This window comes from Phyllopteryx taeniolatus, chromosome 12 (genome assembly GCF_024500385.1).
Source record: "Phyllopteryx taeniolatus isolate TA_2022b chromosome 12, UOR_Ptae_1.2, whole genome shotgun sequence".
Taxonomy (NCBI): Eukaryota; Metazoa; Chordata; class Actinopteri; order Syngnathiformes; family Syngnathidae; genus Phyllopteryx; species Phyllopteryx taeniolatus.
In genome coordinates, this window is record NC_084513.1 from 26,226,748 (window position 1) to 26,298,836 (window position 72,089).

The 72,089-nt window shown below is 42.1% G+C and overlaps 1 long non-coding RNA gene across 1 annotated transcript; it reads left to right on the forward strand.

The window, feature by feature from the left end:
- Positions 1 to 27,000: 27,000 nt before the first annotated feature.
- Positions 27,001 to 45,736, forward strand: LOC133487119 (uncharacterized). Its single transcript, XR_009791211.1, has 3 exons — positions 27,001 to 27,109; positions 44,596 to 45,198; positions 45,286 to 45,736. It is a non-coding gene; the product is annotated as an uncharacterized LOC133487119 (long non-coding RNA).
- Positions 45,737 to 72,089: the final 26,353 nt, after the last annotated feature.

Consider the following 72,089-nt stretch of genomic DNA (forward strand, 5'->3'; position numbering starts at 1 on the left):
TGTAGGCCTGTTTTACTGTTGCTTGTCCTATCTCCTCCCACGTCGTCTCCCTCTTGGAGAGAGGGCTAGGTGATGTTGACCGAATCTGAAGCTGTTGCTGTTTGGGTTCTGCACTGACCAACTGGGACAAGATCTGAGGTGGACCACCTCCCCTGGAGTCGTCAGGGAGGATTCTGCTCTGACGGACCGGGCCAGGTCTAAGGCAGAACCACTGAAGGTGTCTACCTTGCAGCGCCTTTTCTCTTAAAATTGACTCTCATGCCATCTTAATGAACATTGTACAGCATCTTGCCATCGTAATGAACATTGTACAAAAGAAGAAAAATCACCTTTATTGTTATGAACATGCATGCATGCACATGAAATTTGTTCTCTGCATTTTACCCATCACAGTGAACAGACACACTTGTCAGTGCAACACACTGGAGCAGGGGGCAGCTGAAGCGCCTGGGGAGCAGTTTGGGGTATCAGTGTCTTGCTCAAGGACCCCCACAGCTGTGAGTCTGGGGTATATTGGCGGATGGTCCGGTCAGGGTCTTGAAACTATCTCCCCCACAGTGGCAGGCGATGATCTTAACCATTGGGCCACGGCTGCCCAGACTATGTTATAAATGTTACTTGTAAATGTTACTCGGCATCCATTGCAGCCTGGTCACCATCTCCAGTCTCTTCTCAAGGTTTCTTTTGTCCCCAAATGGGGTTTTGAGTTTTTCCTTGGCCAATTGGGGGGTTTAGATTTGGGGATGTCGTCAATCATTGCCACTGTGGGCCTGTGAAGCCCTTTGAGACTCTTAATGTGATTAAGGGCTATAGAAATAAACTTGACTTGACCCCACACACTTGAAGAGTTTTGGTCGTTACTATTGAACATGTTTGTTTTTTAAGATTGTCAGCCCAACCTTTTTCAGACCCTAAAATTGGGACAAATCCACTCTTAACACACCTCAGACCTAAGAATAATCTTATAAAACAAGATTGTCTGGTGTTTGACGTGCTGGGTTGGGAAGGCGCAAAATCGGGGCAAAAGCAGCCTAATTATCTTTATGTGTATACCGGGCCTTAGTGAGTTTAGTTTAGTGCTGGCTTTTTGGGATCTTAGTAAAATATTACAATCCTAGTAGATCACATGCAACATTCCAACCAATTGTGCATAATCTCTTCGGGTAAACATACAATTTAGTACCCAGTATTGGGATTTTAGTGTTTACAGGAAATGAAAAAGTTAATTTTACATATATATTTCCTTTAAATGACATTTTATTTCAAATTAACAGGCAAGTGTGACATCTAATAATATTTTTTTTTACAGGAATTGGAACTAGTTTTATGTCCAATGGTATATTATGTCCCCTTCAACAGTCACTGGGATTACGTGCCTTTCCAATGTAATCTTGATTTGTGAATTGCATGTAGTGTTATCCCTGATCGTTACTATCATTGGCAGACAATATTGTATTAAACCAGACCCTTAAAGGGATTAGGAATTTCCACATTACAGTCTGTATGACTCCTTTATTTACTTTTTGTTGTTCAAGACGTATTGTCGGAGAATATCAACACTATCGGATTATTTTACTGTTGTTTATGATACTTCACTTACAACTGCAAGGAGCCTTGCTTCAAACATGGCGCCAGCGCCCTCATACTGGTCAGTGAGGCTTCAATCATGCTCCTCTCTCTCATCTACTAACAACTTCACACAACATGTAGATTGTGCAAGGAGAGAGAATGAAACTCTGAACCTCATGTATGCCAATATGAAGGCAGTAGACAGCTCTTCTTCTTCCCCCCGCCCCTCCCCCATCTGAGTTATCTTCCACAACTTCTTACACCTTGATTACAAACACAGGCGGTACAGCAGGCGGCAAACAAGGACTGTGACAGTTTGGTCTGAAGACACAGTGGGGGTGCTACAGGAGAGTTTTGATGACACTGACTGGTTGTTTGTTTTATGTGCGCTATTTATTTACGTAAGCACTTTGTTACAGGTGTGGTTGATTTTGAAAGTACTATAAATAAATTGGAGTTGCGATGATATACAAGCTCCTAGATCTGATCTGTGCAAAAATGTTTGCAAAAAAGTGGAAATGAGGAAGTGTTTTCACACAGTCAATGAGAGAGGGCTGACACACAACTGGCTTTCGGTTATTTGGCATGTCAAAAGTCAAAGGCACTGTGATGTAGGTGGTATTTATTTCATTACGTGATACACGCCTCTCAGGTAACCTGGGGCAAAACAGTCGTCTAAATTGCAAATCTCAGTGTTTGGTCAAAGGAAGGGGCCACAAAGTTAACTATATCTTTCCTCCCATCAAGCTTTAAAGACATGCAAGAATTGCCTCCAGGCAAAGGCAAAGCAATAGTTCATAGGTGATATTGTCATTGTCACACAAAAATTCTTTGAATCTCCTTTTTTGCACTCATTATATCATGAAAGCCTTTCAGGGCGTGGTCACAGCTGGTCCCAGTAAAAATAATTATGACTTTCAATTAAAATTAATCCCAATGAGAATGTGCATGTGTTTTAACAGGTTTCATGGATTGAATTTACAATGCAGGTTTTAGTGAAGTGCCTGTATCTTTTTTTTTTTTTTTTTTTTTGTCATTTTATCTAAATGTATTTTCATTTTTATTTTGATATTGACCCATATCTAATCGTGTGAATGCTTACATTAACTGGACGCCCGAAACAACCCACAATAACCCATATGGAAAACAGTTCAAATTCCATATCTAAATACATACATACATAGAAATGAGAAATATTTTCGGGAAAAAAGGGAGAAGTGTTATATTGACTGATAAATTGTCACTGCAAGGTTCAGTGTCCATGTAGGGAGCATAAAAAAATAGCTCTCTAGTCCTACTTTAAGCAAAGTCTTAGTACATGAATCATCAGTCATTCTTAGCAACTTGGAAACATACATTTTCTTTTTGAAACTGTATTACCACTTCACTGGTGATAGGGGAGACAATATGCAGACAGGAATTTGGCACCACAAATGCCCCAAATTTCTCTACCAGGTGAGTGAGGAATATTGGAATGCGTCGCTACCACAGCGGATCTCTTCAGTACCACAAGTGGTTCATATTAGATTGTGGCTGATGGCAGCAGTGGTTGGGACATATGGTCACTTCTCATGTAATGTCCCACTGGCCATTACACATCTCTCCCCCTGAATTCTCCAACTATGTGTTTCAATTCCAACCTCCTCATTTTTATTTTTTTATATTTATTAAGACCTCCTTGGTCCTCTGGACCCTGTGTGTCTGTTCAACCCCTCCAGCAATCCTGTAGGCTGGGCAGAGTAAAAATACCACAGTGGGGCTTTTGACCAGTGAGCTGGCAGAATGTACAGTGTATGAGCTGAGAGCAGACCTCAAAAGACACAGGCAGGTTTCACACCATGACACTATGAGAGAAGGCAGTGAAAGTGAAGAGAACAGTGGAGTGTAAAGAAAGGGTGAGGGGGAAAATGAACATGGAAAAAAAAAAAAAAAGATATGTAAAAAGTTTAAGGCAAAGTTAAAAAGAACATGCAGAGCTACATAGTGACAACTCAATTAGGAATAATAATGGGAAAAAAAACTTCTCAGCCTTTCCAACTCTATTGGCAATGTCAAACTTGTTTTTTTAAGTATCCTGCTGCTTTAGTGGGTTGTTTCAACATACAGCTGTTTAGAAGTATCCTGTCACATCCTTCACGAAAATAAAATCGGGGCCTTCCAGTGAGGGTTGAACTTAGGACTGTGGGATATATCGAATATACCCAATATATTGCAGGTTGTTGCACATGAGATGTATAAAATGGCTATATCGTGACTATCGAGTACAAATCCTCAAATAATGTTTTCTGATTTCACTCTGCTGGTTTGCCTCTCACAGTAAGCAGAAAACTCCTGCATGTATGCGTGTTTTTGTATCGGCTTAAAACTGAGAATATTTTATTTTCATGTTGAAATCCAACTGTAGTGTCTGCTTGAGTCATCATATTGGTGTCACAGAGATGCCAACTGTTATGATTTAGCCCTATTTTGTCCCGGCCAGTTGCCGTGTGTTCCGACGTTATGTCGAAGTCTAAAATAGTCCGCAAACCAGAGGATGAACAAGACTACACGAGGTCGTGTAAATTAAAGTTTGCCAGTGAGTAAGAGAGCGAGCGAACAAGTGACTGTCACGAGCTCGGCGAATAAGTACCGCGACAAATTATTGGCTATCAATAGATTTGGAATTTACCAACCATTCACCATAAAGTCTGTTGATCGTGTCATCGTGTTTACCTCCGTGTGAAAAAACAAAAACAAAAAACAATAGCATCAAGCTCGTCTGATGGGCAGCTGCGAGGCTGCGGCGTTCTAGCTACTAGCTGCTACTGTGGCTAAAACAGCGTTGGCGCTCCTCTAAAAGTCACGAATCATCCAAGGGAACACCGGAATAAGTGATTGTTGCTCCAGTCCAACTTTTACACAGTCTCGCTGGAACCATGTCATCCTTTTCCATGTAAGGCTATCTCCTGCATCCTCCTCTCTTTGGATGACAAATTTGTCATCTGATTCAACAATTATTATAGGTGCCGACTCCAATATAGCACTTAATCCAACCATAGACCGCTTAAATAAAAAAAATTCCAAACAATCACAGTCTTCCCTAATATTAGATGAATATATGCACGATGCAACTCAGACGAGGCCGACTGGTTAGAGCGTCAGCCTCACAGTTCTGAGGACCCGGGTTCAATCCCCGGCCCCGCCTGTGTGGAGTTTGCATGTTCTCCCCGTGCCTGCGTGTGTTTTCTCCGGGCACTCCGGTTTCCTCCCACATATCAAAAACATGCATTAATTGGAGACTCTAAATTGCCCGTAGGTATGACTGTGAGTGCGAATGGTTGTTTGTTTCTATGTGCCCTGCAATTGGCTGGCAACCATTTCAGGGTGTACCCCGCCTCCTGCCCGATGAGAGCTGGGATAGGCTCCAGCACACCCGCGACCCTAGTGAGGAGAGGCGGCTCAGAAAATGGATGGATGGACAACTCAGACGAATATGCAATGAATCCGACGGACCGACTTAGGCACCAACTTTATAATGCTAAACAACAACTTGATTGCATGTTATCAAAAAGAACAGAGTTACAACTACAACAGCTAAGATACACTAATTTCAAGCACAATAATAAATCACTGCGATTGGCTGGCAACCAGTTCAGGGTGTACCCCGCCTCCTGCCCGATGACAGCTGGGATAGGCTCCAGCACGCCCGCAACCCTTGTGAGAAGAAGTGGCTCAGAAAATGGATGGATGGATGGATGGTTTGGGAGAAAATTTCCTGATTTATTATCCATCCATACAAACAAACAACCATGCGCACTCACATTCACACCTACGGGCAATTTAGAGTCTCCAATTAATGCATGTTTTTGGGATGTGGGAGGAAACCGGAGTGCCTGGAGAAAACACGGGGAGAACATGCAAACTCCACACAGGCGGGGCCGGGGATTGAACCCGGGTCCTCAGAACTGTGAGGCTGACGCTCTAACCAGTCGTCCGCCGTGCCGCCACCTTGAGTGCTATAAAGAAGAAAAAAAAAGGGAGTCATCCTAAAATGTGGGCACCCCTCTGGCCTTGGATTTTTTGGAAATGGAACTTATTTGTTAAAGAAAGGAGTACAAATAGAACAACAATTCCCCTGTTTACATAGTAGTACTACTCTTGAGGCCAAAAACCTCCCCATATATTGATTTGAGGAGGGAAAAAGACAAGTCCCGTAACATGCTAAGAGAAAAGACATTGTATATTCTTCATCAATAATTCATCCATCTGGACACGACGTCGTCTTGTGTGAGCAAAACTTCAGGAGTAGGAGCTCCTTCGGAGGTCATCAACATCTGTGATTCCGGCTAGATCATATTAATTCATCCATCTTGACACACAGTGTCCTCGTACATGGAATAATACAGCATCCGAAAGGCAATAACAAAGTAACAGCAGTAACAATCATGTCAAGGGCCATGCGGTATAATGTCTTTACATAACGCCTTCACTACTGTTAGTGCGTCGGAATGTTTTGTGGGGAACAGCTCTATCCATTTAGAGAATGCATCAACGATGACCAAACAATACTTTTTCCCTTCACTTTGGTTTAATTCAATAAAGTCCATGTGAATTATTTGAAAAGGGTATTGAGGTGCAGGAAATTTACCTCTCCTGGCCCTCAAATTGCCTTGTGGATTATGCCTAGCACAAATCATACATGCTCTACAAAATTTTTTTTAATAAGAATTAAAACCATAAGTTGTATAATATTGATTTATCTGTCTTACCATCCCTCCTGTTGAGACATGTGTTGAACCATGGCTCAATATTGATGCCCAGTTATATAATTTTTTTTTTTTTTTTTTTTTTTTTTTTTTTTTTTTGTAAGACAGGTTTACCTTTAGCGGCACGGTGGATGACTGGTTAGAGCGTCAGCCTCACAGTTCTGAGGACCCGGGTTCAATCCCCGGGCCCACCTGTGTGGAGTTTGCATGTTCTCCCTGTGCCTGCGTGGGTTTTCTCCGGGTACTCCGGTTTCCTCCCACATCCCAAAAAAAAACATGCATGAATTGGAGACTCTAAATTGCCCGTAGGCATGACTGTGAGTGCGAATGGTTGTTTGTTCCTATGTGCCCTGCGATTGGCTGGCAACCAGTTCAAGGTGTACCCCGCCTCCTGCCCGATGACAGCTGGGATAGGCTCCAGCACGCCCGCGACCCTAGTGAGGAGAAGCGGCTCAGAAAATGGATGGATGGATGGTTTACCTTTAGGACAATCTTTACATTATTTTTTAACCATTGTTCTTTTTCTTTTAGTGGGCTTTGTTCTTGCATTTCTTTCAGAACGTCATTGTCTAGTTCCTTATTATTTTCTAGATTTAGTATTTGCTCTTCCCCTTGTGCTGCAAAGAGATACTGTCTGTTCCGGCTGTATGTGCAGCGCATTTGCATATTGCTAGTTTTTGTTTTATTTTTATAAACGCTTTTTCTGCTTCCTCATTCCACTGTAATGGTGATGTCATCTTTAGGTCTTCACTGTACATGAGTTTGTTTAAAGGTGCAGTTATTTCTGCATAATTGGGCACCCATGTCCTACAGTAATTTGTTAGTCCCAAAAATGACATCATCTGTTTTTTTGTTAGTGGTTTGGGAGCTTGTAAGATAGCTGTCTTTCTATCTTCTATTATTGTTCTTCCTCCTTTACTCAAATTATGGCCTAAATATTTAACTTGTTCTTTGCAGAATTGGAGCTTATTTTTGCTCACTTTATGTCCCTCGTCTGCCAAGTGTTTTAGGAAAGCCAAAGTATCACTTTCACAGGTACGTTTGTCTGGGGAGGCCAGTAATATGTCATCTACGTAGAGTAGGATTTGATTTTCCCCAGGGGTTTGGAATTTTGTGTAAGTATATCTTTTTCCTTCAAATGTAAATGCAAACCATAATTGGCTATCTTTGTGTATTGGTACCGAAAAGAAAGCTTTACTAAGGTCTATGACTGAAAATACTTTTGCATCTGATCTTAATGAATTTAGCAGCGTATACAGATCAGGCACACATGGTGCCCTTTGTATTACAGCATTGTTTATTGCCTGCAGATCCTGTACCATACGCCATCCTGTTGACGGAGCCTGTTTTTTGATCGGGAATATTGTCGTATTACACGGCGAGTCTGCGCATTCAATTATTACTCCTGCTTTTATTCAATCTTCAATCACTGGTTTAATACTTCTTTAGCATCTGGTTTTACCAACTTCAACATAAAGAAAATCACTTAATTACAACCATACAAGATTCAAGTGGCAAATTTAATCAATCACCACAGGATATGAATGATATATTCTACAACTACTACAGTAGTTTATATTCATCCCACAGTAAGCCAAATAAAAACGACATTGAAATTTTTTTTGATAATCTAAACATCCCTCAATGAAGTTCAGAAAGTAGGGAGTTTTTAGACGCCCCATTAACCCTTGCAGAGTTACATAAGGCCTTAAACAATATACCAATAGGTAGAGCTTCAGGCAATGATGGGTTTTCCACAGAGTTCTATAAACAATACTGGTCTATACTAGAACCACTATTTTTCAGAATGGTGATAGAGATAAAAAAATAAAGGATTTATTAGAAGCCATATGAATACAGCCGCAATAAAAATACTACTGAAACCAGGGAAAGACCCCCTCATCCAGCTAATTACCAACCGCTGTCACTAATTAATACGGACATCATCATTTCTAAGCCTTTTTTAGCCAACAGACCAGAAAAAAATTCTCCCTTCGTTAATACATGCTGACCAAACAGGTTTCATTATTGGTCGGAGCTCCACCAGCAATGTCAGGCGACTGATAAACCTAATAAGTATGTCTCAGTGTAGATTCCTACATACACTGGATCGCAACGTTGTACAACTCACCCAAAGCAACTTTCACCACAAATGGGGTCACATCACAAAGTTTCCCTTTACAAAGTGGAACGAGACAAGGATGCCCACTCTCGCCCTTGCTAGTCGCACTATTTATCGCACCACTGGCAACAGCAATACGGCAGAACACTAATATTAAAGGTATCTGTACTCCTGTATCAGAACATAAAATCAATCTTCAGGGAGATGATATCCTTCTTTATTTACAAGCACCCAAGGCATCACATCAAACAGTTTTTAACCTAATTAGGACATTTTCGCAATTACCAGAATATGGTATCAATTGTTCAAAATCAGTAATACTCCCTATAACGACTTCTTCTTTTCCTTTCGGCTTGTCCCTTTAGGGGTCGCCACAGCCAGTCATCCTTTTCCATGTAAGCCTATCTCCTGCATCCTCCTCTCGAACACCAACTGTTCCGCTGCCCTCGTACATGTCCTGTATTATTCTAACATACTTCTCTGCCACTCCAGACTTCCGCATGCAGTACCACACTTCCTCTCTGGGTACTCTGTCATACGCTTTCTAGATCTAAAAAGACACAATGTAGCTCCTTCTGACCTTCTCTCGTACATCAACTGACTGGCCAACCTGTATTGATCCTTTTCTCCTTCTTCAGTGTCCAACCTGGCATACATGTCATCATATGCTTCTTGTTTGACCTTTGCCACCTCTACCTTTGCCCTATGTCGCATCTCAATTTATTCCTTTCGCCTCTCCTCGGTCCTCTCAGTGTCCCACTTCTTCTTAGCCAACCTTTTTCCTTGTATGATTTCCTGTACTGTGAGGTTTCCTGCCAGAAGATACACCAAGTACTCTCCTGCCTGCCTCTCTGATCACCTTGGCTGCACTGGTCCAGTCTTCTGGAAGCTCCTCCTCTCCACCGAGAGCCTGTCTCACCTCTTCCCGAAAAGCTGCACAACACTCGTCCTGTCTCAGCTTCCACCAAATGATTCTCTGCTCTGCCTTTGTCTTCCTAATCTTTCTCCCCACCACCAGAGTCATCTTACACACCACAATTCTATGCTGTCTAGCCACACTCTCCCCAAACCACTACCTTACAGTCGGTAACCTCCTGTAATCCACCTGCGTGCTTCTACCTCCACTCTTGTAGGTCATCCTATGTTCCTGTCTCTTCTATAATAATTTAAATGACGTACCTCTACTGGAAAAAAATTGTGTTTTTTTAAAATGTTGGAACTGCCTACCTGTCTCACTTTTAGAGTGTATAGCTACAGTAAAAATGAAAACGTTACCACAAATGAACTATTTATTTTCAATGATCCCAATCAAACCCACATTAAAATGATTCCAAATGCTAGACTCTGCCATTTTAAAGTTTTACTCTAAAAATAAGAAAAATAGAATCAGCCTAGCTACCCTTCAGAAAGGTAAAACAGAAGGGGGACTTGACACACCCAACTTCAAACACTATTACTTGGGTCGCCAAATAAAGTACCTCATTAAATGGTAATGTGACCAAATCATATCTTCTCATTTTAGACCCCTGTGCACGCCACAGGGTCATAGTGCTCCGATCTTTTGGATCTGCGATGTGGGCCTCTGGGGATGCTGGGCCTTTCCCCCCCTCCTCCTCTTGGGTATGGTTGTGTCCATGTTGCCCTCCTCGGGTGTGCCGGTTGCGGGGCTGCTCTCTGTCCCCGGGTGCCGGGGAGGTGCCTGCTGGCCCCACTCCGGGGGCCTCGTCCAGGTAGGGTAGGGGGCCGTGCTGCTGCCTCCTGGGCCTGTGTCCTCTTCTTCCCTGTCCCCAGGGTCGTCGCCCCTCTCTCCCTCGTGCTGTGCGGTGTCCCCGGCTGACTTGGGGCTTATGGTAGGGTGCCAGCGCCTCCTGCCTTGGACAGGCCCACCTTCTGGGCCCTGCTCTGGTCACTGGTTCGGTTTGGGGGGGAATGAGCTGCAGGGTGGGGCTGCCCCCCTTTTCTCTGTGGTCTGCCAGCCGATCGGGCCGTGTCGGACCCGCAGGAGTCTAGCCTCTTACTTCACACACACTGCTCATTTTTAGTACTCACACTGCACATACTTCGCACATTGGCCACATTTCCATCTAATTCAGGGTTCCTTGAAGGACTGACAGTGGGCATGTTGGGGCGTCTCCCCTCTCTTGGCACCCTCGCCTGTCCTTGCTCACAACGGGCGTTTAACATGGGCTCACTTTTGGCGGGCTATGACCGTTTTTGGGTGGCGGCTAGCTCCTGCGTTGGGCCCTTTTGGTGGCTGAGGCCCCCATGCTCTCCGAGGGTGGTGGAGGCAGTGGAAGCAGTGGGACGCGCTGGGTGGGGGATGGGGTGGATTGGGCGTGGAAGGGCGGTGTTCCGGTGCCTATGCCCGTTCCTTCGGTGCTGGTCGGGGCGCTTTGGTTGGGCTGGGGCCCTCCCTGGGTTCTGGGGATCGGTGGTATCCCCCTGTTTGGGTTCCCTGCTTGACGGGCTCGCTGGCTTGGCCTCACCTTGTGGGTGGAGGGGGCTGGGCCCAACCTTCCTCAGTGTGCCTGCTCAGCAACTCCTTACACCAGTTGACTAACATGCATGTGATGTGGTGTTCATTTACTAATAAGTTTGATAGACACACTAGAGGCTTTAATTGCTTGTGCAGGTTATACTAAGATATCAACTCACAGGTTCTTACAGGTGTTTAGACACTAAAAAAGAATCTCACCGCACCACTCGTCAGTAACACTGCCTTGGTCATTTCCCACATCCTGTCCTGTCCTACCCTTTTCTGTTGTCTGTCATCTTGTTCTCTTGGTTAGTTATTGCATGTCCTCACCAGGTGCCCCCCCCTCCATCCACAAATAGGAACACGATTTGACAGTTGTAATCTTACTTGTGCTCAAATATCCAGATAGTCTAACTATTATTCTGCTGTGGTTCGCAGCCCAATTCCCTTTGTCCGTTTTCTCCCCATCTGTGCCCTAAAACCATTTTCTGTCCATCTGCATTTTTCAATAAACATCAGAATAATTAAAAAATAAAAAGATAAGCAGAGGGAGTACAGTATTTCAAACTCTCCTGTTCGACAGTAAAATTGTTCCAGTACAAAAGGCATACAGATCCACCATTCTGCAAGGCCATTCTGCAAGGCCATGCAGCTGAACAGGACAGGACAAAATTATATTATAAATATATATCCATCCATCCATCCATTTTCTGAGCCGCTTCTCCTCACTAGGGTCGCGGGCGTGCTGGAGCCTATCCCAGCTGTCATCGGGCAGGAGGCGGGGTACACCCTGAACTGGTTGCCAGCCAATCGCAGGGCACATAGGAACAAACAACCATTCGCACTCACAGTCATGCCTACGGGCAATTTAGAGTCTCCAATTCATGCATGTTTTTGGGATGTGGGAGGAAACCGGAGTGCCCGGAGAAAACCCACGCAGGCACGGGGAGAACATGCAAACTCCATATATATATATATATATATATATATATATATATATATATATATATATATATATATATAAATATATATATATTATGGCAGAATATAAGGTTTTAGATGTAGGCTTAAATGGAATCATTGAGAATAAAGTATTTATTTGAGGTAAGGTTTGCATTTTTATTGTGGCTATTCTTCCTAGTCATGATATAGGCCAGTTATTCCAACTGAGATTTTGGTGTATAATTTAGAAAGGTTAGCTCTGTGATTTTTGGTGAAATATTAGTACCTAAATAGTTAATGTTTCCTATTGGAATGGAGTATTATGGGATTTGATCTGTAGGATTCCACAAGTAGACTGTTATTGGAAGTATTGTTGATTCTGTCCAGCTGATTGAGTAATCTAATCATTGTGAAGATTTTTTAATAGATTGAAGACTGCTTGAAGAGATGACTTGGGTTTCTGTTAATAAAGAAGAATATTATCTGCATACAAATTGATTTTGTGTTCTGTCACTGGCGAACAGATACAGTACCTTTAATATTAGCACTCTGATGTATAGCGGAAGAAAGTGGTTCGATTAATATTGCAAATAGCATTGGTGAGAGTGGACACTGATGGGAGGACCTTTTCAAGCCTCGCTGCTTGGGCTTTACAGATAATGTTGATAACTACATTAATCAGTTTTAAAGGCTGATAATTAGTCGGGAGAGTGGGGTCTTTGCCTGATTTTAGTAGTAATTTGATTGCAGCTGTGTCCTTATGGCTACTAATTTGACCTTTATCTTTTATCTTTTTGACTGTTCTGAAAAATATAGGAGCTAGTATTGACCAGAAGAGTTTAATAAATTATACCATAATTCTGTCCGGGCCAGGCACGCTTCCTGATTGCATACTTTTTTTAATGCATGATGTAATTCTGTGATGTTTAAAGGAGCGTTAAGACTGTCTTTGGTTTCTGTGTTTAATTGAGGAATGTTTCCATCATGAATACAATTTTTTATCTCTTTTTGGTCTGGGTTCCTCGAAGATGTATATAAACTGCTATAATAATTGTAAAATATTAAATTTATTTCTTGCGGTGACTGTGTACAGCTGCCGTTTGAATCTTGAATGGCTGTAATGAATGATTTTTCTTTTTTGCATTGAAGTTGGTTTGTGAGAAATTTGCTTGATGTATTATTGCACTAAAATTTCGTGTGTCTTAACTGTTGTACAAATGTTCTTTTTGATGATGTGTAATTGACGTTTTGCCTTTTGAAGTTGGCTTCTAAGCGGATCTGTCAGGTTAATTGCAGACTCTTCTGTGAGCTGTTTAATTTTTTCCCCAATTTCATTTTCTAATTTTAGTTCTTGTTTTTTCTTGTACGAAGAGTATGATATGGTTCGACCTCTCATTACAGATTTCCTGGTTTCCCACAGCAGAGATGGGGATATGGTGGGGGAGTTATTGAATTTCATAAAGTCGTACCAATCTTTCCTCATAAACGGATCAAAGTCGCGTCTTTCAATAGGGACATGTTAACGCGCCAGGCTTTTGGAGGTCCCAGATTTGACTAAATTTTTAGGTCGAGAAATTCGCTCACCAAATTTGTGCGTGGTCACTGATGATGATTGGATGTATTTTCTTAGTAATTCTTGGAGCCGCCGAATTGTTTGAAAGGAAAAAAATCTATCCTTGAGAAAGACCGAAAAAAAAGTGTACTCTCTTTTTGTCCATATTTTTAGCCTCCATATATCAATGACTCCAAAGTTGTCTATATACTGCTCTAATAAATTGGCGCATTGTGATTGGTTGCTATTTTGGGGATTTGAGCGATCTATGAAGGGATTAAGAGTAAGATTAAAGTCGCCTCCCATAATAATTGTACAATTGGCTGACAAGTTAAGCGAGTGTGAAAATAGCGTTGTGGAAAAAGGCTGGGTCATCTTTATTAGGAGCATATACATTGACAATTTGTATAGTTGGTAAATATTGTTGCCTGTATAATTATATATCGGCCTTCTGGATCCGCTACTGTACTATTTATTGTAAAAAGTACTCTTTTATGAACTCGTATTTTAGACTTTTCTTTGTCTGCCGTTATAGAAAGCCGAGATAGCCTGAGTGAAATTAGAATCAATGAGGCATTTTTCTTCTGATTCGGTAAAGTACGTTTCTTATAATAAAAGGTTTGTTTTAAATTTTGTGATATAATTCATAATCTTAATTTTCTTTTCCTGAGATTGAATGCCATTGACATTTAATGTCACAAAAGTTAAGTGGGACATTAAATGGGTGCATGTATAGTAATTTTGAATAGATTGGGTACTATCTATTCTTTGTTTGCAGCAAATATTATGGTATTGTGTTGATAGATGTTATTTAAAGAGTGTGATAAGGATCATATATTTAAGTACAGCGAAGCCAGGATACATAAAAGGGTATCAAACAAACATAAAACATAATAAAACAAACATTAAAGCTGAGGGGATAATATGGTGTGTAGTTTGTAATGCACGGGGAGAGTATTGTGACGATTGTGTGTTTAGCGTGTGGGAGAACAAGAAGAGTAAGGAACCAGACCAAAATGGGGGAGGATTCATGCTGGTGGGCATCCGTGGTTCCGTTCGTTTTTGTTTTTGTCTTTTTTGTCTGAGCAAAATGAAAAGAAGGAAACAAACTACAACAAGCTTTTGACAATAAATAAGGACAACAAATCAGGAGAAGTACTTATCTAGAAGAGCCAGGGGGTAACGTTGGGATCATGAAACCGTTGACCGTCGCCATCCAGCTTGTTTACCACCAACCACGCTTGTTTGCCTTTTTCACGGTTGTTCTTCATCAACGGGTACGGGTAAGATTTTAGGTCTCGTTGAATTCTTTGGGGAACTGCTCGTTCATTCCAAGAGATGTCCTTTTGAGCTCACAACCTTTTGTTTTCACTAACATTTTTTTGTTGGAAGTTTTCAAACTTTGCAAAGATGGGACGTGGTCAGTTTGATGTGGGCCTCCTCCTCCTTGACCTGTTTCTGTGTAAATTCTGTGTCTCTGGTGAACCGAGTAGATCTTAGATGTAGACGAATCTGCCTTGTTCCTCTTCAGCTGCTGCTCAGTGCGGAAACTGGGATTCTCCATGTCAGACGGGTTAGCGTTGACGTAGCTGTCGGTGAGAATCTCAAATGGTACTAGTTATTGCTGCTAGCAAAGCTGGTAAAAAAGAAGAGAGAAAAAACAAAGCGGAAAACCACCACTTTAAAAGGAAAAAAGTTTGTCTTGTATTAGCTGCTTTTTCCAGGTCTATGCAAGATGTTTTCGTCTCTGGAAATCACACAGTCTCTTGCGTTGTCACAGCATGCTCATTTCCCTTTTTGGTAGCAGCCCCCGCTGAGAATAGATTCCCAGACAGCTTTGGAACATACAGCACCTCATACATTGCGATATTTTTTAAATCACTTATTTCAAAAGTCATTTTCATCTTGACATTTCCTATTCCAAGGACGTCAACCAGGCCATCATGTCTTCCCTCACGACATCCATCAACCTTCTCTTTGGTCTTCCTCTCGCTCTCTTGCCTGGCAGCTCCATCTTCATCATCCTTCTACCAATATACTCACTATTTCTCCTCTGGACGTGCCCAAACCATCAAAATCTGCTCTCTCTAACTTTGTCTCCAAAACATCGAACCTTGGCTGTCCCTCTGATGAGCTCATTTCTAATTTTATCCAACCTGCTCACTCTGAAAGCGAACCTCAACATCTTCATTTCCGCCACCTCCAACTCTGCTTCCTGTTGTCTCTTCAGTGCCACTGTCTCTAATCCGTACATCATGGCTGGCCTCACCACTGTTTTATAAATTTTGCCCTTCATCCTAGCAGAGACTCTTCTGTCACATAACACACCTGACACCTTCCTCCACCTGTTCCAACCTGCTTGGACCCGTTTCTTCACTTCCTGACCACACTCACCATTGCTCTGGACGGTTGACCCCAAGTATTTAAAGTCCTCCACCCTTGCTATCTCTTCTCCCTGTAGCTTCACTCTTCCCCCACCACCTCTCTCATTCATGCACATATATTCTGTCTTACTTCGGCTAATCTTCATTCCTTTTCTTTCCAGTGCATGCATCCATCTTTCTCACTGTTCCTCCAGCTGCTCCCTGCTTTCACTGCAGATCACAATGTCATCTGCAAACATCATGGTCCACGGGGAATTCCAGTCTAACCTCATCTGTCAGCCTATCCATCACCACTGCAAAAAGGAAGGGGCTCAGGGTTGATCCCTGATGCAGTCCCACCTCCACCTTAAATTCATCTGTCACACCTACAGCACACCTCACCGCTGTTCTGCTGCCCACGTACATGTCCTGTATTATTCTAACATACTTCTCTGCCACTCCAGACTTCCGCATCCAGTACCACAGTACCTCTCTGGGTACTCTGTCATAGGCTTTCTCTAGATCTACAAAGACACAATGTAGCTCCTTCTGACCTTCTCTGTACTTTTCCAACAACAAATGATGCATATGTGGTATTCTTTCTAGGCATGAAACCATACTGTTGCTCGCAAATACTCACTTCTGTCCTGAGTCTAGCCTCCACTACTCTTTCCCATAACTTAATTGTGTGGCTCATCAACTTTATTCCTCTATAGTTTCCACATCACCTTTGTTCTTAAAAATGGGCACCAATAAATTTTTCCTCCATTCCTCAGGCATCTTCTCACGCACTAGAATTCTATTGAACAAGCTGGTCAAAAACTCCACAGCCACCTCTCCCAGATGCTTCCATACCTCCACAGGAATGTCATCAGGACCAACTGCCTTTCGATTTTTCATCCTCTTTAATGCCTTTCTAACTTCCCCCTTACTAATCATTGCCACTTCCTGGTCCACCACACTTGCCTCTTCAACTCTCCCTTCTCTCTCATTTTCCTCATTCATCAACTCCTCGAAGTATTCTTTCCATCTAGCTAGCACACTGGTGGCACCAGTCAACATATTTCCATCTCTATCCTTAATCACCCTAACCTGCTGCACATCCTTCCCATCTCTATCCCTCTGTCTGGCCAGCCTGTATAGATCCTTTTCTCCTTCTTTAGTGTCCAACCTGCCATACATGTCATCATATGCCTCTTGTTTGGCCTTTGCCACCTCTACCTTTGCCCTATGTCGCATCTCAATGTATTCCTTTCGCCTCTTCTCGGTCCTCTCAGTGTCCCACTTCTTCTTAGCTAACCTTTTTCCTTGTATGATTTCAAGTACTGTGAGGTTCCCCCACCAAGTCTCCTTCTCTCCTTTCCTGCCAGAAAATACACCAAGTACTCTCCTGCCTGCCTCTCTGATCACCTTGGCTGCAGTGGTCCAGTCTTCTGGAAGCTCCTGCCGTCCACCGAGAGCTTGTCTCACCTCTTCCCGCAAGGCTGCACAACACACGTCCTGTCTCAGCTTCCACCACATGGTTCTCTTCTCTGCCTTTGTCTTCCTAATCTTCCTCCCCACCACCAGAGTCATTTTACACACCACCATCCTATGCTGTCTAGCCACACTCTCCCCTACGACTACCTTACAGTTCGTAACCTCCTTCAGATTACATCGTCTGCACAAGATGTAATCCACCTGCGTGCTTCTACCTCCGCTCTTGTAAGTCACCATATATTCGTGCCTCTTCTGGAAAAAAGTGTTCACTACAGCTATTTGCATCCTTCTTGCAAAGTCTACCACCATCTGTCCCTGGAAGTTCCTTTCCTGGATGCCGTACTTACCCATCGCTTCTTCATCACCCCTATTACCTTCACCAACATGTCCATTACAATCTGCACCAATTACGACTCTCTCTCTCTGTCTGGGATGCTCAGAACTACTTTGTCTAGCTCCTTCCAGAATTTCTCTTTCACCGATAGGTCACATCCTACCTGTGGGGCATAGCCACTAATCACATTACAAATAACACCCTCAATTTCAAGTTTCAGCCTCATCACTCAATCTGATACTCTTTTCACCTCCAAGACATTCTGAGCCAACTCTTCTTTTAAAATAACCCCGACTCCATTTCTCTTCCCATCTACACCATGGTATAATAATTTAAACCCTGCCCCTAAACTTCTAGCCTTACTGCCTTTCCACCTGGTCTCCTGGACACACAATATATCAACCTTTCTCCTAATCATCATGTCAACCAACTCCGGAGATTTTCCTGTCATAGTCCCAACATTCAAAGTTCCCACATTCAGTTCTAGGCTCTGTGCTTTCCTCTTCTCTTTCTGCTGAAGAACCCGCTTTCCACCTCTTCTTCTTCTTTGACTTTGACCCACAGTAGCTGAATTTCCAACGGCGCCCCGCAGGTTGACGGCGCCGGTGGTGGGCGTTGTTAACCCACGACCACGACCGATCCGGTATGGAATTCTTTGGATGAAAGCTCATATTTGTTTGGCAAAGTTTTAAGCCAGATGCGCTTCCTGATGCAACCCTCTGCATTTATCCGGGCTTGGGACCGGCCTACAGTTTTCATTGACTTGTGTGCCACATAGGGCTGCATTAGCAGCCAAACTGGCATTAATGTGTGGATATTATTTTTACCATGTGAAATTGCGACTTACCTGACATCTACAAATGTGTCAAGTGCCGTATGTACAGACCACGCATCAAAGAACAAAGAATGGGTGACCTACCTCAAGATAGTATGAAGCAAATCCACCTTTCATCCACACTGGAATGGACTGTTTCAGGCTAATATGCATTAAAAAAGAAAGAAAGCATCTAAAAAAAGATGGACTCATACTTACCTGTCTATGTCACATAAAGTACAATACAATACAATATATAACAATAATTTCACATAGCTGCATATCATCCCTTCTCATCAAGTACTTCCATGAAAAGATCCAACACCAAGGACGGAGAATGACAACAAACACACTAAGAGCTAATGGAGTGTGGATCTCGGAATGCAGCAGCACTGTCTCATCACACGTCTACAAATGCGTTACGTGACAAATTTACAGACAATGCACCTAAGAACAAAGAATGGGTGACCTACCTCAAGATCGTACCACCTTTTACCGACACTGGAAGGGATTGCTTCAGCCCAATCTACAATAAAGAAGAAAGATCTCAAAAGATATGGACTCATACTAAACTATTTTTCGAAAAGATCCATTCATATAGAAGTGACACATTCATCAATGCACTCAGATAAATCATTACCCTCAAAGGTAATGTTTTCCCACACTGATGTGACCAAGGAACTAATTTTGCTGGCACAAGGAGAGAGTTTGCAGAACTTATGAAAGGAATGGATGAAGAAAGACTGAATGCTCTAGGAGTTGTTTCTCATGAATCCTCCAGCGGCAAATCACATTGGTGGCATATGGGAGAGGCACATAAGTACGATACGGAGCATTCTGAATGCTATTCTGGATCAGTCTGCACAAAGGCTCCACAGCACCTCTCCCTGGATTTACCTGTACAAAGTCATGTTCATCATTAAAAGCTAGGCCCCAACCAAACCCAAAACCTGAGGCCAAAGCAGGGTCTCCAGAGAGGGGCCATTTACCCCATCCCGCACTCCCCGCCAGCAGCACCCTTGGACTGTGAGCGATTCCGAAGCTGGGTTGGACCATGAGGGCAATGCAGACAAAATTGTATTGCTAAATAAACAATGTGTCGCAATAATCTTTGGTTGGTATTTCCAAAACGGTTACACAACCATAAAAGTTCTCCCTCCTTTCTTAATTTTATTTTGCCTGCGTTAAGCAATTTGTTTCAGGTTTAAATCACATTCTGTGTACAAAATTAATCGATTTGCGTACATTCCTTCCACAAATGAAAAATTAGCTGTTCAGCAATTTAGCGAGTTTGGTTAGACACAATACTGATTGCCCCTGGTTAGTAGTTCCACATATGTTTGTGTGCACAATCAAGTTTGTGCCCATTTTCCCACACGCAAACCTTTAGTAAATCTGGCCTTTGGAGTTACGGGCACTATGGGGTGACTCTGGGCCTGGCCTCTCCTGCCTCTCACCAGGTTGAATAGCTGTGTATTGTGTTGCTCCCAACAATTACTTGATCTTTGCTCACTGGATCTTCAAGCCATGTTACAGAACTTACCACATGTACACTGCTTGCACATAGTTGTTAGTCCTTTGCTTGGGTCTGTTGTTGTTGTGTAAATCTAATTACGGTTACTAATTACATCCTCCTCTTTCTCGTGCACCACTCCGGGTATCTTACCGTTCATGATAGCTTGTTTGGACGTCTTCCTCACAGAGGACACAGATATGGTTGCCAGACTTTTCTGCCCCTATTGCAGTCTCTCCAAGCTGTCATGTTCTCCATTCGACACCACACTCTTCATGGTTGTCATCCAGTCTTTCCTGGCTGTCACTGATGACTGAGCATATTTGTTGTGGACATACATCTGCTGATGCATTTGAACACATCTGAAATGTGGTTCCAAAGTTAGGTGCATTGGGGTCCCTGCACTGCAGCTTACTGAGATATTGACTATTTGGAACACCTACTATTGTTTGAAAAATGCCCTGGAAGTCCAAGGACACCTATGTGTATGTTGCCAATTCACAACCCCTAAAAATACAAATTAGCAGTACTGCTTTCCTACTAGCCATTTTATGTTTTTGACTCATTACATGGATACCCTTATTTTTAATACATACTGTACATTGCAAAATAGTCTTTATCTTGCATTTGGCACTTACTGTACCTTACCAGACATTTCTCTGCATCATCACAAGGGCCTGCCAGACCTCTACTAGAATCTTGCATGATGCTGCTGTTAGCTGTCAAACTGACCAGTAATCAGCTATAATTTATTATATTGCAATATATGGTGACCATTTGATGGAGTTGGCTGAAGTAACCAATCAATTTGAAATAGCTACATTGCATTGGTGTAGCTAATATTGTAGGCAAACATTACTTTTGCTTTGATAGTGTGGGCATCATTTTGTTGTGTGGCTTTCTCTGATTGCAAGGAGTGTTTTGGCTCTTTATACATGAGTTGGCCACCCTGCAGTAGAGTGAAAAGATAATTTCGCTTTGAGGAAAAATATAGTAATCCTCCTCATATTGCCTCCGGTGCTGTTCCTATAGCGTATTGGTGTCTTCTATTTGAAGGTGATTTATAGCCTACCAAATGCTGGGGTGATCTTCCTCCAGTGGGCATGGATTTATTCTCCTTGTAGGTCTTTGTCAGAGCTAGGTATATATACATCTTTATAGCCTCAAACACATGATGAAAGACATCATGCAAAATACATGCAATTTTCAAAGATCATCCCATTCTATATTGATGTCATGTTTATTTTACCTGCAAACAGGGTTGCTGCTTGGCTAGTGTGCTTATATTGTGTTTTCAGAGGTCTCAGTCAGCTACGCAGCCTTCCTTTTCATTGGTTACCCAGTCAAGGTCAGTTAATATTTCGGCAGTAAAAAGTGCACTGCATGTGTCTGTAAGACACATGCAGACATTTGTATTATCTGGGGCAGTTAGTGGTCGTTCAGAAGGAATAGGAATCCATGATTCATGTAAAGTTCTGGGCCAAAGTCACGGTTACAATCTTGAGAGTCCTTAGCAACAAGATCATAGGCATAACAGTAACTATATACTGCAATGCTATGGACAAGAAATATTCTCCATTGTGCTCCATGCAGTATTAAAGTCGAATTCAATGTAGGGGTTGGGATATGAGATCAAACTAAAACCTGTGGTAGCCTATCAAACTAAAAACTCTCAAGTTGAATAGTTAACTGAAGGTCCGGGTTTAAATCATAGAATCATCCAATTTACAACCCCAATTCCAATGAAGTTGGGACGTTGTGTTAAACATAAATAAAAACAGAAAACAATGATTTGCAAATCATGTTCGACCTATATTTAATTAAATACATTACAAAGACAGGACATTTAATGTTCAAACTGATCAGCTTTATTGTTTATCAAATAATCATTAACTTAGAATTTTATGGCTGCAACACGTATCCTCACAAGGGTCGCGGGCGTGCTGGAGCCTATCCCAGCTATCATTGGGCAGGAGGCGGGGTACACCCTGAACTGGTTGCCAGCCAATCGCAGGGCACACATAAACAAACAACCATTCACATTCACACCTAAGGGCAATTTATAGACCTCAATTAACCTACCATGCATGTTTTTGGGATGTAGGAGAAAACCGAAGTGCGCAGAGAAAACCCACGCAGGCACAGGAGTGACATGCAAACTCCACACAGGCGGGGCCGGGGATTGAACCCTCAGAACTGTCAGGCAGACGCTCTAGCCAGTCATCCACTGTGCCGCCTCTTTTCTCCGAGATTAATTACATTTTTATTCAACTAATATACGCTACACTGTGCTCACCGGAACGTTCAGAAGTGTATCTATGCGCCTGTAACCAATGCCAATGTTATGTTTTGCAACAATTAGTTTGCGATGGACAACTCTCTGCTATTACTCATCATGAGATGTGTCTTGACTCACACCTTGGCAATGAGACCTTTTTGTAGGCCATCAATTAGGACTGAAACAGCTGATATTCATTTGCACTGACAAGGGGCTGGATTGCTGTTCGATTATTAATGGATTTCAGGTGTTGTCTTGGCTTTCCATGCCTTTTTGCACTACCCTTTCTTCATGTGTTCAATACTTTTCCATGTCTCATTTCACATTTTTATACACAACTTAATTTCTGAGCTTATTTGTTTTACTTTCTTTGTATGTATGGACGGCACATTGGACGACTGGTTAGCACATCCGCCTCACAGTTCTGGGCACCGGGTTTCAAGTCCCGGCCCCGCCTGTGTGGAGTTTGCATGTTCTCCCTGTGCCTGGGTGGGTTTTCTCCGGGCACTCCGGTTTCCTCCCACATCCCAAAACCATGCGTGGTAGGTTGATTGGAGACTCTAAATTGCCCGTGGGTTTGAATGTGATTGTGAATGGTTGTTTGTTTGTATGTGCCCTGCGATTGCCTGGCGACTGGTTCGGGGTGTGCCCCGCCTCCCGCCCAAGGATGGCTGGGATGGGCTCTAGCAGCCCGCGACCCAAGTGATGATAAGCGGGAATGAAAATGGATTTGACAGCAGAGATTTTGGCATGTGCCAGTGATTTCTGTCAGTCTTTAGCTTGGGTTCTTAAATTACCTCATTGAGCATTCTGTGCTGTGATTTTGCAGTCATTTTTACGTGATGGCCCCTTGTTGGAAGAGAAGCAACAGTGCTGAACATTAGTCTAACCACGGAATGATGAACATCAAGACTTTTAGATGTACTTTTGTAACCTTTTCCAGCTTTATGCAAGTTAATAATTCTTAATCATAGGTCTTCTGAGAGCTTTTTTGAGTGAGACATGGTACACATCAGGCAATGCTTCTTGAGAAGAGACAATTCTAAAGTGGTGTGTGTTTTCTAGTGGCAAAGCAACTTTAAACCACACCTCCAATCCTAACTCACTGATTGAACTCCAGGTTGGCTCACACCTGACTCTGATTAGGTCTTGGAGAAGCCGAAGCGTACAGGTTCACTTACTTTTTCCTCCCTGGTTACAGTACAAGTTATTTTCAATTTAAAAAAATGTGTAAACATCTAATTAGTTGTGTCATATTTGTTTCAGCAGGTTTTGTTTATTATTTTGATCAACATGAAGATCAGACCACATTTTATGACCAATTTATGCAGAAATTTCAGAAATTACGAAGGGTTCACATACCTTTGCCTCCCACTGTTTGTGTCCAGGTACAGTTACAGTAATTAGGGTGGCAATTTCCTTATGTATACCATAATGACACTATTGCCATTTCTTGCCCACCCATGTAAAGACAGAAACTGGGCATCTTGACATGGCATAATTACCCAAACAATCAAATGTTTGTTTAAAAGACTACAACCACCAACACAACACCAACAATGAGATTTCTTCCTCTTATTGTTTGCAGGATAATTAAAAGCAGATCAAACCATCTGAAAAATGTTACTAACATTTGTTCTTAAGATAGCAACCTTCAGAGATGAACCCCGTCACTTAGTCCCCTTCTTACTAAGAGCCTTTATCCAGGTTGGTCAAATAGGGAAACCAAATACTCTTCCTCCAACTTCATTATCCTTCATCTATCAGTAGAAGCTGAACTGTGGTGTGCTGTTTGCCTCTCTGCTCTCTGGTAAAAGTCGCAGCTTAGAGGACAAACAAAATAGCGACCACAAAGCAGAACGCCTTGCTCCTGTGGCTATCAAGAAACCACTGTTGTTTACTCAGCACAAACCATGTGGTGGCTGCGGTGGTCCAGAGAAGCTGAGGGATCAGTCAATGACTTCTGGGCAGATCACATTTTTGAGAAAAAGCTCTGCTGCCTGACAAAACCAGAGCATCTGTGTCTTTTTGACCTTATTCAACTCAAAACATGCAAATGAAACAAAGGATATGAAGTTCACAGCTCAGTTTTTTTATGGATTAATTCTACCATCCCAGGGGAAGAGTGAGATTGTATTGTGTCCGGCCTTCACAAAAATAAACATGCACTTAACCACTGATTGCAGCTCATGAGAGAAGGCCATCTATTACATGAAACCTCAAAGCATAGTTTGCTGATTACAGATACTGTGATAAATGCATTCATGCTAGCACTATCTCAAAGGCAGTCGCTGCCTGTGACCAGTGGTGACTCGCCATCAGTACTGATCATCAGAAGGTGGGCACGGGAGGTCTGTTTCAAATTGATCTCCATTCACTGTTTGTGTACGAGTGGGCTGTTTCTTCTATACTGAAGTATTGAAAGAGGAAATGGGCAGAGTTTGAACATTTTGTCTATCAAAAATGATAACACAATATTATATCACGACAGGTGGTCCTTGTTTTTTCGACAGAGTTCCGTTCCTATGGTGGCAAAACAACCCGAAACCATATTTAAATCGGAACGGCAAGGGTGAAAAGACTTCCATGCTGTACATGTAAAGTAGTCTAAGGAAAAACGGTAACGGGCAGTAACTGAGCCTCTTTAACACTACTACTACTACTACTACTACTAATACTACTACTACTACTACTACTAATAATAATAATAATATTGATAATAGTTAGCACATCTGCCTCACAGTTATGAGGTCCCAGGTTCAAATCCAGCATTCCTGTGTGGAGTATGCATGTTCTCTCCTTGCCTGCATGGGTTTTCTCCCACATTCCAAAAACATGCATGGTAGGTTAATTGAAGACTCTAAATTGCCCGTAGGGGCAAATGTGAGTGTGACTGATTGTTAGTCTATATGTGCCCTGCAATTGGCTCACACCCAGTTCAGGCGGTACCCTGCCTCTTGCCTGCAGTAAGCTGGGATAGAATCCAGCATCCTACGACCCTAATGAGGATAGATGGTGTAGAAAATTAAATAGATAATAATAATAATAATAATAATAATTTCTGAACATGTTTCTTTCTGAATGTTTGTAAACAAAAGGCACCAGAATACTTCCGGGTGGAAGAAAAGTGAATGACCTGAACTGGAACGATGAGAAAAACGTGTTTTAGGTTAATTTTCTATTTCCTTAAAAAAAAAAAAAAAAAAAAAAAATCTGAATTCAGTCAAACCTGTGGTGAGGAGGACAAACTGAGTGGATGTCTTAAATAAACCAAACCTCAATCATCATGTTTGTGTGGGTTGTCTTAATTTTGCAATAGATAATGTTAATCGGCTCTGTTGTTTTAATGCTGAATTCAATCCTAGGTGCCGACCGAAGCTACGGACTACAGGCTTTAAATGTAAATTATTGCCTGTTTTGGATCTCACCACATCACATCTTTCCGACTGACACTTCACACATTCAAATTACAGCGATAGAGAAGGTGGCTCAAATCATCATTGAAGACGTTTACCCTTTTCTTCTCAATCACTTTGCTTTGTCAAATGACATAAAAGGGTTTATTTACTAGTGGTGCCATCAGAGATTGCTTGGGCTTTGTACTTGTGACTTAATGGTGAAATGCCTTATAATTCTACTGTACTATATTATGCACTACTCCTGGATCCCACTGTGTGGATCCAGTGGTTTAGACTTCAACCGGATAAATGCTGGTATGGGCTCCTGGACCCTTCTCCCTGCTAGAGGGATATGTCCGTCGGCTAGAAAAAAAAATGTGATAACTGCAGAGGTGACAGCCAAACCTCCCCCCCCCCCCCCCCCCCCCCGATAGCGTGGGTTGTAGTCCTGCTAACTGCAGAGAACCTATTAAGACTCAAATCAGATCAGCCCCCTTGTAATCTCGCCAGAAAAATGAATCAGCATCGAGTCTCTGGTACCCTGTCTGAGAGAAGCAATGATTAGAGGTTTAGCAGATTATTCTCGCTTAACCTGAGGTTTTGACTGCAGTCTGTAGATAACTGGCCCTCCTTCTGTGGCCGAGCAGACCTGCTAAAGATGGATGACCTTCACCCTAACAGGAAAGGTAACACTCTTTCTAGAAACATAAATGTTTGAGCTTACCATGACAAATGACTTTAGAACAGGCAAGGATACAGGTGATTAGAGAGCCTGTTAGGATGAGTGTGGAGTCTATCAGGTTAACCAGTGCTATGCTGGACACTATGAACATACATAGTTTCTTAGAAAGAACCAAGTGTCAGGCTAGACATATTGATCCAATACTGACTGTTGTTTTTCAGACTAGTGCGTTATTAACTGATGGAGTACTCTGAGATAAATTTTAGAATTCTTCTGTTAATCTTACTTGCGACAGTCTTCTAGTGACACCGAGAGCTAAAAAGAAATCAGCAGGTTCTAAAGTGTGCTCTAGTCAGGCTCCAGGCTAGATATATTGATCCAACACTGACTGTTGTTTTTCAGACTAGTGCGTTATTAACTGATGGTGTACTCTGAGATACATTTTAGAATTCTTCTGTTAATCTTACTTGCGACAGTCTTCTAGTGACACCGAGAGCTAAAAAGAAATCAGCAGGTTCTAAAGTGTGCTCTAGTCAGGCTCCAGTAGTCTGGAATATTCTACCTGCAGAAATGAGAGCGTCTACCTCTGTAGATGTTATGACATTTTCCTGTCTCATTTTACTTTTTGTTTATGTCTCCACAGTCACCTTTGGAAGCGCTGGTAGGGGAAGCTGCCTTGTCACACCTGTTGGAAATCATTGCCATATTGTATTTAAACTCAGTCACAGCAGAAGGAAGGTGCCAGATTATTGCATCAGATTGCTTGTCAGCATTGTTTCCACAATTTGTTTTTATTCTGTCCTTTTCTTGCCAGCGTGCTCTTGTTCCATCTACATCTCCTAGTAAGTACTGCTGTGTTTTTCTGTCTTTGTTTTTTTTTTCTACCTTGTGTAGGCTAGACTCAGTTATTTTTTTGTAACTCTACCTTGTGTAGGGCAGAGTAGGTTATGGTTTCATTTTGTTACTTCTACCTAGTGTATGTTCGATCCTGTTTTTTTCATAGGGTTACCTTCCTTCCGCCGTGGCTCCGTCCTCCTCCTTTAGTTAGTTATAGTATATGTTGGTAACTATTTTGTGAGAACCTTTCGTCATTGTTATCTGTTTTTGAATTTTTCGCTTTCCTTTGCATTTCACAATTGCATGCTTCCTTGGTTTTGCATGAAGGCTATTAAACGGCTGAAGGATTGTCAGGTCTGCTTCCGGGTCCAAGTTACGGTTGAAGCCAACCGTCACAGTTGAAATATTATATGGTCTGGTCTAGTGGTGTCACAATACCAAAATCATGACTTTAATACTATATCTGCATAAAGTACCTTGATACCGATGATACAATTGCAAAAATCTCAAACATTAGTAAAAGCAGTGGAATGAAAATTGACAAAACAACTTCAAATACTTTTACTTTTACAAATACTATTGAGGAGGGCTGGCAGTTCCTGGGATCGGTGGAATTGGTGGAAGCGTCATTGCTCCAAGTTGTTGGAAAGACGGAGTTTGAAAGATCGATCGAGTGAGTGATGAGTGTGAGAAAACACACAGTTATGCTCATATATTTGATTACCCAGGAATAATTTGTAAGATGGGTAAAATTCTTTAAAGAAAACATGAAGGGCTAGGCGAAACACATTTAATTGTATTTTAATGGGATTCTAATTAAATTGCCAAGCGTTTCAGAAAAGCATTATCATTAAACAAAACATAACCATAAAGAAATAAAGGAAATTGTTGACAAAATAAATAACAATTACGAACAGAAACAAGCAATGGATTCATTAAATTCTGACTCATTGGCACAAGATTGGAATACAGTGTACAGAGAGAAAGCTATAGATATACAAATTTTTTAGATACTGTATATTTATATCACTATATCATTATCATTGTCTAATCCGTCAGTACCTAAATAAGAATAATCGGTGGCTAACAAAGGGTTTGCAAAATGCAAAATACTCTTTACAGACATTTTATAAAATTTAGGGCAAAGGAATCTGAGAACGGCGGCACGGTGAGAGACTGGTTACAGCGTCTGGCTCACAGTTCTGGGGAACGGGGTTCAAATCCCGGCCCCGCCTGTGTGGAGTTTGCATGTTCTCCCCGTGCCTGCGTGGGATTTCTCTGGACACTCCGGTTTCCTCCCACATCCCAAAGACATGCAGGGTAGGTTAATTGACAACTCTAAATTGTCCGTAGGAGTTAATGTGTGTGCGAATGGTTGTTTGTTTATATGTGCCCTGTGATTGGCTGGCAACCAGTTCAGGGTGTACCACGCCTCCTGCCCGATGATAGCTGGGATAGGCTCCACCCTTGTGAGGATAAGCCGCTCAGGCAATGGATGGATGGATGGATGGATGGAATCTGAGAACAGATATAAAGAATAAGATATATATATATATGTTTATATATATATATATATATATATATATATACACATACACACACACACACACACACATCCACACACTATGTGTGTGTGTTTGTATGTACACGGTATATAAATTACATCTACAGTACAGTATGTATGATATATATAGTCAAACAAAAATATTGAACCACCCTTGTTTCTTCAATTTCCTGTTCATTTTAATGCCTGGTACCACTAAATGCATTTTAGCTGAGGAATACATAAGCTTATGGGTGGATCGGACTACAATACAAATTTGGTCTTTAACGATTGCTCGATGTCAGACTACTACCACAAAATCTTGCTGTATCTCGTTCAGACAGTGGCAACACTACATGACATATATTCCGATGCCATAATCACGTCTTTTACGATCACTAGGCTTTATCTTGTCAAATCAAACACTGTCGGAGGGGTGAAACCAGAAAACGTGTCACCGGTCAATGCGACCGAATACACCTGTTACCATGGTGACAACAACAACAATGCATGGCAACGATCTATTGTGTGGGAAAAAAAGAACGAAATGAGGAAAATCGTTCGGTGGTCATCACCGGTGCTCGGGAGAGGACGTTCATTCAAGGATTGCTTGAGGTATGTTCATGTACTTTTAATACGATACTGCTCGCAAGCTGGCAACTAAACGTTATGTAGCCTAGCAAGCTAGTGCTAGCACTAACGGTTGTACGTAAACATGCCGGCGTTCTGTCGAATCATGCTCTCAAGCTTCGGTAAACATAGGTTTGTGCGCGTGAATAAATGTTGACAACGATGACCAAGTATGCCGATAACAGCAAGCACAGGAGGCGATGCGCCAGTCACAATACGCAATCCTATTGGTCGAAGTCAAGGTGTGCTGTCGGAGAGTTGTCGTTGATACGTCACACTACACGGAAGATATCCAAACAATCAAACATGCTAAACTTTTCATTTTGGCGTCGTATGGCTATCGTAGGGCCTAATCGTTGGTCTTGGATTATGTTACATTACAAGAAGTTTTATCGTTCCCGACAAAATATGTCGAGCCCGATCTGGAATATCACCCACGAAAGCTAATCGGGCCAATATCGGGGCTAAAATCCTGTAGTCTGATCTAGGCATTAATTGTATCATTAAATATGATTTTGGTTCTTATCAAGAAAACCACTGAAAGTTGCTATCAGCTCCTATATTAAACTCTTATGAGCTATTTTGTTGTCATCATGATATTTGTCCAAACAAATGTACTTGAGTTGCACCAGACATTAAAAATGGGGGAAAAAAAATGAAGAAAAAAGGAGTCAAAATTTTTTTCATGACTATATTAATTGTTGATATTTACTCATGCATAATACTGTATAAGCTTTTAGTGTGCCGTATTTTTGTATTTGACTGCATTTGATTTCTCTCATAAACAATACACAATAACTATACATGCTTTTGTCCGGTACTGGTACCGGTATTTGGTGCAACATTAGTCTGGTCACAGTACACGCGAGTCTTAAAAGTGGTGCCATGGCTGTTACCGGTAATTTAGTTATTTTTGTTTGTATGTCGTTGTTTTTTTCTTGTTTGTTTTTTTTTGCCTTTTTCTTTCCTTTAATAGAAAAGATACAGCAGCTATTATAATTAATTCAATATAGGATTTAGGATGCATGTATACAGTATTATCTTACTCCTTATTACATTACTATAATGTTACAGTATACTGATGTTCATAGAAAGTAATAGTGATAAAGAATCATACAGAAGATGAGATAGGGGTAGGATTTTTCACTTCTTCCTACTCCTTTTCGAAAATATGTAATAACCTGATTTAAATTTTTTTTTTAATCATTTCATCTTGTTTATATTCTTTTTGGGATGTCATTACATGTTCAAAATAAAGAAATCAATCAATCAAATAAAATATTTCAATTTCAACTTCTACATTTTTGCATTTACTTAAATGCACCTGGAAGCTGCTGCTTCTCCCTCTGGAAAGTTTAATCCATGTCCAAGAGTCAATTTCCCTGGATATGATGTTTTTTTTAATGTGATTTGACACTAAAGTACAAACACACTGACTTTGTGCTTTTATGTTGGAACTTTCGCTTCTCTGCTGTTTGTATTTAGATATTTAGTTCCGCCTCAAACATTTAGATATGTATTTAACATCCATCCATCCATCCATTTTCTGTACCGCTTTTCCTCAAGAGGGTCGCGGGCGTATCCCAGCTATCTTCGGGCGAGAGGTGAGGTACACCCTGAACTGGTTGCCAGCCAATCGCAGGGCACATACAAACAAACAACCATCCGCACTCACATTCACACCTACGGGCAATTTAGAGTCTTCAATTAACCTCGCATGCATGTTTTTTCAGATGTGGGAGGAAACCGGAGTGCCCGGAGAAAACCCACGCAGGCACGGGGAGAACATGGAAACTCCACACAGGCGGGGCCGGGATTTGAACCCCGGTCCTCAGAACTGTGAGGCAGACGCTGGATATATTGAACATTTGGATTTAAGCTTTACATATATTTAACATTAGATGTACAGTATATTCAACACACACACATACACACACACACACACACACACACATATATATATATGTATGTATATATATATATATATACACACACATATATATATATATATATATATATATATATATATATATATATATATATATATATATATATATATATACACAGTTTTTCGCAGTTAATGAGGACCAGAATCCCCCGCAAAAGGTGAAAAACCGTGAAGTAGGATTTCGCCCCCCTCCGCCCTAGGAATTTTTGTGTATGTGAATATGGGTACCAGAATGTTTAAAATATGGAAACAGTATTTATGCTTTACATATTTGAGACAAAGATTACAACAGTACACGCATTTACTTAAATCTTTCATTATAAAACCTTTTCAGTAATTAACATTCATCAGCATTTCCTTCTGAGAGAGGCGAAGAGGCTTGCGTTGGTGGCGGAGGAGAGGCTCTCACTTGACCCGTGGAGGCTTTAGGTTCTCTCGGAGACTCTTCTGCTGGAGGCGCTGATGGTGTAGCTGGGGTTTTACCTTGGAGAAAAACATGGTGATGGGTAGTTGTTGTCTTTGTTTTTTCTTTTGCTTCAAAATTCCCTGTACAAGGACATAACCCCGTCATATCTAAAGGTTTCACTTTTTCGCTGATGGTCATCTTCTTCTTCCTCTTGGGCGCCCCGGAGGAAGTTTTCGCAGGGACACAGCGCTTAAGTGGCATTGTAAGGGCTTAACTAATCAAAAAAATTTATCGCGAACACAACACTAAGATACAGTATGCGAGGCAGTCAACAGCGTGGATGAGAATGGCGAGACACAACAAGGGAGAGATGACGTTCCACGTTCCAAGAGCCAGCTTCTGTAGCCGGGGATAGATCCGCCTCCTTTATCTGAGCCTGATTTCACATTATTTCTACTCGACGGCCACCGCCCAGCTCACACTGCACCCGACCCCTATGGGCCCACCCGCAATTATGGAGTCCATCGGAAGGGAGACCCATGTTACCCTTTCGGGCTGGGCCCAGCCGGGCCCCATGGGTGCAGACCTGGCCACCAGGCGCTTGCCTTGGAATTACTTCGCACCCACCAAAACTTTAGAGCATGATCTGATAGAATGCTGGCATGTTTACGTACAAACGTTAGTGCTACCATGAGCTTGCTTGGCTGAATGTTTTGTTGTCTGCTTGTGAGCCGTATCGTATTAAAAGTACGTGAACATACCTCAGGCAATCTGTGAATGAATGTCCTCTCCAGAGCATTGGTGATAACCACCACACGTTTTTCCTTAATTTATTTTTCACCTCACACATTAAATTTGTGCGATCTATCGTTGTTGTCATCGCCATGGTAACGAGTGTATCCGGTCGCGTTTGAGTTGACAAGATAAAATGCAGTGATCGTAAAAGATGGGATGCGGTGGTATCGGAATACAAGATTTTATTGCAGTAGTCAGACATAATGCAATCGTGAAAGACCAAATTTGTCTTGTAGTCTGATCCACGCATTACGTGTTGTCTGTCTCAGACGTGTTGTCTGTCCGACACCACCGACATGTTTTTTTTTTTAAACAACTGGCGGTCAGATATTTACACTACTACATCAAAAGACGTGAATAAACTAGCTTTTGGATTCAAATATACTGTACACGACGGCGACACGGAATAAATGTTTTTTGCGAAGCCAATCAATGACATCATTGATCAGATCAGCGAATTATGACATTAAAGCCGATCATCCGATCAGCATAAAATGCTAATTATCGGCCGATACCAATCAAGCCAATCAAATCGGTGTAAAGTCTATGTGAGTCATCAATTTACTCATCATAGGGGGTCTTTTAGCTGTGATGGTAGCAGCAAAATGAATTCTGAAGTTAACAAAACCATTTTGTCTGGCAATATACAGAAAAATGCATCCAAACTAATTGGGAGAAGCTTCTTCATGCAACAAGACAATGACCCAAAACACACTGCCAACACAACATAGGACTTCATCAGGGGGAGACTGAAAGGGGCTGCAGTCAAAGCCTTGAAAAGCATTTCAAATGAAGAATGTCGCAGTCTGGTGAAGTCAATGGGTCATAGGCTTGATGCCAAACTGCCAGACAAAATGGTTTTGTAGACTTCAGAATTCATTCTGCTGCTACCATCATGAGTTACATCATCAATAAAACTAGTGAGCCCGTTCCAGAAGCAGCCATGCAAGCCCAAGCCATGACATTACCTCCACCATGCTTCACAAATGAGCTTGTGTTTTGGATCATAAGCAGATCCTTTCTTTCTCCATACTTTAGCCTTTCCAACACTTTGGTAGAGGTTAATCTTGGTTTCATCAGTCCAGAAAACTTTGTTCCAAAACTTTTGTGGCTCATCTCTGTACTTCTTTGCAAAATTCAATCTGGGCTTCCGATTCTTTTTGCTGATGAGTGGTTTGCATCTTGTGATTTAGCCTCTATATTTCTATTTTTTAATTTAAGTCTTCTTTGAACAGTGGCTTGTGATACCTTCTCCCCTGCCCTGTGGAGGTTGGCAAACCATTTTGTCTGGCAATTTAAAAAAATATGCATCCAAACTAAACAGGAGAAGCTTCATCATGCAACAAGACAATGACCCAAAACACACTGCCAACACAACAAATAACTTCAACAGGGGGAAAAAGTGGAAGGTCTTAGACTGGCCAAGTCAATCACTGGACCTTAATACAATAGAGCATGCATTTTTTACCTCCTGAAGAGGAGACTGAAGAGAAAAACCCCCAGAAACAAACAAGACCTGAAAGAGGCTGCTGTCAAGGCCTGTAAAAGCATTTCAAATGAAGACTTTAACAGTCTGGTGAAGTCAATGGGTCACAGGCTTGATGCAATTATGCATGAAATAAAATCTAGAATTCCAAACATTTGTATCATATTCATCTTTTGATCTGAAACCCAAATGTCTTTAGTTTACAACAACAAAGGAATCGAGTCCGAGTAGACTATGTTCCGCGCCTCCATTGCTGAGGCGGGTGACTGGAGCTGTGGCCGTAAGGTGGTCGGTGCCTGTCGTGGAGGCAATCCCCGAACCCGTTGGTGGACACCAACGGTGAGGGATGCCGTCAAGCTGATGAAGGAGTCCTATCGGGCTTTTTTGGCCGGTGGGACTCCGGAGGCAGCTGATGGGTACCGGCTGGCCAAGCGGAATGCAGCTTTGGTGGTCGCTGAAGCAAAAACTCGGGTATGGGAGGAGTTTGGTGAGGCCATGGAGAAAAACTTCCAGACGGCTTCGAGGAAATTTTGGTCCACCATCCGGCGTCTCAGGAGAGAAAAGCAGTGCACCACCAACACTGCATATAGTGGGGATGGGGCGCTGCTGACCTCGATTCGGGACGTTGTGAGTCGGTGGGAAGAATACTTTGAAGACCTCCTAAATTCCACCGACACGCCTTCCCATGAGGAAGCAGAGGTTGCTGGGGCATCTGATTCGGATGCCTCCCTGGTGAGGTGTTCCGGGCACGTCCCACTGGGAGGAAACCCCGGGGACGACCCAGGACACGCTGGAGAGACTATTTCTTTCGGAAGAGCTGGATGAAGTGGCTGGGGAGAGGGAAGTCTGGGGTTCCCTGCTAAAGCTACTGCCCCCGTGACCCAACCTCGGATAAGCGGTAGAAATGGATGGATGTTTGAAAATAAGTGTGGCTTGAGTCTTTAGCCACATCTTCACCTTTTTTTCTATTCTTCTTTTCTATTCCATGCAGTGGCCATTTGGCGGAAATGCCACTTCCTCGTTCATAAATGAACCAATTCTACCCGTACAGCATGCAGTTAGCCATCAAAGTATGCCCACAACTCGAAAAAATACATCTTCCCTGAAGTGTGTTTGAGGATATTTGGGCTCACGTCTCTGCTGTCTGGCCGCATGTGCGTTTTGTTGTGAGGCAGCAGCGAACCACACAGGATCCATCACACCGCAGCCCCATTCCAGCTAGACAGTGGTTAGAGTACATGGCAAACATCCATCAGCCACTCGCATTGCAGGAGAGGATGAGGGGGGGGGGGAACCTTGCTGCCACCGCCGAAGGCTGCAGCTCGACGGGCACAGGCCCACACCTGCGTGTACCACTGATGATTTCCACCCATCGCGATTGATAAGTCCCTCCATAGACCAACAGCCCAGTGAATTTCAATGGAAACTAAGGGGCAGAGTGACTCTATGCGACCCGTGATTGCGTGTGCTGTGTATCGCTCCTCTCTCACACTTCTTGCAGCCAGCGAAGCAGGGAATCTCCAAAAGAAGTATTTGCTTCACAAGTGGAGGTGGGATTTTCAAAGCACCCAGCGACATGTACACAGTATCTGGAAGCTCAAAGAATGTCTCAATTCTTGACAATTTTTAAGCCTGATTTCACATACTTTGCGATTTTTTTTAATCCATTCATTCATTGCCTCGCTTGTTAACATTACTCTTTTCTGTGGTGTGTCGAATTTACAAGATATTTTTGGGCCTTCTTCAAATAGTTCTTTGTCACTCAAACTGTCTTTACTGTTTATGCCAACGGGAGAGACCCTCATTTTGTTGTTGCAAGCAACCAGAGGGATCTGTTAGCTGAAGTGCCAGGATGAAGCAGCCATTTTGTATCCACACAATAACAGACAGCAAAGTAAATGATGTTATTCCCCAGATATGAATTAATATGTATGAGTTTGTGAAAGTGTCAGAACTATTTCTTTACCGTTATTACGATTGTATAAAGACTAGAGTGTAATGGGTTTAATAGTAGTTGGGATAATTTATGCACTTGTATCTGCAGAGGTCAGCACATTGTGAAAATTAAATTAAAGTCAATTGTGCAACTCACGATTTTTATGAAGCTGGTTATGTCTTTACCATTATGCACATTTATCCACATAAACCAAGGTGGCATAAAGAATTGCTAAATTTCAGCATGTCACATGGGGGAGCTGAGACGTGCGACATACTCTGACAACGAAAGAGACTGCAAGATTTCCCAGATGAAATTTTGGCGACTACGCTGCAAAATCAGATTAGCAACCCCAAATTTTTATTTCCTCCTCATCCATTTGTTTTTACTCTTATTATGGGGCTGATTTTTATTGATTGCTTTTTTTCCAATCCCTGCTGACGCCAAGTTACCATCGAAGATTTAATCGACAGATCTTTGGATCGCTTCATCATGCAAGCTAGCGGAGCCCACCACGGCACTGCAGCAATCTGCTGAAAAGGCGAAAGGCTAACTCGTCTACTAGCACTTTGCTTTCCCGAGGCACATATTCAAGTCCTCTCCTCCACGGATAAGAAGCTATTAGTTCTCGATCTATTACACCCAGAGATGAAGGAGCTCAAAACCACCACGCAACAACAGTTCATAGAGCTAAAAGAAGACAATGCCGAACTTCAGTCAGCCCTGAAAGTGATGACAATGGAGGTAGATGTTCTCAAGAAAGAAAACCAAAAAAAAAAATCAAAGAAGCAATGCTGGACTTCCAGTCAAGAAGCAGGCGGGCGGGATAACCTCATCTTTTCTGGCATTTCCGAGAGTACACCTGATAATCTAAAGGCTCAAGTAAAAAACTCGACAGCGCTGAAAATCTCGAAGGATACACTCTCTAACATCACCTTCCACGAGTACACAGGCTAGGAGGACCACAAGCAGGGAGTCATTTCCGTCCAATTATCGCCAAATTCGAACATTTCCAGCAGAAAGTATTTGTAAAGTCAAAAGGACGGTAGCTGAAGGGTACAAAGTTTGGGATGAATGATCAGTTTTCTCGCGAAATCAACAAGCGACACAAGCTCTTGTACCCTCTAATGAAGAATTAGGGACAACAAGGAAAACGCGCCTCACTAGTTGTGGTCAAACTACACATTGACGGTCAACTGTTCCGTGATTCCAAAGTCACCCCTTGGCTCTTCTCATAGATGAGTATTCCTTTCAAGTTTGCTCTAGTATTTGGTATATAGTGTAGAAAAATTGTTTAGTAATGTGTTTAGAAAAAAATAGGGAATTGCGCATGTCCTATTGTACCCTCGACTCATTGACATGGGTAATTTACCATATTTTCTTTGTATTTATCTTTTTTCCCATCTTTATGGCACCCCCCCCCCCCCCCCACTTATCGAATGCTCACTCCCCCCCATCTCTCCCCCCCACCCTACGCATATGTATCGCATGCTACCTGTGCTTGTATGTTTAACTCGTGATATATTCCCATGTTTTTTCTATGCAGAACTCATACAAAACATTCAATACCTCAATACATAATACCTCCTAACACAATTTCATATTACCAGCTACACAGTAAGAAAGTTCCCATTAGACAATATTTCTGAGAGTAATCTACCTTTCCCACACACGTATAGATGATACACTCACACAGATTGTCCCAGATTGATTCACTTATAACAATTGTACACTAGTAATGGCGATCTTGTAGCATCATGTCCATCAGAAATTTGGCTTTGGTGACTCTTATATTCACTGGCTCGCAGCGTTATCCAACTCACCCAAACTGTCACCAAACGTTTCACTTTACAAAGACGAACTGGACGAGGATGCCCTCTCTCGCGCCTGCTATTCGCACTATTTATCGAATAGTGCGAATAGCAGGGGCGAGAGAGGGCATCCTTGTCCAGTTCGTCTTTGTAAAGTGGCGTAATGCAATAGCAATACGGCAGAACACTAATATTAAATATATATATATAAATATCAATTGGTCAAAATCAATAATACTCCCTATAACTACGGTTGGGCATCGTTTGAATTTCAGCAATTCCGGTTCCTTAGTTCGATTCCGGTTCCAACCGATTCTCGATTCCGATTCTTTTAGGTGGCTGGGTCAAAAAGGCTAAACTATGTATGTTTTTATCCCATGAACCCCTAAATGTAACTGGTATACTTCAAATAAATTTTACTAACATATTTTCAACAAAATGATTCAAGTTCTTCAATTTTTCTTAGATGTCACAAATTGTGTACCACCTCAGTGGAATGACCCATATAAAAGGTGACGTGGTTCCCTTTACGAGACAAAACAAGTTTGATTCTGACGTTAAACGTCTATCGAACTAAACTGGAAGTGAACGCAGACGTTCACCTTCGACAAATGTATTTCTTAAATAAATTACGATCTTTCCAAATGCCAATATACGCGACACAGGTAATGGCTAATGTTAACAAGGCACTTGTATACTGTACATGTGGACTTGTGTTTTGCTACTTAATTGTGATTGACACGCACAACCGAACAAACTTTTAATGCTGTACACATGCATCGTTCCTTCAGTCACTGTGATATTACCACTCCTACGCAAATCACAAAACCAATCACATACTAACTATTCTCCACCTGGTTGCTTCGATTTAACTTTAGGATATCATAACATTTCAACATTCTTTGATATCACCGCGCAAGCAACATTAACTGGCTTTAATATCTTGAATGCAGGTTACATCCCAAAGCGCTGCTGACTGCCTTGAAATGTTTTTGTTTTTTTTCGTAATCAGAAATCAGATGCCTTATCTTGCAGGTGCAGCTCCTGAACTTGTATGGAACATTGAAGAAAACAGGCTCTGTATTATTTCATGAAAATTTAGCCTCTGTTGATTTTCTGACTAAGCCTAAGTTTATCAACTTGGGCTAATGGGAGTTCATAGAACTTCATTACAACATATTCATATTGACTACCTGAACCAGATTCTATTTCATTTTATTCCATGAGAGGATGAAGAGTGAAACAAGGGGAATGATTTGAACTCTTGTTTAAGAACTTTATCTTTATCTGGATTAATTTCTTTTAATTAGACATGAGTCTGATATAGTAAAGTACATCTGTAAGCTTATCTGCTTTTAAATGTTGCTCCAAGATGTGCTTCTCTCTTTTATCCGTTACTGTTCACAAATGGTTTTTGGAACAGTTTTTTGATGTTTTTATATACCAGTCAATTTGTGTGGGTTGCTCAGTGTACATTACAGTATTTACTGTATAAGGCTACTATTTTCAAATGCAGTTAACTGCATAACAAATATAACAAGTTATATGGGTTACAAGCAAGTTACCAAAAAGTTATTGTACTCTGCGAAGCTTGACGTGATACCAATGCTTGCATGCCTGAACACGTCGCCAACACAGAAAGGTCCTTTTTGAGAAAAAAACTAAAATATTCAAGCATTAAATTCAGTGAGAAGGGAAGACAAGAACAACATTTTCCAACCACATTTCTAAGAATTGTGGGAAATGAGTGTGGTGGCATCAGTGATGCCAAAGTTACCTTGAAAAAGGTACTTTTTTACTTTACTGATTACTTGATCTTAAAAGTAACTGTTACTTTACTCATTACTTGATTTCAAAAGTTACTAAATTAGATTATAGCTACGTTTTTAGTTACTTTAAGCAGCTGCCAAGTGGCAGCAATATCACTTATTTATGGTACCAAAAAAGCATGAGCTTAACCATACCCATTACTTGGTCATAGATAGATAGATAGATAGAGATCGACTGTAGCAACCCTGCATACTGTTCGAGTTCTGTGGTTTCCAATTGTGTGGGTGTGCTGAAGGCAACTGTATGTATTCGTGTGTGTGTGCGCGTGTGTGTATATAAACGTGAAGGAGAGTGGCGGTTACATGCTCCCACCATCGTAATTTGGATGCGAAGAGTAAGAAAACATTTTTTGTTCCCGGTGGCAAGTTCAAACAGCTGTTTAACTAGCAAAGCTGTGGGTGATTGACAGAGGGAGAAGCACTTATGTGAACTTCAGCGGCGGTGCAGCGCTTAAACCAGCTCACAAGCAGTCTGGACTCCAGACGAAGTTGAAAGCTCTCACTTTTCATTGTAAATATGTACGTTTTTCCATTGTATTATTGTATTGTAAGTCCTTCAGTGAGTCAGTCGTTACCTCCCTGACCGCAACTTCGGTATGAATAATTAACCCACAATGTATTGTGCATTTAACACGCCAGTAAAACCCAACTCTTAATGTGTAAATAAAAAAGTAACAACAATAAAAAGATGCCACTGAAGTCGTTTAATTGGGACTAATTACTGGTGTGTGTTATGAGGTCAGTAAGGAGAAATCTTTTGGCGCTTAGGCAGCTTTATTTTGTACTTTAAATCTGGCTGAAAATATTGAATGGCGAAAAGTGCGAGAAGGAAGCAATTGGAGGTTTTACCACTGAGATTTTGTTTTGGTTTGGTTCCATGTTAAAATGCTGTTTGTTGTCAGTATTGTACTGTACGTTTGACATTGATTGACCAAAACATGAATGACATTCAATTTATAATACAGTGTGGTTCAGCACCATTACCTACAATAATTAAAACAAAAGTAACAATGTCATTCAAAATAACCTTACCAGGTCACAAATTTGGCTGTTGTTAGAATTAACAGAAACCTAAGCCTCGGGGCTAACGTTATGTCAGTAAATTGCATTAACGTTAAACTCAATGATTTGCATGACATTCATCTTTCTGTTTTTTCATCTTTCTACATTCAGCATTCTGTGTCGGGTCACTGGTATTCGCTTTTCTGGTCATTCTCAAATGCTCCCACACTAGGGGAATTTTGTCTTCTTTTTCGCATTTGTCCTCTCTGACATCGTCACCATCTTCTCCTTCTTTTGTTGTGTCTAACGGCAGCTTGCAAACTACCGCATGGTCACCATTTATTTCGCGCTCCTTAAGTCAAGTACGTACACTTCTCTGGCGCCTCTTCACTCGCGTTGACGTCCGTCTGCTCTGTTGAGCTTCACAATTCCTTCCTTCCTTTCTTTTTTGCAATTCATGAACTCCTTTAATCCATTTGAGGTCCCTTTTTCTCGTGTGCGAAAGCAAACATTCTTGACAAAATGCACTAAAAGAAATCATAGTTCACTCACACAAGAACACACACACACGCACGTACATACGCACACGAAACAATAAAAATCAGCCGCAATTTGTCCTGACTGAAGAAGCTATTAAACACATTTCAATCATTCCCTCAATCAATCGAGGTTCTGATGAGGTCATAAAACATAACAAGCCACTTTGGCCCTGCTCTGTCCTTCTGAAGTAGGTTTTCAAATCTTTAGCTGAGAATGATCTTTTGCCCTTTGACAGTAGGTGGGGGAGGTGTGATAAAAGAGGGCTTCTTTAATGCAAACATATTAACCCTCACTTGGACATATGGAAGAATTGCACCACCATTCGCCCATACAAAATAGACCACATGATGTCATATTCTCTGGAGACATTTCATAAAAAGGCAATGCACAGCTGTTGGATATATGCTTATACTCCATGGAGGGAAGGTATTTAGGGATTTAGGTTTGATGAGCTTTGTGTGAATAATAACAAAGACAAAAGCATTTTTTTTTTAAATAAATAATAAAAATGTATTTGGCCTGGCTCACTCCTCCCCTCTATATTTGTTGGTTGAGGGTAACCTTGGCATTATTCCAAAGGGCCCCTATGACAATTATTTTCCTTGTTTATTCCTTTCCTATGTATGTATACATATTCCCCCCTTATTTTGTACTCTGGACTTCCTGAATGCCAAATCGTGAAGGGAATTTCGTCTTTTTTTTAGAGAACCGTTTCATTTGGCTTGGCTCACTTTCGGCTCCCAAGCGGCTCGTCGGATTTTTTTGTTGCTTAAATTAATTTGTTACCAACAATAATTCATTTTGCCCAATTATGGGCAAAATTAATTATTTCTATAAATTTATTTTATTTTGTATTTTTTTTGGGGGTGGTTTATTATAAAACTATGCCTTTATTTAGTCACTATACAATTTCACTGGAACAACAAAAAAATTAAATGGATCAAACTATTTACAATTGAACTTTGAACTTTTTTCAACCAAACAAATTTCAAGTGAAACATTGGACTACAAAATACACGCAACAAAATGTAAATTAAAATGTCCATCCATCCATTTTCTATATCGCTTCTCCTTACTAGGGCCGCGGGCGTGCTGGAGCCCATCCCAGCTATCTACGGGCGAGAGGTGGGGTTCACCCTGAACTGGTCGCCAGCCAATCGCGGGGCACAGATAAACAAACAACCATTTGCACTCACATTCACACCTACGAGCAATTTAGAGTCTTCAATCAACCTACCATGCATGTGTTTGGAATGTGGGAGGAAACCGGAGCACCAGGAGAAAACCCACGCAGGCACGGGGAGAACATGCAAACTCCACACAGGCGAGGCCGGGATTTGAACCCCAGTCCTCAAAACTATGAGGCAGATGTGCTAACCCATCAATCACTGTGCTGCCTCAATTAAAATATGTCAAACAGAAATAAAAACATCAGCATTCAGATAACTTGTCTGACAATGACCAAGTCCCTCAGCTTTGAGGATCTGATCTGGTTTCTTCTGGCAGGAAATGATCTGCCCTGTTCTGGAGAAGATTTGGAATTGATTTTGCTATATTTCAGTCTCCAGCACCAGCAGCAACAGTTGCATTAGACAAACTGGCACTTTAATTAATCTCAGGTTTGCTTACTTTGTTACAAATTTTGTTACTTTGTTGCGGACTCTAAATGTTTTGTTGAATTATTTTCTTATAGGGAGAGTCCCTTCTAGGCGCTGAGAGTCAGCAACCTGTGGTCACTGTGCCGACTCACTTTCTCTTTTATTTTGTTGTTACTTTCTCCTTTATGGTACCCCACCCATCCCCTCTCATTTAAAGTGCCTGTAAAGGGACCCAAAAATGTCTTGTAAATTTGACACAACATAGCAGAGTATTGTTAACAAGCCTGCCAACTTTGCCAATTATGTAAAATAAGGCTCCAAATTCATGATAGATAGAGCCAGCCCTCGAATTGCAGGATTGTGTGCACGTGTCTGCTGAAGGTGCTGGATACCAGACCTTCACCTGTCAATCAAATACATTCATTCGCATGCTATGTGCTTAAGTATCTGTAGTCGGGTACTCGCTGAATAACGTGTGCCACTGAGTTTTATAAACAGTTAACATTCATAATTTTTTGGGGACACACATAACAACACTGAGTGGATGCCCGCTGAGCTCCTTAACCCGTTAGCTCGTGGACTAGCAAAAATAATAAACAGTTAACTTTCTGTTAATTGTTGTGTCGAGCTACGCGCAGCATATGGAGTGAGGCTGTGGAGTACTGGACGGACCCCACGCTGGTCTGCTAGTCCAAAAACCTACTAGCTGCTAATAACTACTAGCCACTAGTAACAGGCCACTTTGCAGTGGAGCCATCCAACTCGCCGTCGGCTCGCTGTGTGAGCTACGAGTGGGTCGCCACAGCAGAGACACTGTATCCCAAATAACATAACACGTCAGGGAAGATCCATTATTCAGGTTGGAGGCATAGGTTGATGGCTAACTGCATGATGTACTGGTAGAAATGCGCCAAGCTATTATTAGCAAGTAACTCGCAATTGGGGCGAACAGCCACTGATGCAAACACAGTAACTGATTGCAGAACCCCAGATCCCAAAAACATGTATCGTAGGTTAAATGAAGACTCCAAATTTCCGTAGGTGTGTGAATGTGAGTGCGAATGGTTGTTTGTTTTTTATGTGCCCTGCGATTGGCTGGTGACCAGTTGTGGGTGTACCCCGCCTCTCGCCCAAAGATAGCTGGGATAGGCTCCAGCGGCCCGCGACCCTAGTGAGGACAAGCGGTACGGAAAATGAATGAATTAATTTCTTCATTCCTTAAGTCTGTATTGAATTCTTTCATGGAATCTTTTTAAGTGCAACTATTGGGTTTGGTGTCGATGCAAAATGCCAACGCTTAATGTGAGTGCTCTGGCTCATTATAAACAAGCATTTTTACAGCGCATAGAGTGTACGTGAAATAATTTCCCTGTTTGTATTTACTTTCCGCTTGCTTTGTGATAGTCCTTCCTTTCAACTGTTAATATACCATGGAAGTATTATCCTTCCACATCTAAATTGGCAATCATCAGCATTAGATTATCCCACTTTTCTTTCTCATTGTTATTATCCATCCATCCATCCATTTTCTGAGCCGCTTCTCCTCACTAGGGTCGCGGGCGTGCTGGAGCCTATCATTGTTATTAGTCATGCCAATATATAGAAAGTGAAATTCTAAATACCATATCATTTGCCCACCCTGCACTTTGCTGAGCTATCTTGGTAATCAAAACTCTCCTTTCTGCCCGATGTAATCACAGCTGGGACCATGACAAAAATACATTTTCTCCAAAGTACCTTGCAATGCCAATTAGAATGGTTCCAACACCAGCTTGTGTGCCTTCTGTCCATGGGCTCGGACAGGCATTTCGCATGCCTTGACTATTGAGAAGGTCATGGAGAAACATGGTATTTCATGTGATTTAGGTCTGTTGTTCCTAAAACCTGTTTAATAATTAGACTTGAATATCTCCTTGCCATTATTTTTCCTTGACTTTCAATTAATTTCCAATTATAAATTATTGTAGGGGTTATTGTGGACTACAGAGCCAGCACGATGGTGATGGATGAGCCCACCCCACCCAGCCAAGAGAGGCGGGTGGTCTCAAGGACCCACCCGAGAACAGCCCGCGTGACAGGAAACCACCCACACCAAGGGATCCAGAGCGGTCCACCAGCCTCACCGAAGCACCCTAAAACCGCCGCCCCCAACTGCCAACCACCACACCAGCCCGCCATCCCATGCGCCCCTCTGCAGCACCCCCTGCCATTCACGGGACAGCGAGATGCCCTCCCCCAACCAGTAGAGCCTGCCATAGTAGTCAGCCTCATCCCAGCCGTAGAGTGAGCCAGTGACCCGTGCCAGGTGGACAGGAGGGCGGATAGGCAGGGCACGAGAGGGGGTTCCCACCCCCCACAGCCATCTGGACAGAGGGGTCCACCCCCACGAGCCTCGCCATGAAATTAGTAGATACCTCCCCCCCTGTGACTATGACTGCCAGATCCCCGACTGGCAGTCATTGGCCCCCCGTGTGGTGTGAAATCCTTTTCAATCTATATTCAATTGAATCAATTGTCCCTGAAAAAGACATTTCCAGAATGGCAGCATACAGTATATTGCTCCAAAACCTGTATGTACCTTTGAGCATTAATGTTGCCTTAATAGATGTGCACGTTACCCATGCCATGTGTACTAACACACCCCCATATCATCACAGATGCTGGCTTTCGAACTTTGCACTGATAACAATCTGGATGGTCCTTTTCCTCTTTGGCCCGGAGGACACGACACAAGTGATTTCCAAAAACAATTTGAAACGTGGACTCGTCAGACCACAGTGTCATGGACTGCCCTGCAGTACTGTTTTGGAGCCTGGATGGTGCTTTGCGCCCTCTTGTCCTATCTCTCCCCTCTCTGTTTCAGCTTCTCCTCAAGCCACGCACCTGTCCCCAATCAACCCTCATCACCACCTACATTTAAGCCTGCCTCTTCCCGGAAATCCTCGCCAAAGTATTGCAGCCTCTCCTAGCGGTATCACGGCCCACCATACTCAATTAAGCTACTAAACTCCTCGTTCCCTTGTTAACTCTTGTGTCTCCTCGTTCCCAGTGTTCTTGACCCACGTCATCCCTGCCTGCCACCTGTCCACGCCGCCGCCTGTCAACACATCCAGGACCACTTCCATAACCTTTGCTCAATAAATTGTTCATCATTTTACATCTGCCTCCGCCTGCTCTTGAGTTCAGCTACTTCCCACACGTGACACACAGCACATTTTTCCACTTTGCGTCAGTCCATCTCAGATGCATTCAGGCCCAGATAAGGCAGCGGCATTTCTGGGTGATCGTGATATATGGCTTTCCGTTTGCATGGTAGAGTTTTAACTTGCATTTCTAGATGTAGCAGCTAACTGTGTTAACTGACAATGGTTTAATGACGTGTTCTTGAGCCCACGTGGAAATATCCTTCACACAGGTTTTAATGCAGTGCCGCCTGAGGGATCGAAGGTCACTAGTATTCAATGTTAATTTTTGGCCTTGCCGCTTAAGTGCAGTGATTTCTCCAGATTCTCTGAATCTTTTGATGATCTATTCTACTGTAGATGATGAAATCCGTGAATACCTTTCAATGTTATGTTGAGAATTGTTGTTCTTAAACAATTGGATTATTTGCTCACGCAGTTCTTCACAAAGTGATAAACCTTGCCCCATCCTTGAACAACTGAGGCGGCGGCATGGTTCAGGTGGTAGAGTGGTCGTCTCCCAACCCAAAGGTTATGGGTTCAATCCTCAGTCCCTGTGACAATGTCCAAGTATCCTTCAACAAAATACTGAACCCCAAATTGGTCCTAATGTTGCGTCATCAGTAGGTGAATGAGGAGACAGTGTTAAAGAGCTTTGAGTGCGCTATATAAGTGAAACCCCATTTACCAAATTAATCTTTCCAACACATTTAAAAAGAACAGAGTTCACCAAAGTGCTGTACTGTCAACTCTGTTGTTTTTAAATGTGCTTTATAAATAAATTGGTTTGAATTGGATAAATATCCATTTCAATACAAACTGATACAGAGTGAGTACAGTGGAACCCTGCAGTTCACAGGGGATAGGGACCGCCAATAGCAAAAATCCGCAGATATTTGTTGTCCGTTTTTGGGCTAGGTGCCCCCCAAAAAGGAAAAGAAAAAAAACCTTGTTTTTTTCACATTCACTGTCATTGACGGCATTAGAAGTAAAATATCCATTTTAACTGGGAGGGCTGGCAGTTAATGAGTTAATTGGAAAAAAATTGTGAGGGGGTGGGGAATATCCATCTGCCAATAGGCGCCAAACTGCGAGTATGTGGGGGTCCACTTTATATCTGTTCTGGCATGATAAGGTATATAGAGCCACCATACTACTTGTCTAAACAGCCACAAAAGACACCTTTCAGGGACAGAGTGCGGTCGGGGGGTGCACAAATGCAGAAGTGGAAAAAAGTAAGGACAATAAAATTTGAAATGACTTCCAGCAAAGTAAGCTTCCTTGTAGCCCATGACAAGTGGGCCAATCTAGGCCTTCACCTATGGCGAAGTGTCAAAAACTGATGAATAAATCATGGTGTTCTAGCTTTTGCCCTTGTTTTTGCATTCCTATGTGGTGCAGTGCATTGCGTTCACACCTTGAACTTAATAAAATGTTACCATTATTTTGTCAAGTGTGTGATTCGAGAAGAAAAGGAAAGTGAAGCAGGGTGGTGTTTGTGAACCTTTCAGTGCAGAGGTATTCATCCATCAGAAGGGAAGATCTATTTAACACCTACACCTAAAATGCTCTCCTCCATTGCTCCAAGTGCTCCATTAAAATAATTTTAAGAGTTTTGGTCCTTTCCATTGTCTATCCGAAGTCTTCTTGTCTTCTGTCTCCATCTGAGCATTGTACCATAACTCAAAAAACTTTAGTACTACAGGAAAACAGAGGAAATTGAACAAATGTTGATGATAAAATGGAATCATTTGCTACCCTTCTACTGTCAACCCCACCGCTTAGAATCTTTGTGAGACAAATATTCAGGGTAATAATATTGTGCTTAAGGTTTGAAGGAAAATAGAGTAGAAACGACATTATCAGAAAAACATCCACCCATCCCTTGTACACCTGTCTGGAGTCAGGGCACAAATGACCAAATAAGCATTCTGACTCACACCCTCCCGGAGAATTTTAAGTCTTCACTAACATGTATGTTTCGAAATGTGGGAGGAAGCTGGATCTGCAGAAAACTCACGCAAAGAACAGGAAGAACAGGCAAACTCCACACAGGAAGGCTGGAGTCGAGATTCAAACCTTGAACCCTAATTATTTTAATGTCTGTACTCTTCAAATTTCCTGGAAAGATTGTGCAATATAACTATACAAAAATATTATGCATAAACAATACATTCTTCATATAATGCAGATATTGGGTATATTATCATTCATAATTGTATTGAAATAGTGCATATCACTACATCAATATTACACTACTGTGTATTTACTCTTATGGTACTATTACTGTGGCATGACTATATATAAATATCGTTATCTATATCTATATGAAAAATAGCATTGAACTAAATGAAGGGAAAGTTTTAATTTCATAAATTTTAAATGTAAAATAAATTAGCAGTGGCCAGTAAATATTTTATAACTACAGTATATAAGCATATATTTTCCATCCATCCGTTTTCTCTACCGCTTATCCTCACTAGGGTCACGGGCTGCTGGAGCCTATCCCAGCTATCTTCGGGCGAGAGGCGGGGTCAACTGGTCGCCAGCCAATCGCAGGCCACATAGAAACAAACCATTCGCACTCACATTCACATCTACGGGCAATTTAGAGTCTTCAATCAACCTACCACGCATGTTTTGACGATGTGGGAGGAAACCGGAGTGCCCGGGGAAAACCCACCCAGGCATGGGGAGTTACCCACCGTGTCTCTGTAGCTTTTATCTAGAAAAAATAAATAAATAAATAAATAATCCAAGCAACACATTCTCACACACACACCTTCTAAGTTATATAACAGTCCCGTTAAAAATGCTGATTCAAGGTTGCATGCAAATAACACTTAATACTTCCAAAACTAACCTTGCAGTTCAAAAACAGTTCAAAAACATGTTTGTCTGGTGCAGCATTGTGTTATCCTGGGTAAGGTCATCTTTCATCTTGCAAAAGACATTTTTCCGATGCAGCAGGAGTGTCTTATCAATATTCAAGAATTGCCGTTTTCTATCTGATTGCTCTACTGAAGCAGTTAATTTCTTAAGCCTGTTACTGAGAGCTTGAAGATGCATGGCATGAGAGAAGCAATCACAAGTGCTCTGCATGCAACATCATTTCAACCACTGATTACTTTCATTATCCTGGAGTAATTAGCAATTTACGAGGAAAGTGTACTGTAGGTTCACAGTATCGAGTCCTTTCGAGATTCTAAATAATTTTTTTATCTCACTCAGAATGAATCAGGTTTTTTATTTTGTTTTTGCAGAATGCATATATTTATATAGTCATATGCACAAGAGGCGGCACGGTGGACATGGCATGTTCTCCCCATGCTTGCGTGCTTTTCCCTTGGTACTCTGATTTCCTCTGATATGCCAAAAACATGCATGGTAGGTTAATTGAAAACTCTAAATTGCCCGTAGGTGTGACTGTGAGTGCGAATGGTTGTTGGTTTATATGTTCCCCCGTGATTGGCTGGCACCCAGTTCAGGGCGTACCCTGCCTCTGGCCCGTTAGCTGGAATAGGCCCCAACACGCCCGCGACCATAGTGAGGATACGCAGTACAAAAAATGGATGGATGAATAAATAGGTGTTACACAACAGTTACGCAGTACTTGCGTCGTTATTTTTTCCATTGAGTACTTTACTTTTACTCAAGTAATTATTTAGAGGACTACTTTTTCCTTTTACTTACTTTTCTCAAAGCATCAGGACTCTTACTTGAGTACAATGTTTGGCTACTCTACCCACCTCTGGGCAGGACCAATAAACAGCATCACAAAAAGGTACAGGACATCCATTGTTTAATTTCGACAAGACAGCAGTTGTGTGGATGAGTTAATTCGAAAGTCATGTATATAAACATACACACTATACACTGTTTACACCATCTATATTCTATATTGTGACTCTTTGACTGTACACAGTGTTCATGCAAACATAAAATGCATATTAACAGTTTTTTGTATGAAAAACACATAGTGAGTGTATTATAATTAATCAATGTCATTATACACTATATCACCGTCATTATGATACTTTCACTTTGTAGTGTTACACGCAGGCAGGGGGAGAACATGCAAACTCCACACAGGCGGGGCTGGGATTTGAACCCCGGTTCTCAGAACTGTAAGGCAGAAGCGCTTTACCACTCGCCCACCTATCTATTGTTTTTTAACGAATAGAAGAAAATAGGAACGTCAAACCAGTGCCCAACATAACATTTAAGCAACAAATTAACTCTTAATCTCCTCATAAAATTAAATTTAGCCACGCAAAATGGTCTGAAATGAACTTTTTTTTGGTTTTGTTTCATAAAATATCATCAACACTTTGTGGAAGTTTTTAGCTCCTCAACCGTAATGTCTATCAATGAAAGGGCATGAATGTGGCAATGCTTTACAATGAAAATGTTGTAAATTTAAAGCAATTCAAAGGTACTTCTCAAGCACGTAAGTGACCAGTAGTGCTCAACAACAGCATAAATAATGCTGAGTGATGAAGCTACAACACTGAGTACAGTAATAGTAAAATGTAGTAGTGTCCCAACAGATGTTAAAAATTGGCGGCAGCTCACAAGGGAATTGTAAGTCAACTGTTTGAGAAGTTAATGGCGAGAGGAAAGAAGGTGTTGGAATGTCTGCTGGTTTAAGTGTGCATTGTTTGATAATGCCTACCTGAGGGAAGGAGGTGCAAAAGGTGGTGACCAGGATGTGGAGGGTCCACGAGAATTTTACAGCCCTTGGTCTTAGTTCTTGCAGTGTGCAAGTTCTCAACATTGGGTACAGGGGTACCGATTATCTTTTCGGCTGTCCTAACTGTCCGTTGCAGTCGGATTTTGTCCATCTTTGTAGCAGCACCGAACCAGACTGTAATGGATAAACACACGACTGATTTGATGACTGTGTATAGAACTGCCTACTCTAGGATGCCACAGTGTTGATATATTTATCCCAGCTCCCAGTTGAAGCTTCAAAGACACTACAATCTGTGCAGTTCAAGCAGTCCTGAAGTTCCATCTTTGCTTCGTTGGTAAATCTTTTCAGTGTTTTCACCACAGGCTTTGCACATTTAAGTTTGTGCCTGTATGTTGGTATCAAGTGTATTAAAGAATGATCAGACGAACCCAAAACTACATAGGGAACAGATCTGTATGAGTCTTTGAGCGTGGTATAGCAGTGGTCAACGATGTTGTTTTACCTGGTGGGCACTCGATGTGCTGCTTTTAAATTTAGGGCATTTGTGGTTGAATTTTGCTCTGTTAAAGTCCCCAAGAATAATGAGGGGTGAATCTGGGTGCTTTTTTTTCAAGTTCATTTACTTGATCAGCCAGCGTTTGCAGTGCGGCGTTCGTGTTAGCCTGGGGTGGAATGTAAACACCGGTGAGTATAAAGAAAGCCAACTTGCGTGGTAAATAGAATGACTTACAGTTTAAAAACAGTGTCTCCAAGTCTGGGCTGCAGGGTATGTTGAGCTTTGTGACATTTTCCGTTGATGTAGAAGCATATTCCACCACCTTTTGTTTTCCCCGAGAGCTCCATGTTGCGGTCCGCTCAGTGGAGTTGAAAGCTGGGCAGTTGGATTGCACCATCGTGGATGCATTCACTAAGCCAAGTCTCCGTAAAGTAGAGGGCAGCAGAGAGTGCAAAGTCTTTATTGGTCCTTGTGAGGAGATGAAGCTTGTCTATTTTGTTGGGTAGACAGCGTAGATTTGCAAAGTGAATCGACAGAGACTGAGTTTGAAATTGTCCCTGTCAAAGCTTAACCAACACTCCGGCTCACTTACCCCTATGTCACCATCTTCGCCTCCGCCATGTGCCACAAAGGGCTGCTGCCCCATCGGTAAATACAATATATGAGAATAAATAAACTTCATGGATTTGTGAAACCTGGCAAAAAAAAAGGTCCAGCGTCGACTCCCTAATGCTAAACAACACTTACCTCAAGTAAGTAGCGTAGGGTCGCCAATGACGAACGAAAATGACAAAAACAAAGACAGTACCGGAGAGTATCTCTGAGTCGACCATGCATCCCAGCGCCATCTTGGTATCAATCCCATTGTCCTTGTGTATAATGAAAAGAAAAAAAGTATTTTATTTTAGGACCAATTTGATAAATCACAATTATATACAATATACATAAGTAGGGGTCCATGCTCCAGGTTTCCATCAGTTTGGGAGTCCTTGGTTTGTAAATTATGAAAGATCCCTGATATAAAACATTAAAAAAAATTATATTGGTTATTGGTTATTGGAATTAGCTTGGAGAAGCAGCAAGTTATTGGTATCGGTGGAAAACACACACACACACACACACACACACACACCATAGTGATGCCCAAAGTGATTGGCGCACTGGGGGCAGTAACCACACATATATATCATTCATTCATTCATCTTCCGTACCGCTTATCCTCAACAGGGTCACGGACGGGCTGAGCCTATCCCAGCTGACTCCGGGCGAGAGGCGGGGTACACCCTGAACTGGTCGCCAGCCAATCGCAGGGCACATACAAACAAACAATCATTTGCACTCACGTTCACACTGACGGGCAATTTAGAGTCTTCAATTAACCAACCATGCATGTTTTTGGGATGTGGGAGGAAACCAGAGGACCCGTAGAAAACCCACCAGGCACGAAGAGAACATGCAAACTCCACACAGTCAAGGATGGATTTGAACCCGGGTCCTCAGAACTGTGTTTGTGTGTGTTTATATATATATTTGAGTCCAGCTCTGTTTGCCAGAAGAGCTCAGAGACAGAATTGTGGCAAGGCACAGATCTGCCCAAGGTTACAAAATTTCTGCTGCACTTAAAGTTCCTAAGAGCACAGTGGCCTCCAATTATGTATTACTCGTGCACTCACTGTAGTTGTCTCGCCATGCTGCACTATTTGCATATACTGGCCACTCATGCCAGAGAAGCATCTGCTCCATTTGCACACTGATTGAGGAGTATCTGTAACATTTGCACAACCAACATTGTCCCAGATTATCGCACTACTCGTCACTTTAAACCGCATACACTCCTTGAAGTCTCAGCGCCCTTCGCACAATGGTCATTGCACCGGACTATTGCAATATTAGTCATTCGAACTGCTCTAAGTGCTAGAGGACTGCATCTTTTTGCACAAGTGTTTTTTGTCAATGTCTTTATGTCTCCAAAGTGTTCTGTAAATTGACTGTCTGTTGTACTAGAGCGGCTCCAACTACCGGAGACAAATTCCTTGTGTGTTTTGGACATACTTGGCAAATAATTGATTGATGATTCTGATTCTGATTCTGATTCTGATTCTGATTCTGATTCTGATTCTGATAAAGGGTTGCTAGTTATCTGGTAATGCTGGTACATTTAGTTTTTTGTTTTTTTTGACAATTGTGCAATTATGAAAAGTAATCAGAATGTAATCAAATGAAATTAGTTATATTTCTTTGAGAAAGTAATTGTAATCGTTATGATACTATTACATTTTCACGAATGTAACTTGTAATTGTAACTAGTTAAATTTCAAAAGTAATTTTTCGTACACTGCAATTAAGTTAGAGATAATCTTGAATGAAAATTGCAACTAGTATTCAAAATTGAATTATGATTTTGTTTTTGTGTAAAATTCATGTTAGTTTTGTTCTTTCAACACAGTGATTCTGTCTGCAACGGATGTGTGATTTATTTGTGCATAAATAAAATATATAGTACCTGTTTTGAATTTGAAATAAGCCACACTATATTTTTTCCAATTAGGGAGGGTTCTGTGAATGTACATATGAAACTTGCGGGGTTCAGTACCTCCAACAAGGTTAAGAACCACACCTTTAGTGTTTCAAAACATTTAAGCTTCAAGGTGCTTTTATTTTAAAATTTTCAATATGCATAACACATCCAGAGGATTGAAATTACTGTGCTCAAGGGCCCTCGGTGCTGCGAAAGACAGTACAAATAATAACATCAATATAAAAAATTCAATACAACTATGGTATATACAGTATAAAAAGAATTGAATGTGCAAATATCAAAAATCGTGTGACGTGTGCCACATAGTCAAGGTCAGAAAACCAAGGCAAATAAGACATAAATTAGATGACAAAACCCCAATGCTGGTAAGGTGGCTTGTGCGGCTCTGAGTCTGTGTGTGTGTGTGTGTGTGTGTGTGTGTGTGTGCATGTACATGTTTGTGTGGCACCAGAGTTCAGGTGGGCAGAGGACCGAATAGGTAGAAGGGGCAGGATGCAGTGCAGGCTCCTGCGTACCACACAGTGATGCAGTTGGTCAAGATGCTCTCTATGGTCCCTCTGTAGAACGAGCACACGATGGGGCTTCAGGGCTCTGGCTCTTCTCAGCTAGCATAGGAAGTAGAGATGCTGGTGAGCTTTCTTGGCCAGTGATGAGGTGTTGCTGGTCCAGGAGAGGTCCTTGGTGATGTGCACTCCCAGGGGGCGAGGACTTGATGTGGTGCATGACTAGCGTGTCGAAGCACTTCATCACTACCGGGCGGTAGTCATTGAGGCAGCAGGGAGACGACTTCTTCGGGACCGGGATGATGGTGGTGGCTTTGAAGCACGTGGGGACAACACCCTGACTCAAGAGGTTTTAAAGATGTCCATGAAGACATCTGTGAGTTCAGCTGCACAGTCCCTCAGAACACGACCAGGTATGTTATCTGGGCCTGGGGCTTTTCGTGTGTTGATCCTGTCGAGAGATCCTTTCACGCTGTCCCAAGTCAGTGTCATCACTTGGTCACCAGGAGGGAGTGGAGTCGTGTGTTCAGGGGTGTTGTTGTGTGCTTCGAAGTGAGCAAAGAAATCATTTAGCTTATTTAGCAGGAAGGTGGAGCTGTCGCAGGTCTGTGGTGAGGGTTTATAGTCCGTAATGGTCGGAATACCACGCAACAGACTCCTGGTGTCACTGCTGTCACTGAAGTGGTGGGCGATCTTCCTGGAGTACTCCCTCTTGGCCTCCCTGATGCCATGGGAGAAATTGGCCCTGGCTGTCGTCAGGCCCTCCTCATCCCCAGATCTAAAAGCCGCGTTGTGGACCTTCAGTAGTCTGTAGACCTCCCGCGACAGCCATGGCTTCTGATTAGCATGGACAGTGATGGACTTAGTGGTGGTGACATCATCCATGCACTTGCTGATGTTGGCAGTAACAGTCTCTGTGTACTCCGGAAGGTCTGTGATGGAGTTGTAGGTGGGAGTCTGTTTGAACATGGTCCAGTCTGTGGTGGCGAAACAGTCTTGAGGCTCAAGGGAGCCTTCTGGCCACACTTCTACTTGTTTCCTAACTGGTTGGGAGACTTTAACCAGTGGTATGTAAGATGTCATTAGCATAACAGTGACATGGTCTGAGGCGCCGAGGTGGGGGAGGGAAGGTCCTTGTAGGCCCCTCTCAGGGGGGTAAAAAACATTGTCTCGGTAGCATGCTAGTCGGTCGAGCTGAATGGCGCTGTTTGGAACGCTGCTGTTAAGCCATGTTTCCACAAACACAAAATCCCCACAGTCTTACGGGTAGAGCGGAGCAGTCGAATGTAATCCAGCTTGTTGTCCCGATAGTGTACGTTGGCTAACACGAAGAAGGGAATAGCCGACTTATGAGGTTTAGCCGCTAGCTTAGCTCGGATACTTCCACGCTTGCCCCGTTTCTGCTTCCTCCTTCGCCGTTCATGGCGCCTTGACTCTGGGCACGACACAGGAGTGGGGGTCGCAGCTGTTGTAGGCACCCGGAGCAGACCACAGTTCTGTAGCTCCTCAGTGAGAGAAGAGTTTAACTCCGTAAAAGTAGTTCTGCTGATGTTGAGCAGAAGCTTACCACTGTATCTGCATCTTGGAACACACTCTGACGTATAAGACGAAAAATACGAAAACACTGTTTGTTTGTATGCAGACGCCGCCATCTCGAGAGAATTTTTTTTTTGCTATGTCTGTCATCAAGGTCAAAGGAAAGTTAAATATGTGTATGATTTTTTCCTGTCTACGTATGATGTACATGCATGTAGATATTCAGAAAGCATCACAGTGAGCAAAAAAATAAAATAATTTTTAAATAAATAAACTATACCTTTTCCCAATCAAATTCTGCTCCCGAAAGAAATCAATAAGAAGCCAACATTTTGGTTACTGCGACACGTTAGGACAACTCTAGGTTTAAATCAGCTTAAGTGTTTGCCTGACACATAAATTGACAATAATGATAAAACAGTTGGACGGTGACTTGGCTTCCATTTCCTCCCCGTCCCAGGAGAATACTTTAGTCTACCCTTGAGCACATTGTTAAAAACCAATTTGCATTTTCTCGTAAATTCCACAGAAAGATAAAATTTCAAGGTGTGCAACATCTAGTACCGAGATCCTTCAGCACTCACCTACAATCAGGCAACAAAGTGATAACTACAATGGAATTTTCTGATTGAGTTTTTGTGGTATTTCCCCAAATTATCTAATTCAGTTTGAATGCTTGTGAAAAAAGTAGTAATTCTGTAACTGTGACCTGGTAGACCAACTACTATTTGTACTCCAGCAGACGATAAACGAGTTAGGGGTCTATTAGAATATTCAGACAGCTTTTTGGCTCAATCACATTCCTTTGTGATTTGTAAAATGTCGTGAGAACATTCTGGGACGCCAGGACAAAAGCCAAAATAGATTACACTGGCAGATGTGACTGTGTATGTCAGTAGTAAAATGGGATTGTTGAAAACTGTTGTATTTTCCCTACAGAAACTAAAAACGTGATTGGAGATGAGGTGCAAATTACAGTCAAAGGTAATAACAGGGTGCACAAAAGAAAGAAAAGTGCCCCTGGCAGGCATCTGGCAAGCATAATGGCAGAGCAGGGTGTGTTTGTGTGTGTGTTTGTGTGTGTGTTTGTGTGCGTGCGCATGTGTGTGTGTGCGTGCGTGTGTGTTGGGTGTTTCTTTACTACAGGAGATAGTAACCAGGCATTCAAAGTGATTATAAGGTAAATTTGCAGAAGAAGAGACACACAGGCAGCCCAACTGTTTGATAAATTTATTTTCTGTAACATCCAAAAGAAATGTGCTGGCACATACATTGTTTTCTTGAAAAAAAAAGTTGGGGGGGGTTTATTTCTGTTTTCAGGAGATTGTTCACGCAGAAACGCCATCGCATTTTACTGCACGTTTACGCTTGGATTACAATTTTGTAGAATGGATTTCTAATCAGATACTTATTTTTATACTTGAGTATAAACAACACCTCGGATATCTCTGCATCTGTCTTGTGGGAAACTCCGAAGGCTTACATTAGTGGACAAATAATGTATTTCGCTACTTGGAGAGAGAAAAAAAAGATTGGATGAATTAATAAAACATATTGCCCAGCTGGACACCTTCTGTGCCACATCGACAACCCTGGAATTCTATAAAGAATACCTCTCTCTTCAGTCAGAATTTTAAAATTTCATTCTGTTGAACTACTTCTCAAGTCCAGAAATACGGATAATTATTATGAACAGGGTGACCAGGCTGGCCTGTTGCTAGCCCACCAATAATTGCAGTCTACTATCTCTCACCAAATCCCCCAAACGGCTGTATCACATTAGATCCCAAAAAGGTGAATGATGAATTCAAAAGCTATTCTGCTTTATTATACACGTCTGAAACAAAGTCATTTTCAGTCCGCTCAAAATTTCTCGTGTTCATTCTGGCATAGTTTGGTGTCAATAACCACTGGTGATCTTTCGGTTTCTATATCAGCAATTTAGGCTGGCAATTTCCCAGGATCAAGCAATAGAATTTTATGGATAATTTCAACACAAATTAGCCTCTGTTCTGATGTACTGTATATGTTTAATGGATCATTTGTGTTTCTTAGTTTACATCCAACACTTACTCAAGATGTCATCTATCTTTCCTTAAAAAGAACAAAGATCCCTTTACCTGCTTTTCCAAATGTCGATTTTTAGCTACCGTCTAAAACGCTTGCCCTACTTTTGGAAACTGTACTACCCACCATTATCACAACTTAAGACGAGTTTTTAATACAATTTATTAGGCTTTACATGATCAGGATTTTTGGGGCCGATCACCGATCAGCGAGTTTAAAAAAATGATAACCGATCACCAATCCGATCACAAGATGGAGCAATCGGTCTATTAAATTATTTGTTCATTTACTTAATTGCTCAAAAAATTATATTATTGTAAATATAAAAAAAATATATTTACAATAAATATATCTTTCTTCCTCTATTTATGCCAGTGAGGCATAGTGACAGACAAATAAATGCTCTTCTTTTAGATGGCAGGACGTACATACAGTAATTAATGTATCCACTTTTTGTGACATTTTTATTTGTTGGTGTGCCGTGAGTTTTTTCAATTGTAAAATCTGTGCCTTGGCTCCATAAAGGTTGGAAATCACTGGTCTAGTCAGGTCATGTATTCTAATCAGTCAGATCAAACCAACATTACAACATGACAGAAAATAATGGGTGCTAACTTTCTGTAATTAAATTACTTTATTGTAATTGGATTACTTCACATACACTGGAACATGGAACCGGAGCATGATTCGACAGAACGGCGGTGCAACCGTTAGTGCTAGCACTAGCTTGCTAGGCTACATAACGTTTTGTTGCGTGCTTTCCAGCCGTATCGTCTTAAAAGTACATGAACATACCTCAAGCAATTAAACTCCTCTCCCGAGCACCGATGACCACCAACACACGTTTGTTCCACATTGGGTTCTTATAATACACACGACGCGATCCATTATTGGTGTCGTGGCAGTGGTAACGAGTGCATCCGGTCGTGTTTGAGTTAACAAGATAAAGCCCAGTGATCGTAAAAAACGGGATGCGGTGGTATCGGAATACACGAGTCAGACAGAGTGCAATCGTGAAAGATCAAATTTGTCTTGTAGTCTGATCCACGCATTACGTGTTGTCTGTCTCAGACGTGTTGTCTGTCCCACTCCGCCAATGTTTTTTTTTGTTTTTTTGTTTTATTTTTATTGGCGTTCAGATATTTACAGTACTACGTCAAAAGACACGCGACAAGGCTAAAAATAAATTAGCTTTTGGATTCAAGTATACCGTACACAATGGCGACGCGGAGTAAATGTCTTTTGCGGAGCCAATCAATGACGTCATTGATAGGATTGGCGAATTATGACATTAAAGCTGATCAGCATAAAATGCTAATTATTTGCCGATACCAATCAGGCCAAGTCTACAATTTATCATCGCTCTTTGACATCTGTTCCACATCCGTCGCTATTGGTGGGCCATAGGGGGCCTTGCCAACCCACCAAGATCCTCCTTCCCCCCGACTCGAGACACAAAAACAATGACTAATAATAACAATATTGTTGTGTCTATTGTCTGTGTCAATGTCTAATAACATCCATCCATCCATTTTCTGAGCCGCTTCTCCTCACTAGGGTCGCGGGCGTGCTGGAGCCTATCTCAGCTGTCATCGGGCAGGAGGCGGGCTACACCCTGAACTGGTTGCCAGCCAATTGCAGGGCACATACAAACAAACAACCATTCGCACTCACATTCACACCTACGGGCAATTTAGAGTCTCCAATTCATGCATGTTTTTGGGATGTGGGAGGAAACCAGAGTGACCGGAGAAAACCCACGCAGGCACGGGGAGAACATGCAAACTCCACACAGGCGGGACCGGGGATTGAACCCGGGTCCTCAGAACTGTGAGGCTGACGCTCTAACCAGTCGGTCACCGTGCCGCCTGTCTAATAACAAACATTTTTTATTTGTATTCTATTTTATTGTAGTGGCTATTAGCTTGTGTTAAGAAATACTAATAGAAAATAGAAAATAACAATGGTGTGATTATATTTGATTAATGGGAACCTATTCTGCAGCAGCCTATCACGGTCTCGCTATAAAAAATTCGGGCCGGTGCGTAATGCGTAGGCCTACGGGACATGACGTCATGTTGGCTCACATCAGTCGCACACAAGTTTCAGAGTGAATCTGCGAGTATTTTTGACAATTATTACTTATGGATATACACAAGTGGTTGAAAACTCAACCCCCTTTTGTTATATTAGCTGGGACTGATGTGGTTGAATCGTAATATACTGTGGCTCATTGTGTGTTCCTGGTGAAGAAAAAGGCTGACACCACGGTGGCCCAGTTCACCCCGAAGATGGAAAATGGGCAATAGCTAAAATATTTAGCATATATAAATTTGCACTGCAAGCTCTTTGCCAACTGCATTTGTCACAGCCTGGACCCTTTCCCTAACTTCCACAGCAATGTGTAAAAGCAATGTGTTTTTCTTCGGAGCAGTGGTCCAGTATACTGCCCAGATGCAAGGCCCATTCAGCTTGCTTTTGAAAAGGACCTCACTCAAAAAATATCAATCTGATTGGAGGAATGCATTGATGAGAGCCTTGCCTGTGTGGAGTTTGCATGTTCTCCCTGTGCCTGTGTTGGTTTTCTCCGGGCACTCCGGTTTCCTCCCACATCCCAAAAACATGCGTGGTTGGTTGATTGACTCTAAATTGCCTGTAGGTGTGAATGTGAGTGCAACTGGTTGTTTTTTTCTATGTGCCCTGCGATTGGCTGGCGACCGGTTCAAGGTGTACCCCACCTCCCACCCTAAGATAGCTGGGATAGGCTCCAGCAGCCCGTGACCCGTGTGAGGATAAGCGGTAAAGAAAATGGATGGATGGATGGATGGATGGTCATACTTGTTGTTGATTAAGTTTTGACATGATCACTACGTGCGTCTCCACAATAGTACGGTTTTATATCATGTTGACTTTTCTTTTTTGAATTCAGTGAGTTTTAATTAGTTTTTAGAACAGGTTTTTTAATTTGTATTAGTTTTCATTTTTATAAAAAATGGTTCATTTTAGTTTAGTTTCAGTATTAGTTTTATTTTTTTTCATTTTGGGTATTTGTCAAGTGTGAGATTAAAAAAGGATTGTGTAATAAAAACTCAACAACAAAAAAACAATTTAAAAAAATTTATTAACTTTCTAACAGATGAACAACCATCCATGAATCAAATACAGGTATTGTATAACAGCACATAATTTGAAGTGCAATAAGTGCAGTGCATAACAATGTTTCTAAGGTTAGATCAGATGCATCACAACATACAGTAAAACCATTCATGAGACACATGCTGACCCTAGTGAGGATAAGCGGTATGGAAAATGGATGGATGAATGTTGCTAAAGTGCAAACTTCGCAAGTGGAATTTCATATTTGTGACTGTTAGGGAGACAGATAGATAGAAAGTAAGCTTGCTTTTATCTGCTGTATCGCCAGTGGAAGTGCATCCAGTCTTTTTTTTTGTTTGAGTCAAAATTATTGTGACAAAACTTTTAAAATGTTCCTGCTGTTGCTGAAGTAGTGCTGTGAAAATGTCCTTCTGTTGCGACAAAAGATTGTTCGATATTTGTTCTGTATCTATGTATTTATCCAAAATAAATACATTTAAAATCAACGCCCAAAGCTCATGTACAAAATTAAGTGACAAAGACAAAAACAAAGGACATTTTTACAATTATAGTTTTAGTTAGTTTTGCAAATGTAAAATGTCCTTTTAGTTGTTGTTTTTTTTTTTTTTTAAACATTTTTGTTTCTATTTTAGTTTGTTTAAGAAAATGATTTTTTTCCATTTTCAGTTTTATTTTTTCCATTAGTTTTTATTTGCTATAATAGCCTTGGTCAGTGCTTTGCGAATAGAGTAGGCTATAGGATTATCAACGGAGGTCTGGCAATGGATCTGATCTGTTCTAGAAGCTGTCATATCATGAGACCCAGAAGAGGCCTTTGATCGCGTGGAGTGGAGGTATCTATATTACACTCTAGATTACGTTTCTCTTTGCCAAGAATTTTGTCACATGGGTGAATCTGTTCAGTACTGATTTCACCAGTTGATTCTGAGGATCTGTGATTACTCTGTCAGACAGGGTATCATGATCAAAAATCCTGTTGTGATTATGGCCAGACACCCTGTAGACAAGTCATCTTTATAAGGGTGGGAATCAATTGCTCCTCAAACACCATGGGGTGGAGAGCTGGACAGCAGTCATGTAAGAACATGAGAGCTGGATGAAATGAATGAGGGGTGAAGTACCCGTCAGATAGGGTTGAACGTTTGGTACATTCATGGCAGAACATATGCAGACTATAATGTTGCCAAAATAATTCTTTAAAACAGCTTGACCACTTAGGTCTCATCTAAAATCTTTGTTTGTTGTTTGTTTTTTGAAGCCACCCACTTTTCAAGTGAGCAAAAGGATTGGAAAAGACATGATTAATTTAACTTAAAGTGAATAACTTTTAATATTATATTATATTTAATCTTTCAGTTCTTGTGCGTTTATGGGGATTTTGCCCTTCAGTCTCCTCTTCAGGAGGTAAAATGCATGCTCTATTTGGTTAAGGTCCGGTGATTGACTTGGCCAGTCTAAGACCTTCCAGTTTCCCCCCCTGATGAAGTCCTTTGTTGTGTTGGCAGTATGTTGTCTTGTTGCATGATGAAGGTTCTCCCAATTACTTTGGATTCACTTCTTGGCATACAGCTCGATGTCATCCATGTAGAGGAGGTGGCTGATCGTTGCGCCACTTCGGAACTGATACCCGAAACCACTCTTTGTTATGATCAGACTAAGGGGATTTCAGACATATGCAGAACAGCAGCAGGCAGAGAGCATCTCCTTGGAATATGCCACATTTGATGTTCACCTGTGCAACTAGCTTTGGCTTCCAGATTTGTCTTCCACAGCCTCATTGATTTATTGATGAATTATCTTAGGATCCTGTTGATCTTATACAGTTTTTAGAATTTCTTGTAGTCAATCCAGGCAGTGCACAGGTTGTACTTCTGGTTTTACAGTCTTGGGCGATTGAACTGTCGACCAGTAGCTATTGTTTGGCTCCCCTGGTGTTATTACCAATGCCTTTCTGTGCTCTGCTTGTGTATTGATCCATATGCCTACTCATTTTAGCTGCTATAATGCCTGATAGGAGCTTCCATGTGGCGTTAAGACAGGTTATAGGTTGGTAGTTTGATGGTGGTGTTCCCTTCTGGGGTCCTTCATGATGAGGACTCTGTCCGACCTCGGGTTAGCCATGATGGGTGGCTCCCCAATGTTCATTTGTGCTGCCAGCTGTTCAGGAAAAGGCTCAATATATATATAGTTTATATATATATGTGTCAAGTCTTGCTTACCCCAGGCTCCCATGCACCTTTAGGCACTATGAGAGTCCTAATCGGCTCTCCATTTAAGGGGTTAAAGCTCCCCATTTTCCCTGCGTTTTACACAGTGGACCCTAAACGGCGACGGGAGCTTGCTTAAGCCGGTCTCGGGAAGGATTCGCCTTGGTTCTCATAGCCATCTATGAAGCGTCGGTCCCGCTTATGTTAGGCCTCACCGCCACAGAGTAACCTTAGTAGATGTTGGGTGAAACGCTAACCACGCTCCGTTAAAGCTGCTCCCTCCCTATTAACTTGTTGCATTTAGAATGACATAGGATATTTAGACAGTCTTTACGACAGTCAGGACCCGTTGTTGTTTAAATTGTAGCCACACCTTTTAAGAATTGGGGTAAAATGAGCTGTCTGGATCAAGTGTTATTTCTGCTAACATTAATAACAATGTGCTCATTACTCTTATAATAAAAAGGATTTTTTTCCATAATCAGAAGAAGGCACTTTAACAGATAGCTTCTTCTTCTTCTTCTTTTCCTTTCGGCTTGTCCCGTTAGGGGTCGCCACAGCGCGTCATCCTTTTCCATGAGAGCCTATCTCCTGCATCCTCCTCTCGAACACCAACTGCCATCATGTCTTCCCTCACGACATCCATCAACCTTCTCTTTGGTCTTCCTCTAGCTCTCTTGCCTGGCAGCTCCATCCTCATCATCCTTCTACCAATATACTCACTCTCTCTCCTCTGGACGTGTCCAAACCATTGAAGTCTGCTCTCTCTAACTTTGTCTCCAAAACATCAAACCTTGGCTGTCCCTCTGATGAGCTCATTTCTAATTTTATCCAACCTGGTCACTCCGAGAACGAACCTCAACATCTTCATTTCCGCCACCTCCAGCTCTGCTTCCTGTTTTCTCTTCAGTGCCACTGTCTCTAATCCATACATCATGGCTGGCCTCACCACTGTTTTATAAACTTTGCCCTTCATCCTAGCAGAGACTCTTCTGTCACATAACACACCTGACACCTTCCTCCACCCGTTCCAACCTGCTTGGACCCGTTTCTTCACTTCCTGACCACACTCACCATTGCTCTGGACGGTTGACCCCAAGTATTTAAAGTCCTCTACCCTTGCCATCTCTTCTCCCTGTAGCCTCATTTTCCCCCCACCACCCCTCTCATTCATGCACATATATTCTGTTTTACTTCGGCTAATCTTCATTCCTCTGCTTTCCAGTGCATGCCTCCATCTTTCTAACTGTTCCTCCAGCTGCTCCCTGCTTTCACTGCAGATCACAATGTCATCTGCAAACATCATGGTCCACGGGGATTCCAGTCTAACCTCATCTGTCAGCCTATCCATCACCACTGCAAAAAGGAAGGGGCTCAGGGCTGATCCCTGATGCAGTCCCACGTCCACCTTAAATTCTTCTGTCACACCGACAGCACACCTCACCGCTGTTCTGCTGCCCTCGTACATGTCCTGTATTATTCTAACATACTTCTCTGCCACTCCAGACTTCCGCATGCAGTACCACAGTTCCTCTCTGGGTACTCTGTCATAGGCTTTCTCTAAATCTACAAAGACACAATGTAGCTCCTTCTGACCTTCTCTGTACTTTTCCATCAACATCCTCAAGGCAAATAATGCATCTGTGGTACTCTTTCTAGGCATGAAACCATACTGTTGCTCGCAAATACTCACTTCTGTCCTGAGTCTAGCCTCCACTACTCTTTCCCATAACTTCATTGTGTGGCTCATCAACTTTATTCCTCTATAGTTGCCACAGCTCTGCACATCACCTTTGTTCTTAAAAATGGGCACCAGTACACTTTTCCTCCATTCCTCAGGCATCTTCTCTCGCACTAGAATTCTATTGAACAAGCTGGTCAAAAACTCCACAGCCACCTCTCCTAGATGCTTCCATACCTCCACAGGAATGTCATCAGGACCAACTGCCTTTCCATTTTTCATTCTCTTTAATGCCTTTCTAACTTCCCCCTTACAAATCATTGCCACTTCCTGGTCCACCACACTTGCCTCTTCTACTCTCCCTTCTCTATCATTTTCCTCATTCATCAACTCCTCGAAGTATTCTTTCCATCTACCTAGCACACTGCTGGCACCAGTCAACATATTTCCATCTCTATCCTTAATCACCCTAACCTGCTGCACATCCTTCCCATCTCTATCCCTCTGTCTGGCCAGCCTGTATAGATCCTTTTCTCCTTCTTTAGTGTCCAACCTGCCATACATGTCATCATATGCCTCTTGTTTTGCTTTTGCCACCTCTACCTTTGCCCTGTGTCGCATCTCAATGTATTCCTTTCGCCTCTCCTCGGTCCTCTCAGTGTCCCACTTCTTCTTAGCTAACCGTTTTCCTTGTATGATTTCCTGTACTGTGAGGTTCCACCACCAAGTCTCCTTCTCTCCTTTCCTGCCAGAAGATACACCAAGTACTCTCCTGCCTGCTTCTCTGATCACCTTGGCTGCAGTGGTCCAGTCTTCTGGAAGCTCTTCCCGTCCACCGAGAGCCTGTATCACCTCTTCCCGAAAAGCTGCACAACACTCGTCCTGTCTCAGCTTCCACCACATGGTTCTCTTCTCTGCCTTTGTCTTCCTAATTTTCCTCCCCACCATCAGAGTCATCTTACACACCACCATCCTATGCTGTCTAGCCACACTCTCCCCTACCACTACCTTACAGTTGGTAACCTCCTTCAGATTACATCGTCTGCACAAGATGTAATCCACCTGTGTGCTTCTACCTCCGCTCTTGTAAGTCACCCTATGTTCGTGCCTCTTCTGGAAAAAAAGTGTTCACTACAGCCATTTGCATCCTTGTTGCAAAGTCTACCACCATCTGTCCCTCCAAGTTCCTTTCCTGGATGCCGTACTTACCCATCACTTCTTCATCACCCCTATTACCTTCACCAACATGTCCATTACAATCTGCACCAATTACGACTCTCTCTCTGTCTGGGATGCTCAGAACTACATCATCTAGCTCCTTCCAGAATTTCTCTTTCACCTCTAGGTCACATCCTACCTGTGGGGCATAGCCACTAATCACATTACACATAACACCCTCAATTTCAAATTTCAGCCTCATCACTCGATCTGATACTCTTTTCACCTCCAAGACATTCTTAGCCAACTCTTCTTTTAAAATAACCCCGACTCCATTTCTCTTCCCATCTACACCATGGTCAAATAATTTAAACCCTGCCCCTAAACTTCTAGCCTTACTGCCTTTCCACCTGGTCTCCTGGACACACAATATATCAACCTTTCTCCTAATCATCATGTCAACCAACTCCTGAGATTTTCCTGTCATAGTCCCAACATTCAAAGTCCCCACATTCAGTTCTAGGCTCTGTGTTTTCCTCTTCTCTTTCTGCCGAAGAACCCGCTTTCCACCTCTTCTTCTTCTTCTTTGACTTCGACTTCGACCCACAGTAGCTGAATTTCCAACAGCGCCCTGCAGGTTGACGGCGCCGGTGGCGGACGTTGTTAACCCGGGCCACGACCGATCCGGTATGGAATTCTTTGGATGAACGCTCATATTTGTTTGGCAAGGTTTTAAGCCGGATGCCCTTCCTGACGCAACCCTCTGCATTTATCCGGGCTTGGGACCGGCCTACAGTTTGCACTGACTTGTGCCCCCCATAGGGCTGCATTCACTTTAACAGATAGCGTTTGGCATAAAAAAAAAAAAATTATGAATTTCCCAAAAAGGAACTGTCCATGAAACATCTACTCATTCATAAATGAGATAAAATATTCCAGGCCGATTCTCTGAGATGTAAACCAAGAATCAATCCAAAATGTGAAAATACAAAACATGACTAAATGAGTAACTTACTAGGCCAGAAACACCAAATAGTCAAAGATAATGACATTCACAAAAATGAACTGAAAATGAAACATCTACTCCCTCATAAATGAGATAAAATACTTCAGGTCCAAAAAAAGCATCCATCCATTTTCTGAGCCGCTTCTCCTCACTAGGGTGTGCTGGAGCCTATCCCAGCTATCATAGGGCAGGAGGCGGGGTACACCCTGAACTGGTTGCCAGCCAATCGCGGGGCACATACAAACAAACATTCGCACTCACAGTCACACCTACGGGCAATTTAGAGTCCCCAATTAATGCATGTTTTTGGAATGCAGCCCTATGGGGGGCACAAGTCAGTGCAAACTGTAGGCCGGTCCCAAGCCCGGATAAATGCAGAGGGTTGCGTCAGGAAGGGCATCCGGCTTAAAACCTTGCCAAACAAATATGAGCTTTCATCCAAAGAATTCCATACCGGATCGGTATTTGCAACAAGGATGCAAATGGCTGTAGTGAACACTTTTTTCCAGAAGAGGCACGAACATAGGGTGACCTACAAGAGCGGAGGTAGAAGCACACAGGTGGATTACATCTTGTGCAGACGATGTAATCTGAAGGAGGTTACCAACTGTAAGGTAGTGGTAGGGGAGAGTGTGGCTAGACAGCATAGGATGGTGGTTTGTAAGATGACTCTGGTGGTGGGGAGGAAAATTAGGAAGACAAAGGCAGAGAAGAGAACCATGTGGTGGAAGCTGAGACAGGACGAGTGTTGTGCAGCTTTTCGGGAAGAGGTGAGACAGGCTCTCGGTGGACGGGAAGAGCTTCCAGAAGACTGGACCACTGCAGCCAAGGTGATCAGAGAAGCAGGCAGGAGAGTACTAGGTGTATCTTCTGGCAGGAAAGGAGAGAAGGAGACTTGGTGGTGGAACCTCACAGTACAGGAAATCATACAAGGAAAACGGTTAGCTAAGAAGAAGTGGGACACTGAGAGGACCGAGGAGAGGCGAAAGGAATACATTGAGATGCGACACAGGGCAAAGGTAGAGGTGGCAAAGGCAAAACAAGAGGCATATGATGACATGTATGGCAGGTTGGACACTAAAGAAGGAGAAAAGGATCTATACAGGCTGGCCAGACAGAGGGATAGAGATGGGAAGGATGTGCAGCAGGTTAGGGTGATTAAGGATAGAGATGGAAATATGTTGACTGGTCCCAGCAGTGTGCTAGGTAGATGGAAAGAATACTTCGAGGAGTTGATGAATGAGGAAAATGATAGCGAAGGGAGAGTAGAAAAGGCAAGTGTGGTGGACCAGGAAGTGGCAATGATTAGTAAGGGGGAAGTTAGAAAGGCATTAAAGAGAATGAAAAATGGAAAGGCAGTTGGTCCTGATGACATTCCTGTGGAGGTATGGAAGCATCTAGGAGAGGTGGCTGTGGAGTTTTTGACCAGCTTGTTCAATAGAATTCTAGTGCGTGAGAAGATGCCTGAGGAATGGAGGAAAAGTGTACTGGTGCCCATTTTTAAGAATAAAGGTGATGTGCAGAGCTGTGGCAACTATAGAGGAATAAAGTTGATGAGCCACACAATGAAGTTATGGGAAAGAGTAGTGGAGGCTAGACTCAGGACAGAAGTGAGTATTTGCGAGCAACAGTATGGTTTCATGCCTAGAAAGAGTACCACAGATGCATTATTTGCCTTGAGGATGTTGATGGAAAAGTACAGAGAAGGTCAGAAGGAGCTACATTGTGTCTTTGTAGATCTAGAGAAAGCCTATGACAGAGTACCCAGAGAGGAACTGTGGTACTGCATGCGGAAGTCTGGAGTGGCAGAGAAGTATGTTAGAATAATACAGGACATGTACGAGGGCAGCAGAACAGCGGTGAGGTGTGCTGTCGGTGTGACAGAAGAATTTAAGGTGGACGTGGGACTGCATCAGGGATCAGCCCTGAGCCCCTTCCTTTTTGCAGTGGTGATGGATAGGCTGACAGATGAGGTTAGACTGGAATCCCCGTGGACCATGATGTTTGCAGATGACATTGTGATCTGCAGTGAAAGCAGGGAGCAGCTGGAGGAACAGTTAGAAAGATGGAGGCATGCACTGGAAAGAAGAGGAATGAAGATTAGCCGAAGTAAAACAGAATATATGTGCATGAATGAGAGGGGTGGTGGGGGAAAAATGAGGCTACAGGGAGAAGAGATGGCAAGGGTAGAGGACTTTAAATACTTGGGGTCAACCGTCCAGAGCAATGGTGAGTGTGGTCAGGAAGTGAAGAAACGGGTCCAAGCAGGTTGGAACGGGTGGAGGAAGGTGTCAGGTGTGTTATGTGACAGAAGAGTCTCTGCTAGGATGAAGGGCAAAGTTTATAAAACAGTGGTGAGGCCAGCCATGATGTACGGATTAGAGACAGTGGCACTGAAGAGAAAACAGGAAGCAGAGCTGGAGGTGGCGGAAATGAAGATGTTGAGGTTCGCTCTCGGAGTGACCAGGTTGGATAAAATTAGAAATGAGCTCATCAGAGGGACAGCCAAGGTTCGATGTTTTGGAGACAAAGTTAGAGAGAGCAGACTTAAATGGTTTGGACACGTCCAGAGGAGAGAGAGTGAGTATATTGGTAGAAGGATGATGAGGATGGAGCTGCCAGGCAAGAGAGCTAGAGGAAGACCAAAGAGAAGGTTGATGGATGTCGTGAGGGAAGACATGATGGCAGTTGGTGTTCGAGAGGAGGATGCAGGAGATAGGCTCTCATGGAAAAGGATGACACGCTGTGGCGACCCCTAACGGGACAAGCCGAAAGGAAAAGAAGAAGAAGAATTAATGCATGTTTTTGGGATGTGGGAGGAAACCGGAGTGTCAATCAAAAACAAATGAGTTGTGTTAGGAATGTGCTAATGGCTTTAGAGTACCTACTACTGAATCACTGGGCATGTAAAGAAAATATTTTTTTAACCTTTATTTATACAGATTGATTAAGAACACATTCTCGCTTGCAATGCCATCCTGGATGTAGACAGCATAGTAAAATAAAGCAAAATAAAAGAAGAAAAGTTAAGATTAAAAGAAGATTTTAACTTTAATCTGGCAGGACTATTAACCTGCTCAATACTACAGTACATTTAAAAATACGGGTACACTTTAGGATACAGTACCTCTGTGCGCAATTGAGCATAGTTTATTTTCTACTGAAGGTATTATAATCTGCCAAAACAATAGATCAGAGGGAAAAAAAGAGAAATTTGTTCTGGTTTTCTCATGTCTATGTTTTATGTTTTTCCTGTATTTTTTTCATAGCACAATATACAGTGGGAGGAAAACATAAATTAACCCTGAGGAAAATGTGCTCGGATATTCATCTAAATCACAAAAATAAACAGAGTCTGCTTGAATTAATGCCACACAAACAATTACAGTGGAACCTCGGTTTATGAACGACCCGGTTTATAAACGATTATTAAAACAAAAAATTACCTCAGATTACATACTATTTTTGGTTTATGAACAGTCTTGGCATGGCGGTATGGCACGGGCGCTCAAAACGTTGTGCTTTTTTTTCGTGCCGGAAAACATCATGGGCTCCATTACACGTTGACTGGCCATCACGAGGTTAACAGAGGGTGGTTGTTTTCCCTAGGGAGTGAGTAAGTACATAACAGACCAACTGTCAACTCAACTTTTTGCAATGGAATGTCCAACAATTTAATTTATATATGATGTGTTATATATTTTTGTTGCCCTTCGAATTGTTAGACATATTTAGACAAATAAATGTAGACATATATAGAAAAATAAATGTCTGACATTCCCTCAGGCCAACAACAGCCCACTGTTAACATCATGGCCAGTCAATGTGTATAGTGTATTAATAGAGTGTCACCCAAAAGACTGATTTTTGTTGTTGTTTTACTTTTTTTTTCTAGCTGTGCTGACATAAATCGAGAGAAGGGAAGCAAAGCTAGGAATGACAAGGCACCAAGCAAGAAGAGTGGCAGCATCGTGCAAAACAAGGCAGCGTCGGTTAATCCACGTCTGGAGACTTGTCAAGAAGCTTGGTGATTTCAAGTGGGAGTTTGTGTGATTTTACGCACATACACAAACACATTCGTTGTGGTTGGTTTTTTTTCAGTTTATTAAAGTCACTAGTATTAAGCTTGTCCAACATACTTTAAATTAAAGTAAGTTTGAAAAGGAACTACCTTTCTTTTGTCTTAATCATTGATGATGATGATGGTGGTGGTGGTGATTATCATCGTAATAATGATATTATAAAATAAAAAAGTCAACTTACTGTAAATATTCATTTATTATTGTAAAGAAATTACAGTATAATACTGATCACTAAAAAGTACAGTATTTTACTGGCAGAAGTGATCCTGTAAAATACTGTAAATTTCTCCAGTATGTTACTGTAATCAGTAATCTTAAATCAGACTAAAATACAGCATTTTCCTGGATATTAATTTACAGTATTATGCTGGATTAATTAACAGTCACATGATCATTGATGCCAATAAAATACTGTAATTTTTACAGTATGAAGTTTTACAGTGCAACCAATTTGCGCAGGTGGGGGATGAGGGAGGACCCACTTTATTACAGGTTACAGGAAAGGGTCAATGGTGCAGATTTTGCCAGGTTTTTGTCAGGTATTTTGAAGCCTTTACAATTTTTTTATTTATTCATTCATTCATCCTCCCGCTGGTTAACGATGATTCTGTGATTTGTTAAATTCACAAGACATTTTTTGGGTATGTCTGTTTCTACTTTAACTGTTAGCCTATGTGGCTGTGGTATTTTCCATTGTATGCTTGATGGAGGTTATGTGATTGTTTCAAATACACAACGTGTAATTCTCCTTGTTTTATGGCCCGTTTGACAGTGAACTTCAACTAGTAGTGCCAATCAACAGCTTGAAGCCTCATTTTGAAGAATATTTACCAATTATATCAGCCAAACCGCTGCTTGTTTTAGACTGAGTGGAGCCACGCACCACCAATGATCACTCATATCACAGGTTTGGGCTTGCAAGTCAAATCAAAAACTTGGCCACTCCACGTCAAAGTTACTAACAGTACGACAACAACAGACAGCCCTGAAGCCCTTATAACCCGGAAGCCTGTGTAACTCCCGCCCCTCTCTTAAAGGTACAGGTCCCTGGTGCAGGCCTCTCCGTTGTTGGGTCACCACACAGGCCCTCCCAGAATTTGCCATCACAAAGTGCATAACCGAAAGACAATCACAAACGGTGTCAAGAGAGGCAGTCAATGTGGTGGCGGGTAGGGGAGTTGGCCAATGAAT